Raw genomic sequence first — 72,089 nt, 5'->3', positions numbered from 1 at the left:
TATGAACCGGTTGGACAGATTTACGTCCTAAAGTAAGCGAGAATGGTACGAGGAAGTGATCGGTCCAGGTTAGAGGGAGAGGCTGGAGGGCAGTGATGAGCGGAAAGTTAGCAAAGATGAGGTCCAGGGTGTGGCCTGCCACATGCGTGGGACCTACAACCAGTTGCTTAAGATTAAGGCTTTCCATGGTATCAACTAGGTTAATAGCTTTAGCACAAAGCGGGTTGTCGATGTGGAGGTTAAAATCGCCCAGAACGAGGAATTTTTGATGTTTAATAGAGAGATCGGCTAATAAGTGGACAAGAGCGTTAAGGGAGGGCGTGGATACAGGAGGGGGACAGTAGACGAGTGTGCCAGCTAGAATTGTAGACGCATTATCAGAGATGGAAAAATACATGGCTTCGATGGTGCCTATTTCACTAAGTCTAGTGAAAGTAAGTTGGAAGGAGGATTTGAGAATGACGGCAAGACCGCCACCAGGCTTGCCTCCGGTTCGATTCAGGCATTTGATGTCATAGCCTGGGGGGATGGCCAGATAAATATCTGGTGAGGAAGAGTCTGTGATCCAAGACTCGGTAAGGAAAAGAATGTCCCATTCCTCAGATGAGATGGACATCCAGATGTCGTTAGCGTGACGGGGCAAAGATCGACAATTAATCAAACCTGCACGTAGAGTGGGCTGGTTGGAGGAAGAAGAATGCGATAGTGAGCAAGGGGGGGGACGGGGTTGGCAGGGTGGAAGCGTAAAGCTGCATTGTGGGCAGAGAAAGTGAGCGGTTTCCAGATGAATCGGGCTGCAGCGGGAGCAGGTCGTGCAAAGATGCGGATTTAGCAGATGTAGTTGGGCAGAAGTCCAGCAAATGCGGGAGGGGCTGGGAGAGGCAGGGGGACTGGCCCTGGGCCCGGTCCAGGCCCGGACGGGCCCAGACGGGCTTGCCTTTGGCGCGCCTTCGGCGCGCTGACGGCGCGCCCGCTGCGCCCGTCCGCTGCGCTTCCTGGCGAGGCACATCTTTTTATGTCCGTGCAAGAGGGAACATGGGGGTGTGTCCAGCTGAGGTGGGCGTGTCCGCCGTGGCGCCTCGCCCTCAGTAATGGCGATGGATGGCGATCGTTGCAGCGCTAGGAGCGCTGTTTGAAGTGCACAGGAGAGTGAAGTGAGGCAGAGTATCACACAACAAATGTTTTAAAAAGATAAGATTCACTCCCGGCTTCCGCCTCAGGAGACTCCCAAATTAAAGTGACGCGCTTTCCAGCTGCGCGCACTTTATAGTGACAGGGGAGGGGGCGTGGCCAGCTGAGGTGGGCGTGTCCGCCGTGGCGCCTCGCCCTCAGTAATGGCGATGGATGGCGATCGTTGCAGCGCTAGGAGCGCTGTTTGAAGTGCACAGGAGAGTGAAGTGAGGCAGAGTATCACACAACAAATGTTTTAAAAAGATAAGATTCACTCCCGGCTTCCGCCTCAGGAGACTCCCAAATTAAAGTGACGCGCTTTCCAGCTGCGCGCACTTTATAGTGACAGGGGAGGGGGCGTGGCCAGCTGAGGTGGGCGTGTCCGCCGTGGCGCCTCGCCCTCAGTAATGGCGATGGATGGCGATCGTTGCAGCGCTAGGAGCGCTGTTTGAAGTGCACAGGAGAGTGAAGTGAGGCAGAGTATCACACAACAAATGTTTTAAAAAGATAAGATTCACTCCCGGCTTCCGCCTCAGGAGACTCCCAAATTAAAGTGACGCGCTTTCCAGCTGCGCGCACTTTATAGTGACAGGGGAGGGGGCGTGGCCAGCTGAGGTGGGCGTGTCCGCCGTGGCGCCTCGCCCTCAGTAATGGCGATGGATGGCGATCGTTGCAGCGCTAGGAGCGCTGTTTGAAGTGCACAGGAGAGTGAAGTGAGGCAGAGTATCACACAACAAATGTTTTAAAAAGATAAGATTCACTCCCGGCTTCCGCCTCAGGAGACTCCCAAATTAAAGTGACGCGCTTTCCAGCTGCGCGCACTTTATAGTGACAGGGGAGGGGGCGTGGCCAGCTGAGGTGGGCGTGTCCGCCGTGGCGCCTCGCCCTCAGTAATGGCGATGGATGGCGATCGTTGCAGCGCTAGGAGCGCTGTTTGAAGTGCACAGGAGAGTGAAGTGAGGCAGAGTATCACACAACAAATGTTTTAAAAAGATAAGATTCACTCCCGGCTTCCGCCTCAGGAGACTCCCAAATTAAAGTGACGCGCTTTCCAGCTGCGCGCACTTTATAGTGACAGGGGAGGGGGCGTGGCCAGCTGAGGTGGGCGTGTCCGCCGTGGCGCCTCGCCCTCAGTAATGGCGATGGATGGCGATCGTTGCAGCGCTAGGAGCGCTGTTTGAAGTGCACAGGAGAGTGAAGTGAGGCAGAGTATCACACAACAAATGTTTTAAAAAGATAAGATTCACTCCCGGCTTCCGCCTCAGGAGACTCCCAAATTAAAGTGACGCGCTTTCCAGCTGCGCGCACTTTATAGTGACAGGGGAGGGGGCGTGGCCAGCTGAGGTGGGCGTGTCCGCCGTGGCGCCTCGCCCTCAGTAATGGCGATGGATGGCGATCGTTGCAGCGCTAGGAGCGCTGTTTGAAGTGCACAGGAGAGTGAAGTGAGGCAGAGTATCACACAACAAATGTTTTAAAAAGATAAGATTCACTCCCGGCTTCCGCCTCAGGAGACTCCCAAATTAAAGTGACGCGCTTTCCAGCTGCGCGCACTTTATAGTGACAGGGGAGGGGGCGTGGCCAGCTGAGGTGGGCGTGTCCGCCGTGGCGCCTCGCCCTCAGTAATGGCGATGGATGGCGATCGTTGCAGCGCTAGGAGCGCTGTTTGAAGTGCACAGGAGAGTGAAGTGAGGCAGAGTATCACACAACAAATGTTTTAAAAAGATAAGATTCACTCCCGGCTTCCGCCTCAGGAGACTCCCAAATTAAAGTGACGCGCTTTCCAGCTGCGCGCACTTTATAGTGACAGGGGAGGGGGCGTGGCCAGCTGAGGTGGGCGTGTCCGCCGTGGCGCCTCGCCCTCAGTAATGGCGATGGATGGCGATCGTTGCAGCGCTAGGAGCGCTGTTTGAAGTGCACAGGAGAGTGAAGTGAGGCAGAGTATCACACAACAAATGTTTTAAAAAGATAAGATTCACTCCCGGCTTCCGCCTCAGGAGACTCCCAAATTAAAGTGACGCGCTTTCCAGCTGCGCGCACTTTATAGTGACAGGGGAGGGGGCGTGGCCAGCTGAGGTGGGCGTGTCCGCCGTGGCGCCTCGCCCTCAGTAATGTAAAGTAATTTCCTCTAATCTCCTTCACAAATTTTTCAGAATGTTCTATAGACTTTGCGATATCTATGGCATTATTTAGAGACATATCAGATGTCGTCCAAAGTCGTTCCTGCACTTTTTTGTTATTAGTTCTCATCAAAATTTGGTCCCTTAAAATTTGCTCATAGGAGATATGTTCAAAATCACATGTGACAGCTAATGATCTTAAAGCAGAAACAAAATCCTCCACAGGTTCATCAGCACGTTGCTTTCTTGAGTAGAAAATGAACCTCTCCATAACAAACTTTTTCTCTTTACCATATCGCAAGCTTAATTGCAAAGAAGCATATACATTAATATTTCCTGGATTTACAAGAACAGGTAGTGTTTTAAATTCTTTCAAGGCGATTCCACCTAAACAGTGCTTTAATAGCCATAATTTCCTTTCTAGCTCACATTCTCCCTCCTCCAATACCTCTACATAGGCTAGAAATATAGGTTCCCATATTTCCCAAGCCATGGAAGGTTCACCTGGGGATGATAGAAATGATGGAGGAGGAACAATGCCAGACATTATAGATTTAGTAAATTAAAGATAAAAAAAACAATAAAATTTTCCTTTTAATAAGCGGAAAATAATCAATGTAAAGATAATAAAGCACAAAGTGTGCGTGTCATCAAAACTTGAAAATGTTATATAAATCCATATAATGAGACACGCGGTGTGCGTGTCACTGATGTGAATAAATATGCAAATAAATCCATATAATGAGACACGCGATGTGCGTGTCACCGATGTGAATAAATATGCAAATAGTTTTCACCTTTATTCCAAAATACCACAAACAATGCTTCTTCCGAAATCGAGTTGCTAAGCAGCACGGAAAAATGGCGCCCACGTTACATGATGACAAACGACGTAGCGTGTGACGTGTGCCGTGATGACAGGAAACAACGCAATGACTCTGTACTTCATCAATCTGTTTACTCACACAGATTCCTCAGGATTCGGAAATGGAACCGAACTGAACATCTGCACGACGGAACTCCTGTCCCATCAAATCAAAACACTGTCAACAGTAAGATCCCTTTCTTGAAAATATATTTTCCTTATTTTCTTCCTTGTAGCAGGAAAAAAAAATTTCAGACGAAGTAATCCATAACCGGGTCACCACTCTCCATAATCCTTGTAAAGCCTTGCTGCCCGAAAACAGTTTAAAAAAAAATAATAATCTTCTTTTAAGGCCAATAAATCTTGTTCTTTAACACATAGCAGGTAAACGAATTCCATCCTCGTCGCCAGTGTTGGAAGTCAATCTTCAAGTATAAATAACACGAAGCAAGCATGAAGAGTAAGAGGAGGTTTATTTTACATCCATTCTTCAAGTAGTTTAGCCAGAGAATGCCAACAACCTCCTAACCACAGTACTCCCTCAGGTATGTGTTAGGTGCTAAGACCAGGACCTTGGAGGTTGTACCTTGGTAGACCTGGCATCCTTCGTATGGTTTTCCCCCTAACATTTGCCTTCAGATCTCCTGTTTTTACTGACTTTGGTTTTGCTGGCCTTAGAACTCTGCACACTTTACCAATGCTGACCAGTGCTTATGTGCTTGTGCTAATTGCTCAAAACGTGGTAATTTAGGCTTATACTCAATTGGTATATTTGATCTACTTACAAGACTCTAGTAAAGTGCACTACGTGTGTCATGGGACTACAAATTAAATGCTACAACTGGGCCTGCATCACTGATTTTGCCACCCACTTAAGTAGCCCTTTAAACATGTTTCAGGCCTGCCATTACAGAGCATGTGGGTGCAGTTATAACCTGCCATATAAACCTTTTGCCATGCCCAAACCTTTGTTTTTAATACATATACATCACCCATAGGATAGGCCCTGGACAGCCCGAGGACAGGGTGCAATGTATTTAAAAAGAAGGAAATATACTTTTAAGTTTTACATGTCCTGATAGTGAAAAACTCTAACATTTGTTGTTCACGACTGCAACGCCTATCTCTCCCATAGGATAACATTTGAGTTGCCTTATTACATTTTATATGTGTAATTTCCAAATGGGAAGAGATGTCTGGTTTATTTTAGTGTCTCTGGAATCCTAATCTAAAATTCCAATTTATGGTGAATTGGACTTTAAATTACAATTCTGAAGATGCCACTTTTAGAAAGTTCAAAAACAAAACAGTTGGTGATTGTGTTTCTTTCAGTTTGTTTACTTTTCACACAAGATAATTCCATTTAATAAACATGACCTGTAAATCAATTATAACATTTTATAATCCTGACATAACATTGCTCTATATTTAAGAACAGAGAGTAATAAGAAAAAGAATCACAAACCTATACATGAAAACCCAAAATCAATAGTCTACGCGTTTCGAACCATATATAATATAGGTTCTCCTCAGGACCAGAGCTCAATGATGTCTTAGATGTTCAAATATGATGTAAGAGGAGGAGCCTCTTTCATTTGTGTCTGTGTTTTGTAGTGTAGTTCCTATATTCCCAATAGGCTCTGCACATTGGAATAATATATCCCATAGATTTGACGAAGGACTTATGTCTTCTGGGTCTCTATTGAATATATTAGACCTAATTGTGAGTGCCAGATAGCTCAGAGCTCACTAGAAACTTTCTCGAATAAACAAGAAGGGATTAGTGTCTGACAACCGCATAAACATGGCAACTTTGTTTCCCCAAGAATAAAACTGATCTTCAGAGTCGTGGAAACAATTGATAGATATTTGACTCAGTCAATCGTGCATGCTTCGTTTCATCAGAGGTGCACAGAAATAGAGAAACGGGCGTTTTCAATAAAAGGGTTTATTTAACAGTCTTTTTTCTCAAGCAAGTAAAGTGAACTGCAACAATCGTAATACTGGTCGCAAAGTATAATGCGTACAGTAAGAAGAGTATTATAAAATAATACTGTAAAAGCATTGTATGGTTCCTAGACCATAGACACATACATACATAAATAACAAAGGCTAAAATGTACTCAATTGGTGCTTCTAAAATACGCCATCCCCAATGTGCCTAACCTAAGTCTAGTATGAGGGAAGAAGTAAGTGAAGTGTACAATAGGTTTCGTTTTTCTTTGCCAAGAATCTATCCAAGATTTCTCTTAGGGTCTAATCATCTCTGTAACTTGCTTTTAGAAAGAAGGAGGTCTGGTATCTCTGTCTCTGGACTCGTTTTCCAAACCCCCCACGAGGGGAGCTTGGAAACACTGGAGCTGGCTTCTCAGCGAGAGAAAGACAGCCTCTGTGTCAGTGCGTCAGCTGGAGGGTCGGCTTCCTTCGGCACTTGCTGGAGCGAGCTTCGCTGGGCAAGTAGATAGTCGAGCTACTCCGAATCACAGTGTGTTTGCTAGGGCAAGTGTAGGCACATTTATACCTTGAAGGTGCCTAGTTTGATGTAAAGTCGGACATAATAATGTCACCAAAGAACCCCAAGGAAATGGTAGTTCTTTGAAAACGCCATGATTTATAGGACAAATCAATATTCAAGTAAGGGGATGTCCCTGACTGCTGAAGCCGAGTTTTCCAAGAAATCGTTGTGGCTTTTTGGAACTAGTGGAAGTAGCCATGCCTGTATTTGGAGTGGATGGGTTATGTCTAAATATGGGTATGATTTCTATGTCTATATAAGGGAAATGTGAATTATACCTTTATAAGGGCATGAATCAGTACATTTCGCTCTGATCCTAAAATGCCGTACAACAGTTTTCTTTCTGGATATGATACTGAGTGGCAGTAAAATGAAGTCCTACGTGGTGACTGTGTTTCATTCCTTCGTTAGGATATCACTTGAAGAATATAGACCTTTGAATTTTCTTTGAAAAACGAGTCAACAAGACCTCAGTTTTCCTTTACTCCAGTTTCAGTTGGCCATTTGCAAATCCACCTATAATATATATAGTTCGATATGCGTAGACTATTCATTTTGGGTTTTCATGTTTAAACTACACTAATATGGAAGATGACTAAGGACTTTCTATGAAAAGCAATTATTTTTCTTTCATTTTCCCTATTTGATGATTTTGGATCCATTATTCACACCAAGAGCGTTAAAAGGGATCGCTCTGGTTTATAACTTTGGACTAGTTGAATACTGATTGGTGCTATTTTTGATTTGTGTCATCTTGTTTATTAATGTTTAAATTGATTTATTTTGGGATATGGAGAAAGTTTGTATAGGTTTGAAATTCTTTTTGTTATCACTCTCTGTTCTTACATATTGAGCAATGTTCTGTCAGGATGATGTACAGGTCATGTATATTAAATAGAATGATCTTGTGTGAAAAGTAAACAAAACAGATAGAAACACAACCACCAACTTTTTGATTTTTGGTAATATTAAGAGGTCCATGGTGGTTGCAGAAAAAGGGCCACACCCCCTATTGTTGTTTTTCAACTTTTAGAAAGTTGGCATTTTCCTGCCTTAGTCCTTCGGTGCCTGCAGCTTTCCTCTGGGTCACATGACTGGGTGCTGACAGTTGGGCTTCTTGTATTCTTCCTAGAGAGCTATACACAATAGAGAACTTAGGTGTGTCTGGATAGTCCATCACTTGCACGATGGGAAGTAGGAGCTGGGCACAGCTCTACTTACACTTAAATAGGGTATGCACAACCTCAACACAGATGGCTGCATACCCCTCTGCAGTTAGACTGGAAACAGGGCAGGGAAAGCCGGATGCCTATGGACTTCAAAGGGAGACCTCTGGAATCTTCTCACACCTCAAGTGAAGGCCCAGGTATAAATATTGGACCCCAGATACAAACTTTTCAGTACACTTCTGGGCTAGCACTGGTAAACTATAGTAAATTGCACAAAGTCCTAAAGCCAGAAAAACAAAAGTGGGCAAAACAGGGAAATGGAAAGAAAAAACGTTAGGGAGATACCACAGCAAGGATGACAGGTCTAATGGTCTAACACGTACCCCTCCAACTGAAAGTGGAGAGACCTAACCAGCCCTGGGACTTCTCATCACTTAGGTGGAAAAACCTAGAGAGACCATCAGCTTTGGTGTGGACTGTTCCAGGAATGTAGGAAGATGGACCACCTCAACAGTTTGGGATTCTCACCCCTCATCTGCATTAGCCATCTAAGGGGTCTGTGGAAGTGAACACTGAACAATTTCGGCCTCAACTTCTACGGTGCCAAGACCACTTCAAAGGCTTCCCTTATTATTGCACTCCACCTCTGTTCCCTGAAAAGCAGCTGTGAGAGCCCTGCCCCATGCTATGCTCTAACTCATCTGTCTTTTATAAACAACAAGGGACCCCAATAGTATCAGCAAAGGACCCTGGGGAGCTTATTATACAAAAACAACAACGGTCCAAAGCAAGGAGACAGAGAATAGTAGGAAATAAATATAGACCCAGTCAGTTCTATATTGGTGAAGACATGTCCAGCCGGACAGAGGTCTTCAAAGTTTATATTAAATTAGGAGTTATAACACAACGTAATACCTTCAACATTTCAACGGTGTGGGGCATATTCTAAATTCTGGCCAATTAAATTGGGAACGTCCACTTTTTGCTTTCAAAAAAAGCAAAAACATTAAAGACCATCTAGTGAGAGCAGCTCTCCCATCCACTACCCCCTAAAAAGAACGATTGACGACCACTGGTCCACAACACCTCTTAGGGGTCATTCTAAGTGTGGTACATGTGTGGTGTGTGATTTTACTATTGAGGGTAAAGAATTTGTATTTAAGGAGATTAAAAATGTATTGAAAACATTCACCAACTGTAACAGCTGCAATGTTATATATGCTATCTTATGCCCCTGCAATCTCATTTACGTGGGACAGACCAAACAAAAAATCAAGCTCCGAATATCTCAACACAGAAGCATAATACGCTGCGGGACTCTTAATGCTCCCTTGGTCGAGCATTTCACCACCAAGGAACACACAGAAAATGATATCCGGTGGACAGTGATAAATCAAGTGACAATACCACTCCGAGGTGGTGACCTTAATCTAATGCTCAACAAGGAAGAGCTAAAATGGATAATAAGGACTGACAGTCTCAACTCTGGACTTAACCAGCAAGAGGACTGGACCACTTTAATTTGAACTTTGCTCTGTATCCTTATGAACTCCTCTCTAAGAAACTCAACTGGATAAATATCTGTCTACCAAAAATGATACTAAATGCCCCTTCCTGATTTTATGTACTCTGCAAATTGTTTTAATTGTCACAATTGTCACATGGCTGCACTTTTTGCACTTTATGTCTGTCCTTTATCTCTAATTCCTTGCCCATGGCCACTATTCAAGTACCTTCCTTAGCCTGCTCAATATGGCTATTGTAACTCACCCCCTCGTTTATTTCCATAAACGAGTTGTCGGTCACATGACAACGACAAACTCAGATTACTCCTAATATGGCTAATGTCCTTTAGTCCCTCTTCTATTTTTATGCCTCCAGTTCCAATGGCCAATCTCGTTATAATGGTGTCGGTCACATGACACCAACAGCCAGGAACTCGAATCCAGCCGACTGACCCGGTAAGACCGCACTTTGCTCTATGCCCGCGCCGCCCTGATTCCCCAGCAGAAGCCCGGTTGTTCTAACGGGCTTAACTTAATTTTTCACAGGCCACTCCTGGCTCCATGACCCCAGTGCGACCCGGCGCTTACCGGCACCATCCGGATTGCGGTAAGCATAACACCTGACTTCGGGCTCAACCTTCCCTTGGCCAAATCTCATGGTTTCTGAAACTGTTCCTTGATTAATACAGGTACCAAGTGGAACTAACGCACTACGCTTGCTCCGCCCCATGGTTCCGATACCATAAGAAAATCAAATTCTATCTCGGTAAGCGAGTCCACCATGCTCTCCCCCTCCTGAGCCCTTCCCTAAGCATTATTACGTGACCACCCCCCGGAATTATTTGGGCTCCCGGTCACAGCAGCCATTTGTCTTTCTCAGCCCAGGCTGAACCATGCTAGATATTTAATTGTATACCTTTCCTTTGTCTAGTTACCCTTGGCCAAGTCCCTGGCAATCCACTCCAGACCTTGGCTCCGCTGGCCCCAAATTGCTTCATGATCCACTGTGAGCTTCTCACCAATACGCCCTGCGGTGAGCTCGCGCAATTTCTTGAAAAAGATATCTCTGAACTTCACCTTTCTCACTGCGCCGGCTAAGTGTGGCACTGGTACAATTGCTCATTGTTCTCTCGAACTAAATGCTGTCCAATGTAAACAATTCACCAACTCACGAACTGCTGTTCAAACTCTTCACAAATCCGGCACTATAGCTGTATGCCTGCTACCAAGTATCATTAGAAATTGTGGTTCTTGTCACTCGGCAACCCGCATGTGAACCCTTCACTATAAATATCACTCGCGTTTTTGTGAACCTTCACCTCAATATATAGGCTAACGTTGATTAGCACGCCACTTCGTAAATCACGGTTATCAGTAAATCAGTGGTTACAACCACTACACAATTGTCACCAAATGATTGGTAATAATATGTATTTCTATTAAAACTAAATGTACTTCTGTTCCCCCTTTCCTTCCTTCCATAGGCAAAAGAGGCTTATATTCAAAGGCAATTATTATTTTGTCCTGATGATGGACCCCATTATTTAGTAGTGGGTCTGAAACGCCGTCGACCTAAAGTACCATATACTTGTGTAATGAATCTCTATGCAATGCTATGTAATGGTACCTACTGAAATTTTTCTGTATGATTGGATTTCTACAGAAACTGCTGCTCTTGCCTTGCAAGCCCTTTCATGTTGTGTCTGTGTCTATGTATTGATGTGGTTGGGTACAGGCTTGTGCCCCACACCGTTGAAATGTTGAAGGTATTACGTTGTGTTATAACTCCTAATTTAGTATAAACTTTGAAGACCTCTCTCCGGCTGGACATGTCTTCACCAATATAGAACTGACTGGGTCTATATTTATTTCCTACTATTCTATGTCTCCTAACTCATCTGTCTGCACAATGAATTTTTGGGAGAAGTCAGGGGCCTTGCGCACAGGTGATGTGCACATGACCATCTTCAGGGTATCAAAAGGGTTCTGGCATGTCTCCATCCAGATCACCTGTCTGGGCAGCTTCTTAGAAGTCAGCTCTATCACATAGGTAACAATGGTGCCATACCCCTTGGTGAATCTCCTGTAATATCCAGTAAGTCCTTGGGAAACACTCACCTCTAGCAGAGTCTGGAGGCTCCTAAGGTCAGAATTGTTTTGATACAGCTCTGGATGTGCTGCACCTTGCCTCCTCCCACTTGGTGTACCAAGTAGATCACTCAAACCTGCAACATCTAGCACTTACTGGCCTGACTGCCATGCCTCCCCTTTGCTGTGCCTGATTCACTTCCCTGAGATGGCATAGGTGGTCCTCCCAGGTAGAACTGAAGACTGCAATGCCATCCAGATAGGCGGCACTGAAATTCTCCACTTCAGCCATGACCTAGATGACTAACCTCTGGAAGGTTGATAGGAGCATTCTTCAACCCTGATATACTACAGCACTTTTTTCATACAGTCACAAAAATGCATTATGGTTGCAGAATAGCTCCAATTTATTTTTAGGCTTCATGAAACCCTAAGAAAACAAAATACTATCCTACAACTGTAGCATCCATGGAACATTATTGCATCTCAGGCTTGTGTGATGTTTGTAATTTTCTGACGTGCATCGAAAGAGTTCCTTTCCCTTTTCAACTAGATCTTCATACTGCGGCATGTAAATAGCCCTCTGTTTCTTTCCTCCTAAGATATTTTGTGGTCTGTTCATTTTCCCCAACCCCCAGATCTTATGTTTTATCTACGTAGCATTGTTATTGCTTCGACGTAAAGCTATAATGCTGATCCCCCAGCTTGGCTACTTGAGAGTCTTACCACTTCTGCTGGTTTGCAGCATACTGCAGCCAAAACAACATCCGACTGGAGACAAAGATGTGCAAAAAGAAAGAAGTTGCATCAGGTTGTCTCTATTTAGATACCCAGTGGCCTATTTATGACCGCGTATGCATCGCTTTTGCACCACACAACGTGGTACATGTACGAGCAAACCTTAAGGGAGATTTATGAAGCCATGCAAGACCACCTTGCGTGACCCTGAGTGGCTCCATAAATCTGGACTAAAGCAACGCAGCACAAATCCATGCATTGTCTTACTCCGACCTGGGAAGGCATTTAATGGGCGTTGCATGGGTGGTCCCAGGCAACTCCCATGGATGTTCACGCATTTTCAGATTTATAAGACTTGGTAAACCTGGGAATGAGCCAAAAAGATACGCCTTCCCAGGTGAGGCGTAACGAGGATAAATATCTTTACTTCTGCTATTTACTTCCTCTTTCTATGTGTGGATCCTTCTGCACACACATAAAAAGAGGAATATGCCTCAGGATGGTTTTAGCGCAGGAAGGTGCCGCTGGCTACACAAAAACAGTCCTGCATGGGTGCCTGCTTTGTGCTAGGCTGCCAAAAGGGCACCAGTGCAGAGGAAAAGGTAGAAATATGCCGGGTTGACTTAAATACAGTGCATTCCTGCCCTTTCTCTGTCACACAGTGCCCTGCTGCACCACACTGCATTGCAAGTTCGTAAATATACCCCCCTTGATCTTGAACAACATTTCAGTATCAATAAGGATGACCCAACCCTTCCCTGCACCCGGTCCATTTTAAGAAAGAGGTTTCAAGAATACTACATCATGATGGATCAAAAGTTCACATCTGCTCTCCCCAACCACTTATTGGCTGCATCTTCACCACTGTCCCTGCACAGTGCGCCACTGCCTTTTGGCTAGGTTCAAGCTGGACTAATTCCATATATGGACATACGTAAAGCGAGTTGTCTTGTTGACCTCATTTGTGTCGTGTCCATGCTGTGCGCAGGGGTGTACACCATACACAGGACACAGGTTAGTGTAACTCTTCTTTATTCTTACATCATGCAGTTGCTCGTCCCCACGTCCGTTCACGTCTCTGTCCTGGTCATTGTCCATCCCCTTCCTGTCCCTGCCACCGGATCTGGTGTCCGGTGACCTGGTCACTCTGCCTGAGGACCCACAGGGTCCTACTGCCCTACTGTCAGTCGCCCACACTGTCGGATCCCAACCTCTCCGTCACGACATCTCCCCCCTTGTTGCAAACAAAAGTTTGTGACACATTTATCATAGTCCTCATTCACAGTTATATTGATGAAGGTGAAAGAATGAGAGAGAGAGAGAGAGAGAGAGAGAGAGAGAGAGAGAGAGAGCTTGTCACTCTACATCTCTTCAATGAGTCTCTGTTATTTACTGAATGTCCTTCGTGATCTAGTGTCTCCATCGCTTCCTTGTCCTCTATCTTCCTCCTTCTATGTGGCTGCAGTTGCCGCTGCCATTTCTTCTTCATCTGCCTTTAGCTCCTTGACACGCTATCTTTTCCTTGTTGTTTGTTGTCGGTCGGAGACAACCATTATCATCAATCCTTTCACTTTCGTCACCGCCAGTGAATCTTTGGAGAACCTGTTGTCTTAATATCGATATTATTTCTTTCTGTCTCACCACCTTTGGTCCTGGCCGTGCAGTGTCCCTTGCATTGATCTTCCTTGGTAGCGCCTGTCCGCTCTGCTCATTGTATGTCTTTATCCTTTTCTTTTGTTGCTCTTTCTCCTGCGCCAAAGTCCTGTCACGTTGCTCCTTTTTACCCATTTTATTTATTGATTTATTATTTTTTTTTTTTTGTCTTTGTGTCTTTCCTTTTGTTTTCTTTTCTTCTATGTTCTCCTTTTCTCTTTTCTGTTTCTTTGGTGATCTTTGTCCCTCTTTTCTTTGTTATTTCTCTTTTTCTGTCTTTTCCTCTATTTGGCCTTATCTCTGGCTTTTCCTTTATTCTTACTTCTTTCTTATTCGTCCTTTTTTCTTTTCTTATTCGGCCTCTTCTGGGCTTTTCTAATCTTCTTCTTCTTTATTTTCTTGTTTTCTTATATTTGCATCCTTCCTGCGTCTTATTCTTATATTTATGTCTTTCCTTTTGTTTTCTTTTCTTCCGTCTTTATTCTTTCTTCTTTTCTTCTTCTTTTCTGCTTTCCTTTTGTCCTTTTTCTTTTTCCTCTTTTCTCTCTTCCTTTCTCTTTCTCTTTTCTCTTTATTTTCTTCTTATCTCTTTATCTTCTTTCTTCTTCTTTATTTTCTTCTTATCTCTTTATCTTCTCTCTTCCTCTTTATTTTCTTCTTTTCTCTCTATCTTTTTTCTTCTTTTCTCTATATTTTCTTCTTATCTCTTTATCTTCTTTCTTCTTTTCTTCTTCTTTTCTCTTTATTTTCTTCTTATCTCTTTATCTTCTTTCTTCCTCTTTATTTTCTTCTTTTCTCTTTGTCGATTTGTCTTTTTCTTTATGTCCTTTCTCTTCCTTTCACTTGTTGTTTTCCTTTTTCTTATTGCACTGTCTTCTTTCTTTCTCTTGTTGCCTTTTTTCACTTGTGCGCCCTTTTTGCGCTTTATTTATCCTTTATTCTTCATTCAAACTTTTATTTTCTTTCTCTTTTCAGACTTTTTCCATTCTTATTTTCGTTTTCTTTCTGTCTTTTCTTCTCGTCCTTATTTCGTCTTATTTGTATTGTGCGCTGGGCTTTGGATCTGCCATTCTCGCCTTCTTCTTTTTTATCTGTTCTGTCTTCTTGTGTTTACCTTTTATCGTCTTTCTCGTCTTCTTCTTCTTCTTGTGTTGTGCTTTTATTTAACTTTTTCTACTTTCTTTTCTCTTGTGTCCCCTTTTTCCTTGTCCTTTTATTTATTTATTTATTTATTTTTTCTCTTTCTGTTGGTCTTATCCTTCTCTATGTTTTTCTTGTCCTTTTGTTTTCTTTTTCCTCTCCTTTCTGTTCTTTTGTAGTATTCCTGTTACTGTGACACTCTTTGTTGTGCCTCTTTTCTTTTCTTGCCTGCCCTTGCAATGGCCGCTGTCCTTTTCTTCTTGCTATTAGTACTTTTGTCCCATCTAAAATGGCCGCCCCTTGTTCTCGCGAGATTTCGCTCTCTAAATCTCGCTTTCCTGACTTCAAAATGGCCGCCACGTTATAGCTGTGCTCCCATTGGCTTGTTCTGCCTGATCCAAAGATGGCCGCCGGGACTTCCACATCTCGCGAGACTTCGCGTTTAAATGCGCGAGCGCGATCGCCCCACAACTTTGCTCGGCACTAACGCTGCTCCGCTGCTCCTGAGCGCTCCTTACCGCGCTTTGTCACTCTGTGTAGGACGCTGATCGGGGTGGGCTCCCGTGTAGCTCCTGGCGTCACCTTGATGTTTCCATGATGCTAATCCACACACGACGATTTTCCTCGCACGTCGTGACGATCGTTTCTTCCCTCGTCGCCAGTTGTCGTGTCCATGCTGTGCGCAGGGGTGTACACCATACACAGGACACAGGTTAGTGTAACTCTTCTTTATTCTTACATCATGCAGTTGCTCGTCCCCACGTCCGTTCACGTCTCTGTCCTGGTCATTGTCCGTCCCCTTCCTGTCCCTGCCACCGGATCTGGTGTCCGGTGACCTGGTCACTCTGCCTGAGGACCCACAGGGTCCTACTGCCCTACTGTCAGTCGCCCACACTGTCGGATCCCAACCTCTCCGTCACGACAATTTGCACCATATAAAACTGCATAAAATAGAAGTACACAGTTTCACTCAGAACCTGCATGCCATTTAAACAAACTACCATTTTGTGACAGCGGATGCTGCAGGAGTAACAAACTGTTTTTTTTCATGTTTGGTGGTTGAGGTGGTACCACCCAATGAGGATGCACAGATCAAAGTTTGCCATCAAAGACAACCGAAATACACTGAGCTATTTTAAAACATTTCTCGGTTCAAGTCAAAACCATACTTCCGGGTGGAGAGACAAAGTCCTCCCCCGCCCCCTCCTCTTCCGCCCTCCTCTCGCCTCTACCTCCTCCTCCATCCTTCATCCTCCACCCTCCTCCTCCCCCCTCTCTTCCTCCTGTCATTTCATTCTTAGTTTCAAACTAGTGGTGCATGCTTGCATCAATCACATAGGCGCATTTTTGCATATGTCCCATCCCTTGTTTGAACCTATTTTTGAACAGTGAAGTACAAAAACTCTGGGCCAGATTTATGAAGGTCTCACACCATGCAAGGCAACTCGCTGCGCTGCATGAAAGGGAGAGGACAGGAATCCAGTCCATTTGAATTGGAAGCGTATGTGGCGGAGAATGCAGGGTATCTTGTGCCAGGTAGATTGTGAGCCGCAGGGGAAGGGACCCACAAGAGCACTTGCGCATTCATGTATTCATCTATTCATGCACTCCGCTATCATTCATACATTCATTCATACATCCACACTAAGGGACCGATTCACAGAACTAACTTAAGACAATTCCTAAACTTACTACTTTTGTCTTAAGTTTGTCTTAAGACAGACTTAAGACAAAATCCTAACTTCTGTGAATACCAAAAGTAGTAAGTTTAGGATTTTGTCTTAAGTTAGTTCTGTGAATCGGGCCCTAACTATCCATGAGGTCACTCATCTATTCATGCATTCAGTTATGTATTACCCATTTAGCAATCCAGACCGCTGTGCGAAACAGCCTTCTGTTGATCAATCATTGGCCCATTCATCTCTCGCCCATTTAGTCATCAATCTATATACTCATCTGTTCAACCAGTCATTCACCCATTCAGCCAAAGGTACAATCGCTCAGCCGCTTATCTTCTCAGTCAGTCATTCTCACTAACCCACGTTTAAACTCGCCAGAAAAAAAAGAACTTTAAATTAAAAAAAGTTTTGAAAATGCGTGTTTTTCTTTCCGTGGATGCTTTGGTTTCACGCGCCGCACCCACAAGACCATTGGACAATGAATATCGCTCTGTGTCACTTTACCTCATGTGCCTCGAGGAGGTTTTAAACAGCAAAAACATGTTGACTGATTGAGAGATGTTTTTTAAAAACTATAATAAACCAGTGCAGATGTTAAAGAAACTGAGAATCTTTTATTTTTAACCAAAAACAGGATGCAAAGGCCGCGAGTGGATAGCACATAAAACATGTTTTGAAAACTTTAAATGAGTCGAGGGAAATTGTGGGACACCACAGTTGCAACAGCCTCAGACTTCAGGCAGATCACAGCTCTCACGTGAACTTCATTTCTCCAGGCCCGGCCTTTACCCAACAAAACAGTAGTTATTTAAAGATATTTCATTAAAGGTTCCACCTGAAGCAGCTTTCCACTCAGAGGTCACTCATCACAACTTTGACAGATTAAGAACTATGATGACAGCGCTTTCTTTAAGATCACGAGTGTTCAGAGTGCTAAGAGACTCGTGGCCCCGACACCACAGACACATCACATCTGAAGCAGGTCGAAGAGGTTCGAGCCGCAGAGAGCAGAGTTACCTCTCAGGTCCTCATAAACTCAGGCCGAGAACAGAAGAGCTGCCCCCAGGTTCACAAAGCCCTTGCTAAGTGACCAGAGACAGGAGACGTTTAAAGGTCTGGACGGAGCACTGTCTACCACCCTTTATACAGAGGTATGTTTGAGACAACAGAGCTTTGCTTCCGGGTACATAGATCATACAGAAAAGCATTGGGCAGCAGAGCTAGCCCTGATTTTACACAAATCTTAGAAGATCAAGCTCCGGACAGCTTTACGTCTCCTACAGGAATAGCCCTCAGGCAGCAGAGCATTCTGTGGGTTACTGTAGTGTCTTGTAGGGGTGATTCATGCTGTGGTCATTGGATGTTTACTGTAGGCTCGTTATCACTGGGGTGTGGTGGAGTCATGATAAGAATGATGATGTTTGAGAGAGAGAGAGAACGGTTGGCTGGACTTCGTGAGACACTACTTGAGAAGTAGGCCATGATGGTGGCTTGTTTATCTCTAGAAGTTGTGTAAAAAAGAACAGTGGCGGCTGGCATAGATCAGCTGTGGCGGTGCAGAGGGCGGGGTTGGGGTAAAGAATTTTTTTTAAACTTACCTCCTCGTCACGTCTTGTTTCTCCTCCGTCATCTCTCTGCGTCATCCCTCAGCGTCGGCCCTCCACCTGGCCGCAACAGGAAGCACCCAGTATTCACTGACCAATCACCAATGCAGCATTGTGATTGGTCTAAGTGCTGTGGTTTGGCACTCAGACAGGGAATGTGAGTCTGGGTATGTTCTCCACCCAGAGTGCAACACAGCCTGGATAGAGAACATGCAAAGTGAGCATGACTGTTTGGTCGGCCCAAGAGGGGCGTCCAAACAGTCATTGCGCACTTACAGAGTGCCCCCCACTCATCCCCCCTGCTCTGAAAGCAGAGCAGCCCCGCCACGCCCTGCCCGGCAACATAAAGACGCCGCAGCAGGAAGAAATAAATATGATAATAACGAGTTATTATCATTTTGTTTTACCTTTATTTATACTGCTGAAAGTAGTTGGGCAACACTCCACTGCCTTAGCGGAGGAGCCGCCTGTTATGAAGAACCCTTTAATTTGCTTCAACTCGCCAATAACTGGCTGGTGTTCCCTAAATTACAGCTTCTTTTTGGCGACGAGCACACAGGCATGGACGTTAATTTGCCAAAAATGCCAGGGGTAGCAGAAGTGATATTACACACCCTTCGACCTGCAACGACATTGTAGGAAGTGGCATTGCATATCATCACCCCAGGTAGCATTACAGGAGGTGATGTCATATGACTTGTGATCCTCATGATATCTTATGCAGAGACATAACCAAAGTTTGAAAAAAGTACAATAAGAGCAAATTAAAACCAGGGACAATAAAATAATAAAAAGTTATAGAGTAAATAAACATCTAGTTTTCTTATTGCACATATTTTAATAGAGCTGCTATCATAACAGGGATGAAGTCATCACGTACCCAGGGCAGCCATCATTTGTCAGGTGGCCACCCTAGCCTGCCAAATTACAGCCCCAACATCTAATTACTGCCCACAATGCCAGCCAAAGCACACCATGAAAGGCAACAACTATGGCTGAAATGCAGGGGGATAGGACGCAGATTATAGGGGATCCTGGTAGGGCTCCAGCATCTGGACCCATCCTGCCCATAAATTGTCATTCCTGCTCCAGCTAGATCCTCAGGGCTGATTAACATTGCCTTGCAAACCCCTTGATTTACTGGAGGGTGAGTAGGGGCCCTTTTCTGTCTCACTGACTGGCTCGGCATTGGCTCTACCGCAAGACAAAACCAAGATGGCGGCTTCTGGGGTACCTATCTCGAGCTGGCCTGCTCCCTGATGCTGACCCGCAGAGTGTTGTTGGGGCCTAGCTCTTCATGGTTAGTGGCTCCCAAGACTTGACTCAACTGCGGGGCCCTGGAGGCTGACAGGTTAGACTGTTTTATCGGTGCACCCTGTACACTCCCTGATAGAGATTGGATTGATGCAGCCTGTGGTGAGGGCGCCCTAATAGCCTAGGAGGAGAGGTTCCTGTCACCTGCCTTAGTTATGTTAGTGTGTCGCAGTTTTTTTCTCTTTCTCCGGGACACTCTTTTTGAGTAGCCGAGCGCTATAGAAAAGAATAAATAACATAACATAACATAACATAGTGGCAGAGCCCAGAGAGCTCTGAAAGGAAACTCAAGAGGTTGCACTTGTGGGGAAATCTCTGTGGCTGGAAACCATGTTTAATAGGGAAAGTTACATGACCTTCTAGGGAATCATTTTGAGCGGCGGTCTGTGGGGCAGGGATGCCCATCTGCGGCAGGGATGGCACCTGCCATAGACACTTCTGTGGGCCCAAGAAAGGAGCTGGTGGCGTCTATGAGTGGGGCCTCTAACCCTCCGTACAACAGTGAGTCAGCAACATGGCAAGGTCGACCGTGGGATCCCTCGAGGGCAGGTTTGCCTCCCTGGCTACCCCATCTATTCCTATTGGTGACCATCAACACCTGTTGCAAACCCCTGGCAGGGATAAGAACTGAATCCTCGCATGTGGACTACTTACCTGTCGGATGGAACTACAGCCACCGGTGAGACTTTTTGTTGTCTGTACTTAACTCTTGCCCCTTCTTGCAGGTGTACCCTAAATGGTGCAGAGTGTCCCAGGGCCACTCTTCTTCCTGCTGAGACTACTCCTGCCCTCTGAGTCACCCTTCTGCTCCCCTACATTTTCTCCCATCTCCCTCCAAAGCTAATTTTAGTCCCCTACTGGACCACACACTGGGTGCGCCCAGGCAGAACCTTTCTCTTCTTGGCTGAAAGGTATGGTACCTCCTCCTCAATCATTAGTGCCCAGAATTTGCTCTGCTTTCTCCCCCACCTGTAACCTCGAAGGCACCAACAACGCTGGAAAGAGACTCCGCTGCCAACTGCATGGGACCCCTCAATAGAGGTAAGTGACCCTCATCCACCAGGGGGGCTGGTACTAGCCATGCACGACAAATTGGATTCTATTCTGATAGCCATCAGAGACTCAAAGAAGACCTTGGAGCACAAAGTTGACACAGTGGTGGCAGACTTAGACCTGCTTAGAGAGGACCATCGTAAACTAGCTGACCTCATCACAACTGCAGAATCAACCCTACAGTAGATAGTCCCTACGATGAGGGACTTGCAAACCTGATTGGAGGATGTACTGTGGAGAGGCTGGATACTGAAAGAGTGGGCTAACAACTTGGAGGGTTAAGCCCGCAGAAATAACATTCGAGTGGTGGGCATGCCTGAAAGAGCGGACGGCATGGACAGGGTTCCTTTTCTTGAAGGCTGACTTCAGTGTGTTGTAGTCCCTCAGGGCCTTTCCTCTTGTTGTGCCCTGCATCGGGTGCACAGGGTGCCAGCGTGCCCTCCACAGCCTGGCGGAGCTTCTTGCCCTATTGTGGCCTGCCTTTTGCATTTTCTCCATCGTGATCACATCTTGAACAGTGCACATGACTTGGGTAAGATTTGTGTTGACAATCGAAAAAGTAATGATCTTCCTGGATTTCTCCTTAGCTGTCCAGAAGCATAGGGCCTCATTTCTGGTGGCCAAGTGGAAACTCAGGGAGCTGGACAAAAAGTATGCTACACTATACCCCAGCAAGTTCGCAGGTTATTACTGCTCAAGGAACGTGTTCTTCTGGGACGCTAAGGAGGGGTGGGACAGGCTTGATTTAGTCTGGAGAAACAGAGGACTGCCAAATGACCAAGGTCCTACCAGCGATCGGTACATGGGTGGAGAGGTGTCCTGACCGCAGCCCAGACACAGCAACCCTGGAGGAGTGCAGTGGAGACAGCGGCCAAACTAACAGCTTTTGGATTCAGAGCAGCATTCAGCGTCTGTCAAGGGCAAGGCGGATGGCTCAGATTCGGGCCTTGACTTTGACTCCACGCTTGACACTGCCCAGAGTGGATAGCTACCTCAGGTTACCCCACAGATGGCTAATGCCATTCACTGATCTCATTTGATTTTGCTGATGCATTTGATGGAAAGGACAGTGAAGATGGACTTTGCCTTCCTCTCCTGCACTGGGTGCCCTCGATCTCTACCAAGGGGAGCTCCCCCGCTGCAGAGGTGTGCTCTTCTCTGTTTATATGGCTGTTTGTGAGCCCGTCCTGCATGGGAGCTTGTGCAGAGGGCCAAACCCCTTCCGCACAAGCTCCCAATGAAAAATGGAGGTTTGTAAACATCCCTGCACTGTTTGGCAGGCACTGTGCAAATGTTGAGGGGATGTTGAGGGGAGCACTATAGGTGCCCCCCAAGCCCATTTGTGGAGGGCCAGGTGGGAAGAGAGCCCGGCTAGGGACCCCCAAAGTCACTTTCTGACAGCCAATCCATGTTGGATTGATGGAAACCGACACCGTAATCTTTACGGGATCCAGTCTCCACAGTCATTGAAGGGATTACTATTCTGCTCCTGTTCTGACTGGCTCACAGGGCCTGTCGGAAGAAGAGCAAAATCCCCTTTTCATCCGACGCTGTAATCAAAATGAGGCACAGGGTCAGACTGATTTGCATATGGCCATGTCTGAACTGGGGTGGCAGAGTGGGCTAAAGAACGGTGATGGATTAAACCCAGATCTGTTGACTGGGTGTGAGTGTTTGATTGGTTCAGATGCTTCGTTCATCACCACCCCCTTTTGTACCGCTTTGTTCACAATAAGTTGGCACGGTATGCTCAGACGTGAGTCCCTTGCTCACTTTGCCACTGGATTCAAGCAAGCCTGGCTGAAGACGGCTGTAATGCCAGAAACCGATCCTAGGAAGCTTGTTTCCGGTCCAGGGAAGGCATGGCTTGGCAGTTCGGGCTGGACTGTTCCCATGAGGCACAGGGTCAGACTGATTTGCATATGGCCATGTCTGAACTGGGGTGGCAGAGTGGGCTAAAGAACGGTGATGGATTAAACCCGGCTCTGTTGACTGGGTGTGAGTGTTTGATTGGTTCAGACGCTCCGTTCATCACCACCCCCTTTTGTACCGTAATCAAAATAAAGCAGTCGGAGGGAAAACTCAGGATGTCAGACCCATAGTCTCTACGGATGGGATTGACCATCACCCTGGTTTGGTTCAAGCCTATGCTCTTCCTCATATAGATAAAGCTGGTTTGAAATCATTGTTGGAATAATGTGAGTTCCTTTCACATATTATATCTGATTATGCTTCACACAGGAGTGGTTTATCTAGCATATTACAGAGAGATGTTCTGTTCAAAAGATTGAAGCGACCCTTGACCTCACCAGGTAGGCCTCTCCCCCTCCGCACAGCACCGCCTGTGCCTCCCTGCCCCCGCTGCCACTGCTGAGGACGTTGGAGGCCCTCCACCATTCGCAGGCTATCACCTGCGACTCATCCCTGGTGGCCAGTGGTAGGCCTTAGGTAGGTTTGTTCTTCCTCCGCTTTATTGCTTTTATTCTATTGCCTGCATTTTCATTGTTGTGTCTGTGACAGCTGTTGTCTGTCTTCCCCCGCTGCCTAGATGTGGTCTGTGCCCCTTTTTCTTCCCTCTGCTCCCCTCGCTGTCCCTGTGCTCTCTCTGCCTGGTCTTTCCTTCTGTACCCTTCGCTACTCCCGTGTCTATGCCCGGTTTTCCCTTCTGTTCCTCTCGCTACCCCTGTGCCTCTCTGCCCTCTGTGCCACTCGTTTTTCATTTTTTTTGTGCCTTTCTGCCCTCCGTTCCACTCGTTTTTTGTGCCCTTCTGCCCTCTGTGCCACTCATTGTTCTCTAGTTTTTTGTGCCTTTCTGCCCTCTCTTCTACTAGTCTTTCCCTCATTTTTAGTGCCTTTCTGCCCTCTGTTCCACTCGTTTTTCCCTAGTTTTTTTGTGCCTTTCTGCCCTCTGTTCCACTCATTTTTCCTTCGTCTTTTGTGCCGTTCTGCCCTCAGTTCCACTCGTTTTTCCCTGTTTTGTGTGCATTTCTGCCCTCTGTTCCACGGGTTTTTTCACTCGTTTTTTTATGCCCTTGTGTCCTCTGTTCCACTCGTTTTTTTGTGCCCTTCTGCCCTCCGTGCCACTCGTTTTTCCCTCATTTTTTATGCCTTTCTGCCCTCTGTTCCACTCGTTTTTCCCTAGTGTTTTGTGACTTTCTGCCCTCTGTTCCATTCATTTGATCCCTCATTTTTTGTGCCTTTCTGCTCTCTGTTCCACTAGTTTTTCCCTCGTTTTTTGTGTCTTTCTGCCGTCTGTTCCACTCGTTTTTCCCTTGTTTTTTGTGCCCCTTTGCCTTCTGTTCCACTTGTTTTTTTTGTGCCCTTTTACCTTCTCAGCCACTCGTTTTACCCTCGATTTTTGTGCCCCTTTTTCCTCCTGTTACCTTCATTGTCCCTCAGCACCCCCGCCTCTGCATCCGCTGCGGCCCCGCCCCTCTAACTGCCCCTGCCCCCTAACTGCCCCTGCCCATTCGCTGCCCGGCCTCCCGCCTGCTCCTCCCTCCCACCTCCCCATATATGCCAGCCGCTGCACAGCCGCGCCGCTGGCGCGCAGAAGGCGTGCCTAACACGTGCCCGTCTGTGCCCATCCGCGCCACGACGACCGCCGCCACTATGACACCAGCACTCTGCACGCTTTCAACTCCGGACGGAGCCACACCTGCTTCTAGGCCGCCCGGAAACGCACACACGGCCCCTTCACCTGCCGGAACTGCAGCTACACCAGCCTCAGAGCAGACGAACCACCAGCCAAGAAAGACCCCAACCACCTCCGATGCATACTACTGAACACCTGCTCCGCACGCAAGCATGACGACGAGCTCTGGGACCTGCTCGACACAACATCCCCGGACGTCGCCTTCCTGACAGAGACCTGGTTTAACAACTCCTCCGCACCCGACATCGCCATAGCCATCCCAGACGGCTACAAGATCACCCGCAGAGACCGCACCAATGGAGTCGGATGAGGAATCGCCATCGTCCACAAGAACAGCCTCAGGGTCTCGACTAGCACCGAAGACGCGCTCAGCACCGCCAAGCACATGCATTTCCAGATCCACACAGACCCGAATTCCACCCTCAGAGGCACCCTCGTCTACCGACCCTCCGGACCCCGCCCCCATTTCAGCGACTCCATCGCCAACTTGATCAGCACACACGCCCTGACCTCCACCGACTATATCCTCCTCGGAGACCTGAACTTTCACCTTGAGAACAACTACGACAACTCCACAACCCTGATCGATAACCTCGCCAAACTCGGACTAAAGCAACTCGTCACAACGCCCACCCACTTCGCCGGCAACTTAGGCTATGAAATATCTTCAGAGAACGTTAGACCGAAAAATAATTTGTTAGAAGCGATACAGTTGGCTCCATGACCTTCCAATAAAGATCAATTGCGTTCCTTTATGGGACTAATTGAGTTTTATGCTAAATTTGTTAAAAACAATTCAGACAAGACAGCTGTGTTGAGGTGTTTGCTTAAGAAGGGAGTGAGGTTTGTGTGGATGGATACTCACTCTAGTTGCTTTAATGCCATCAAGAAAGAGTTGTGTGAGGCGGGTGTCTTGACACCTTTTGACAGTAAGTGTTTCTCAATTCTGATGGTTGATGCTAGTTGTCTGGGCCTGGGAGCTGTCCTTTTGCAAAGGCATGGGCAGGGTGAAAGGACAGTTGCCTTTGCTTCTCGTCCACTCACGGTGTGTGAGAAGAATTACTCTGTCATAGAGAAAGGTTGGCTGCTGCATGGGGTATACATTACTTTAGGTCCTATTTGTGGGGGAGAAAGTTTCAGTTGAGGACTGAGAAAAACCAAAGGAAATGATGGACGGAGCGTTGAAAATACAAGCACTCACCCCCAGTCAACTGATCTGGGTTTAATCCATCATCGTTCTTCAGCCCACTCTGCCACCCCAGTTCAGACATGGCCATATGCAAATCAGTCTGACCGTGTGCCTCATGGGAACAGTCCAGCCCGAACTGCCAAGCCATGCCTTCCCTGGACCGGAAACAAGCTACAGAGGACCGGTTTCTGGCATGTCAGCCTTCTTTTGCCTGGCTTGCTTGAATCCAGTGGCAAAGTGAGCAAGGGACTCACGTCTGAGAATACCCTGCCAACTTATGGCGAACAAAGAAAAACCAAAGGAAATGATGGGCGGAGCGAGAATCCGGTCCTGGGAAGCTTGATTCCGGTCCAGGGAAGACATGGCTTGGCAGTTCGGGCTGGACTGTTCCCATGAGGCACAGGGTCAGACTGATTTGCATATGGCCATGTCTGAACTGGGGTGGCGGAGTGAGCTAAAGAACGGTGATGGATTAAACCCAGATCAGTTGACTGGGGGTGAGTGTTTGTATTGTCAACGCTCCATCCATCACCACCTTTGGTTTTTCTCAGTTGAGGACTGACCTCAAGCCTTTATTGAGTGTATTGTCTCCTGGAGGTACTGGTAAGGGTTCACCTAGGTTGGCGAGGCTTGCTTCTAAGCTCCAGGAGTATCAATATGACATCTCATTTGTCCCGGGTTGGCGCAATGTGCAAGCCGATTGTCTTTCTCGCCTTCCCATGGCTGATGTTAGAGTTGATTTTGAGGATCTTGAGTGCCAGGATGTGAATTCTGTTGATTACATTGATGATGTTGTGCAATTATCTGGTGGTACTTTTACCAAGGAAGAGTGGTGTCTGGCTATGAGTAAGGATTTGGTGCTGAAGGAAGTTAATGATATGGTTAAACTAGGTGCAAAAAGGGAGAGTTGTGTTACACCTTCTGTACGCCCTTTTATAAAGATTCTAGATGAGCTTTCATTGTATGGTGATGCAGTACTTTTAAGAGGGATAGGTTTATTCCTCCTTTTGACTTGAAACATAAGTTATTGAGACTGGCTCGTGAGGTGCACCTGGGCCAGACCTTTACTCAGCGTAGGATCAAGGCTGATTTCTAGTGGCCAGGTATTGACTCACAAATAGCTTCATGGGTTGAAGATTGCCGTACTTGTAGGGAGGGGGAGAAAAGGTTAAAGGTTGCTGGCAACCATAATGTTTCTCACATTGAGTCCACGGATCAGGCTTGGCATAGTGTTTGCCTGGATTTTATTGGTCCCATGGATGAGTTGCCTACGTCTTGTGGCTTTGCAATTGTAGCCATAGATGTATTTTCAAAGTGGCTAGTGGTTGAATTTGTGAAAGAGATTACAACGGATTGTACAATCCTTTTCCTCAAAAGGTTATTTTTGGATGAGGGTTTTTCATCTGTACTTATAACGGATAATGGCACACAGCTCACGTCTAATAAGATGTGTTTGTTTTTATCCAGTTGTGGAATTTCACATCACCGTACCACTCTGTATAATCCGCATGGGAATGGTTTGTGTGAAAGGGTCAACAGAGCTGTCAAAGGCATAATACAGATGTCTTGTGCATCCAATTCTTTCTCTAAAGAGGTTGTTCAAGAGATGGTGTGGGCGTATCGCACCACTGCCCAGGGGAAAGATGAAAAGAGTCCTTTTGAGCTCATGCACAGGAGGCGTGCAGGCACGAAACTCACTCCTTCCTGGCTTAAAAATCAACAGTCGGGAGTTGATATTCCCTCATCTTCTTCTTCTGGTTTCAAAATGTGTAAGTTTGCTATTGGTGATTTGGTGAAGGTTAAGTCAGGTAGAGTAATTAGAGGTCTTGCAAAATTTAGAGGTCCTTTTCGCATTAAAAAAGTGTTTTGAGGCTATGTTTTGTTGGAGAATGGTGAGAAATGGAACGTGCGGAGGGTGGCTCTTTATCAGAGATTGGCGTCTGTTAAGAGTGCTGTTCCTCCTTTGAGTGACTGTGATTCGAGTGGTAATGAGTGCATTCCCTTGCAAAACAATGGGTATATGTTTTCCTCTCCTGTGGAAACATGTGTCCTTTACTTTTAAATGTTTCTAATCGCAGTGAGGAGGGTGGTGGGGATGCTGATGGTCTTGATAATGTTTCTGATCTTGATAATCTTGTTACCGCTTGTACCAATGAACAAGGTGTGGTTGCTCAAGATCATTCTGTTTGTCGTAGTTCCAGGTGCTCACTTCTTCATAGACTTCCTCTCTATTTAAATGATTACATATGCTAGAGTTCCCCTAAGGAAAGGAGGTGTGTTGTACATTGCTTCTTCTTTGCATGTGTTGTTCGTGTCCCCTTAAGTCCCTTTCAGAATATGTGTCCTACATTCTAGGCTGACTCGGCAGATGTGTTCCAGCTGAGACAGTTGGTGTCTGGCTGGCTGGCGGTTAGGACGTTGTTCTGCTTTCTACCCAAATAAAGCCACGTTTCCTGCTTAAATCTACTTGTGTCAGTCTACGCTTCTTCTACAACAACACTCAACTTTGATAGTACAGTAGTATGTCTAGGGGCGTGAGCGTGTGTGTTTCTGTGCCCTCAAATAGAGGGATGAACTGATCGTCAGGGTATACATTTGAAAAGACTCTAATGCTAAGTGCTTCTGTACGTCCAATTGCACCCCTGTCTTGTAGTGGGGTAAATATGGGGTTGCTACCTAAATGGGTAGAGGGGGCATATAGTGTTGCGAGGCTAGCATATTTTCGAAGTCCATTCCAGGCCCACTGCACACACTCCACCATATTGATTTCAGCTCTGGGTTTGTAGGGCTGCAACAGCACTGTCGTGAGTGGCCTCCGGGTCTTTACTGAGACATATTCCAAGGTATCTGATCGGGTCAGTTGCTCATTCCAGAGGGTACTCAGTCATGAAAGGTGTTGTCGCATCCGTAAGGGGAAATAGGACAGACTTGGGCCAATTTATGTACAACCTCTCGTGTTATCGGGCCTATGCTCGTCTGTGGCTCACATATATAGGGGGTAATATCGTCAGCATACATTGATACAACCAGGCCACCTGAAGAGAAGCCAATACCTCTATCAGCATGGTGCTCACATAGTCTGGCCGCCAGTTGGCCTCTGTCTTTGATTGCACAGCAAATGTGACGGACATAAGAACAAGATTTTAAGGCCTATTTACAGAAAACAAGGACTCTGTGGGAGAATACAGTAAATAGGGTAAGCACCATGGAGAGACAAACTTAAGCCACTGTTGTGAGACCATATGAATTAAATGAAAAGGCTATCAGAGCCATAGTGAAAGAGGGGGTTAGGTTCCGCCATGTTGGTTTTCCTGACTACAGGATTTGTATGGGTTGAAATGTTGTGCTTCTTCTAAAAACCTACTTGTATTGTACGTTTTGGCTTGGTGCAAAGTTTATCAATAATAAAGCAGGACTGAGCAGATTATGGTCACAAGACAATGACCATGGCTGTATGACTGATCTGCTTATTATTAAATGTTATGATAAAGGCACTAGGGCTGACATATTTATTGTGAAAAGCATATGTTAAAATCAATAGGCATTTAAGATTGGATTGTTATAAGCTTTAAGCATGGGCGCAAAATCCGTTCCGCTCGCGGATTTTGCGGATTTTTGGCAAATTCGCAATCCGCGAACTCCCGCGAATTTGCCGAAAATCCGCAAATCCGCGAGTGGAATGGATCCGGGGGGCAAAAGTTCAAGCTTCAAGCTTGTAACTATTTTAGAATGGCGCCGGCAAGCTGCCAGCGCCATTCTAAAATAGTTACTAAGTTAGCTTCAACAGGAAGCACTAATTGAAGCAGGTGCTCGAGTTTAACTGAATTCGAGCACCTGCTTTATTTTATCTATTAGTGCTTCGTGATGAAGCTAACTTAGTAACTATTTTAGAATGGCGCTGGCAGCTTGCCGGCGCCATTCTAAAATAAAACAGGAGAGGGGCAGAGGGCAGAAGGGCACAACGACGAGTGTGGCAGAGGGCAGGAGGGCACAAAAACGAGTGGGGTAGAGGGCAGAATGGCACAAAAACAAGTGGGGCAGAGGGCAGAATGGCACAAAAACGAGTGAGGCAGAGGGCAGAAGGGCACAACAACGAGCGGTCTCGCAAAAAAAATCCCGCGAACACGCAAAGCGCCCCGCGAACACGCAAATCGCCCTGCGAACACGCCAAAAAAGAAAAATCCGGAAATTCGCACAAATTCACGAATTTTGTGGATTGCGAATTCGCAAATCCGCAAATTCGCGAATTGCGAATTCGCAAAATTCGCCCATGCTTAATAAGCTTGCATCAAAGTTTACTGACTTTGTTTTGTGATGCATCTTTGCACAGCATCTTGCATCGCACACTCTACGTTGGAGGTTTCTCAACGCCAGCCAGTGCAACTCAACACAAAGACTTTGCATCACTCCGCAGCCAGTATTTAAGGTACCCTTGTTCAGCTGGCCTGACTGGGTCCCTGGAGAAGGCCTGTGCTCCATGCGGTCGGCCTGGAATTAACTTGGCGACCACATAAACACAGTTGGTGCGTTGTACTTTTTAGCAATATTTTAACTTGAACCTTTGAACTTGCATATCTCTGGTTCTACTGAGTGGAGTTTTGTTGTTTTAGGCTTGTTTTATTTATTTATTGAAACTGACTTTATTTCTCTAATCTGGTGTGGGATTATCCTTGTGTTGTATTTCCACAAAATTAGACCTGACAGCTCTGTGCCAAGCTATCAGAGGGTTAAGCGCAGGTTAATTTGAGGTTGCTTGTGACTTCCTCCTGACAAGGATTGTGGTTGCTGTTTGAGTAGGGATTTTGCCCCTCTTAACCAACAGCCCAATTTCTTACACCTGGCAATTCTGGGTGTGTTTCAAATATATTGCCACTAATGCAAGTAAACATATCTTTTAACCTTGGCAAAATTTAAAAATCCCCATTTAGTGGCAGATCCGTAGCCCTGGGGCAGTAGGCGAAGTGGCACTGGGGCCCAGAACCTGATGAGGCCCATTAAATCAATCAATCAATCAATCATATCATTTGTCGAGGATCAGGCGTGCAGAGGCGTTCTGGATGCGTTGGAGCCGTCTCAGGAGTTTGGCCGAGGCTCCTGCGTAGAGGGTGTTTCCATAGTCCAACCTGCTGCTGATGAGGGCGAGGGTGACCGTTCTTCTCGTTTCAGTGGGGATCCACTTGTAGATCCTGTGGGGCATGCAGATGGTGTTGAAGCAGGAGGAGGAGACGGTATTGACGTGTTTAGTCATGGAGAGGGTGGAGTCGCGGATGACCACTAGGTTGCGTGCGTGGTCGGTGGGTGTTGGAGCGGTTCCCAGTGTGGTCGTCCACCAAGGGGCGTCTCAGGCCGAAGGGGTGGATCCGAGGATGAGGACCTCCATCTTGTCCGAGTTCAGCTTCAGTCGGCTGTTTCTCATTCATTCAGCGACGGCCTTCATTCCTTTGTGAAGGTTGGTTTTGGCGGTCCTTGGTGAGTGAGAGGATCAGCTGGGTGTCATCCGCGTGGGAGATAATGTTGAGGTCATGCCGGCGGGCGACGTGAGTGAGCGGTGCCATGTAGATGTTAAACAGAGTTGAACTGAGGGATGAGCCCTGGGGTACACCACAGATGATCTCGGTGGCCTCGGAGTGGAAGGGGAAGGCGGACGCTCTGTGTTCTGCCGGAGAGGAAGGAGGTGGTCCAGTCCAGGGCCTTCTCTTGGATCCCGAATTGTGGAGGCGTGTTCATAGTGTGTGGTGGCAGACCAGGTCAAAGGCGGCTAACAGATCCAGGAGGATCAGGGCCACCATTTCACCATTGTCCAGCAGGGACTTGATGTCATCGGTGACGGCGATGAGGGCAGTCTCTGTGCTGTGGTTGCTGCAGAACCCGGACGGGAAAGGTCCAGGATGTTGTCCTCCTCGAGGTAGCGTTGTTCGTTGACGGTCTTCTCGATTACCTTTGCTGGGAACGGGAGCAGGTAGATGGGCCGGAAGTTCTTGAGGTCCTTGGGGTCCGCCTTGGGTTTCTTGAGTAAGACTTTGATCTCAGTGTGCTTCCAGCTCTCCGGGAAGGTTGCTGTCTCGAAGGAGGTGTTGATGACTTTCCGGAGATGGGGTGCAATGGACGTGCTGGCTTTGTTGAAGATGTGGTGTGGGCATGGGTCTGACAGAGATCTAGAGTGAATGGTGTTCATGATCTTGATGGTGTCATCGTCGTTGATGTTGGTCAGGAGAGCAGCCGATTGGTGTGGATGGTGGTCTTGGGGGCGGAGGTCTCAGTGGTTGTCGGGGCGATCGTGGCTTTGAAGCTGTCATGGATGTCTGCGATCTTGTGGTGGAAGAAGGTGGCCAGCAAGTCGCACAGGTCTTGCGAGGGTGGGACGTTGTTGGTGTTGGAGCTGGGTTTGGAGAGCGCCTTCACGATGTTGGAGAGCTCTTTTCTGTTGTGCGCATTGTTGTCTAGGCGGTCAATGAAGGAGGCCCTTTTGGCAGGTCTGATGAGGTGATGGTGTCGGCAGGTGGCGTTCTTGTGGGCTGTGAAGCTGTCCGGTGTTCGTTCACGGAGCCAGATCTTCTTCAGCTTTTGGCAGGTTTGCTTGGAGACCCGGAGGTCTTCAGTGAACCAGCTGACTTTCTTGTTGGTGTGACTGTTGGAGGGTTTCTTGATCGGGGTGAGGGTGTTGATGCCGTTGTTGATCCACTGTCGGAGGTTGTGGGCGGCGGTGTCGGAGTCGGTGAGGTCGGTGGTTGGGCTCTGGCGAAGGTGGTGGTTAGCTGGTCTTCAGTGACTTTGCTCCATCAGCGTCGAGGCATCTGTTGGGTGCGGTGGTGCTTGGTGGGTTTCTTGAAGGTGAAGTGGATGCAGCGATTGGTCGGTCCAGTGGAGTTTGGTGGTGTGGTTGAAGGAGACATGGGGGCTTGCAGAGAGATGGAGGTCATGCGTGTGACCGGTGGAGTGTTGTGACGAGTTGTCTGAGTCCGAGGTTGGCTAGGTTGTCAATAAGGGTGGTGGAGTTGGTGTCGTTGTTGTTGTCGAGGTGGAAGTTCAGGTCTTCGAGGAGGATGTAGTCCATGGAGGCGAGGGCGTGTGTGCTGACGAAGTCGGCGATGGAGTCGCTGAACCGTGGTCGGAGTCCGGGGAGGCTGTAGATGAGGGTTCCTCTGAGGGTGGTGTTGGGGTCTGTGTGAATCTGGAAATGCAGGTGTTCGGCTGTGCTGAGGGTGTTGTCGGTGTTGGTCGAGACTCCGAGAGTGTTCCTGTGGACGATGGAGATTCCGCCTCCTGCTCAGTTGGTGCGGTACCTGTGGGTGATCTTGTAGCCTTCCGGGACAGCTATGGCTATGTCGGGTGCCGAGGCGGGGATCAGCCATGTTTCCGTCAGGAAGGCGACGACTGGGGAGGTTGAGTCGAGTAGGTCCCTGAGTTCAGCGTGTTTGCGGGCGGAGCGGGTGTTGAGAAAGATGCATCTGAGGTAGTTGGGTTCTTTCCTGGTCGGCAGCATTATGGGGTGGTTTCTTGTGAAGCTGCAGTTCCGGCAGGTGAAAGCTCCGTGGGTGCGCTTCGGCAGGTGTGTGATCGTCCAGTGTTAAATGCGTGGAGGGTTCTGGCATTGTAGCGGTGTCGGGTGTCGTGGCGTGTGCGGGGTCCAGGCGCGGACGGGCGCAGAGGGGCTTGCCTTAGGCCTCAGACTGCTGAAATGACTCTTTGTAAATTCTGCTAATGGCCAAGATTCTGTCTGACATGCATTAAACTGTTAAAAGCAATAAATCAGGGGATTTTTAAGCGCAATGCTCACCCGTGAGGGTCTCAAGGCGCTGGGTGGTGGGGAGGGGGAGCAGCTCCGATCAGTGGAAGAGCAAGGTCTTGAGGGTCCTCTTGAAGATGTGCTGGGAGGGGTGAGGTTCCGTGACAATTGTAAGTGGTGCTTCCGACTCGTACGAATATGGTCGAGTCTGGTATCTATGGACCGCAAATGAAGAGTTTAGTAAGTGTGCGCAGTTTCGCTGTGCTAGCTTAAACCGTTCATTTGTTATGTGGGTTTTTCATCTGTACCCACGGGTTCCATCTTAGATACGGCATCCATTTTGTCTCTTGCCCTCAAGTAGCCAGCGAACGGACGTTGTCCGCTTCGCGACCCTGGGACTCCCAAGATATTTGCGGAAGACACATGTTCTTTGTAAGTGTCTTTATGACGAGGGGGATGCTACTGTAAGGCAGATGACGCCGCTTGAGGCTCATCTTGCCGCACGGGCTTATTGTCTCAGCCGTGCATCTTATTAGGCACGTCCCTTTGATGCCTGCATCTCGTGTTTCCCGTTACCTCCCCCTTTTTACACCCTTTCCGATCTCACCACTGTCTCCGTCTTCCTCTACACCTGTCCTTGTTCCTATTTCGATCTGTTTTACTGCTGATTGGAATTTGCTAATGGTGGGAAGATGGGTTTTTACAGTTGGGAACCGCCAAATGTTTCCGCACTTATGTTTCGGACCTTATGTGTTTCAAAGTGACCAAAGCGACCCCTCTGGGGGAAAATTGTGGGAACCGGGTTGTAAACTTTGTGTTCAATGTTGTCTTATGGGTAAAAACTGTATAAAAGGAGCGATCCACAGAACCAATTTGAAGCAGTCTCCCCAAGTTGCACGCTGTGTACTTGTCGTGATCTCTGTGTTCCCTGCAGCAAATAAACCTTGAATCGTTGACGCCGAAGGAAGTGTCCCGTGTCTCTGTGACTTGTACGCCGGAGCAGGTTACCCACGAAGGTTTCAGATGTTGTGCCCTGGCACCGCTGGGTCTTACAGAACCCAGTCCTTCAGTTGGCGCCCAACGTGGGGCTGCATCAGTGGTACCGGTCCAAGCCCGACGATCGTGAGGAACTTCGTGTGAAATCTCCGAGGGAAGGTGCACTCTGCTTCATCGATCCTGTTGTCGAAATAAGTGGCCCGAAGACTTTTCCCGCGAAGATTCCCGCCTCCGGACGGCTGCGACGGACTGCTGCCCTGACTGTAGACCTGTTTTGGCGCCTGGCGTAGACCTTGGTATAGCGAGACGATTGACGGGCCTTCCTGGTGACGCCATCGATTTTTGAGTTAAGTATTTGTGGGTCGCTCCCATAGCTCTTGGTTGTTGACACTTTAGCGAGTGTTTTTTGTTGTACACGCTGTGTGAGTGTTTTTGTCGGTGACACTTTGCTAGCGTACTTTGTTGTGTTGTTTGACGACTGCAGCCGCCAAAGACCGAGGGTTTTGTTCTTTGCTGGGACTTGGTAAATCCCGTAACCCTTGAAGTTTGTGAAACTCGGCTAGTGTGCAAGATGCCTGGTCGCAGTACTTTGTTTAGTTGTTTCAGACCTTGTGGTGCGGATTCCCGACTGGAGGACTCGTGTCCGATACCTCCGGTTGGAACTCCTACTTATGATCTATATAGCAAACATGGGCTAGGCCCGATTACCTTTAACGATTATTGGATTAAATATACAAAGAAGGACGGCGACCTTCGTTGGCCACCTCACGGTAGCTTCGAGGCGTCAATCTTAGATAATCTAGAAATGAAGTTGTTCGAACGAAAATCAAGGCCGGCCATGTTTGATGCCTTTCGGTTGTGGCGCAAAGAAGCCCGACAGAAAGAGATCAGACAAAATAAACGTAGTCAGCGAGATAATGTTGCTACCATAGTGAAGAAAGCTGAGCAGTTCCAGCGTGATAAGGAGGATAAGGATAAGGAAGTGTTTGAGAGACTACAGCGTATGACCATAGATAAATGTTATCTTGCTTTGCCTACGGAGTCGGACAAGAAGGAAGAGGTAGTTGAGGATCCTTTAATGTCCTATCTTATGAAGTCGCCACCCCCGTACGTACAGGGTACCGCAGCTCCTGTGGTCCCTGCCGTACCTGTCCTTCCACCTATTCCTCCTCCACCTGTTCCTCAACCTGCACCCGTTCTTCCGACTGTTCCTGCTCCTTTGTCTGTTTCTATTCCTACTGCTCCTCCGCTTCCTCATACTCCTGCTCCCGCTACTGCTCCTGTTTTGTTAACCCCTGCTGTCGCTACTGTTTCTACTCCTTCTCTTGTTAGCCCTGTGTCTTATTCTTCTCCCTCTACCCGTAGTCGCAATTCTCCTCTTGCGGCTAGCTTCTTTCAGTCGCTCGGACCTGTTCATGGGTCCGCTGGTTCCGATGGTCCCCAGAGACGAAGTCAGCTTCCTGGAAACAGAGAGCGCGTTGCGCTATATAATATGGCGATGGGTTGGATGGTAAATCCGCAGAGAAATCCACCACGTGTTGTCCTCGAAACGTTTTGTCAATTCAATATACCAACCCAGAGATACGTGTTTGATGAAATGTGTAAGTTCCTTCATGATCAGATAGCGGCCGATGCGCCTGACGAGGTGCTGACCGCCCTGTCTGAGCTTCGGCTTCAGTTCGCAACTGGACTGATAGTAGATACCAATGTCCGACGTGCTATCGAGCGGTTACTATCTTTTCGTCCCGCTCCGATACCTTATGCATTGTTTGTTGAGGATATTGAGAAACAACCAGATGAATCTGGCCAATATCCCATGCGAGAAGTTCCACCGGTTTGGATGCCAGGTAACCCCGCAGCTGCCCCTCCGGTCCCACCGTATTTTCAGAGAGTATGGATACATCTCCCGTGGAAAAGATCAGAAGTGTTACAGGTGAAGCAATCATTGCCTGACCCTCACAAAAATCCTGCAGGGTATTACAAAGAATTATCGCAGCTTGTAGATGCTACGATTATGAATCTTGCCGATATCGACATGTTGTTTGGCAATGTCGTACCACAACCGGTATGGGCTAAGATTCGCCAGCAAGATCACGCAAATGAATTAGGTGGTGATTGGGCGGCCATCTTGGCGGCAGATGCTTTACAAACTGGTGGAGCTAAACCTGAACAGTTGATTGCTGCCCTTCCCCAAAGAATAATAACGTTAATGAAGACTCTTATGCCGGCTATGAGGGTAAACTGGGACAAATTGTCAGCCTGTAAGCAAAAGAAAGATGAGAGTGTTTCCGACTTCTTTACGAGGTTTGAGGAAGCATTCATTGACCATAGTGGTCAGGATATGGGTACTGAGGGTGGTCAAAGGTTGTTTGTGGATAAATTTGTTTCAAATTTATTGCCCGACTTGAGCAATAAATTGAGAAATTCGGAGAGTGCATGGGCCGTTTCCACCTCAGCTCAGATATTGGCTACGGCACAATATTATGAGAATAGAGAGAAAGAAGAGAATGACCGTGCTGACAAGAAGACGAAAGAGCTGAAAACTAAAGTGTTGTTGCAACAAGCGTATCCTCCGCGGCCAAATCAGAACAATTCACAACAGAATCGATCGCAGTCGCAATCGAATCGGTCACAGCCGCGTAATGATTCCTCCTCCCAAAGATCATCGTTAGGGTACAATCAATGTGCTTATTGTAGACAGGAGGGACACATTAAATTTAACTGCCCTGTTTTGAATGAACGTAATAGTGGTAACTCATCTAAAGGAGGTCGTGGTGGTTTGCAACAGGCGTCACGTGGTAGAGGTCGTGGTGCTCAGAATGATCGCTCAGATAACTCATCTAATTCTAATAATTGTTTTGATCAACGTGGATCATCGCAAGGACGATCTGCGCAGTACAATGTAGACGATTATTACGTCGATCAGGGAACTGACGACAGTAATTACTAGGACAGCCAAAGACAAGGAGAGGGAGTGGTATCACTTCCGGTTGATCAGAGAGGGCCTTACGTCGCAGTTGCTACATCGGGCGTCGTTGAGCCTTTTCTGTTGGACACTGGTGCAGCGAAAAGTTCTATCATGCATTCCAAACTCCCTGGCGCACCTTTGTCTGGCTTAACAAATGTTTCCGTTGGATTCTCTGGCGCCCCTGTTAGCAATCCAGTTTCGCGCCCTTTGCCCCTTCAAATTGGGCCACGTGAGCTAGAAGCTCCGTTGATTTTAACCACGGGTTGTGGCGAGAATCTCTTGGGCCTGGATTTGCTTAAACGTTTGTACGCAACTTTGTATTGTTCTCCTGCGGGTGTAAAGCTTACGTTAGGAGAGAGGGTTGTCTCTCCTATGTACTTGTCTCTTGATAAGCTTCCACCGGAATTGAGTTCTCTTCCTGCGTCTTTGTGGGCGACGGGTCCAAATGACGTGGGCCTACTTGATATCTCCCCTTATGTTGTTCAGTTGAAATCTAATGTGCGATTGCCACGTATTCCCCAGTATCGTATCTCCCTTGATGGTGAACGAGCGCTGTTGGCGATCATTTATGATCTAATCGAGAAAGATGTTATTGAAGAGACTCGGGGAAACGTGTGCAATAGCCCTGTACTGCCTATTCTTAAACGCACAGATCCTACAAAACCGCCTGTTTATCGTTTTGTTATCGATTTACGGGAGGTGAATAAAATTGTGGTTCCTCAATTCCCTGTTGTGCCTGACATCACGGCGCTCCTGACTCTGATTCCAGCTACTGCGTCATGGTTTTCGGTGATAGATTTGAAAAATGCGTTTTTCAGCATCCCGATTGCCGAAGAGAGTAGGGACCTTTTCGGTTTCTCTCTCGGTGGACGAAGCTTCCGGTTCAAACGCGCTCCTCAGGGCTACTGTGAGAGTCCATCGATCTACAGTCAAGCCTTGAAGGGTCAACTGGATGCGTTTAGGTTGCCGGTTGGTGCGGCCTTGATCCAATACGTCGATGACTTATTGGTGGCTGCCGATACTCAGGACATTTGTAAAATAGCTACGGTATCATTACTGCAACATCTCTGTGAGCTAAATCATAAGGTGTCCCCTTCTAAACTCCAATATTGTTGTCAAGAAGTAACCTATCTAGGTCACTTATTGTCAAAGGAGGGAAGGAGATTGACCCCAGAGAGAATTGCAGCGATTGCGCGAATGGCTGTGCCAAAAACCCAAAGAGATGTGCGTGCCTTTCTAGGTATCACGTCATACTGCAGGCAATGGATTCCTAATTTTTCATTGCTAGCGAAACCATTGGTGGCTCTTACGTGCAAGGATGTTCCAACTCCTTTACCATGGACGGAAGAATGTCAGAAAAGTTTTTCCGAATTACGTGATTCATTGTGTTCGGCTCCTGTGTTGGGTACTCCTGACTATAGCAAGCCGTTTACATTATATGTTCACGAGAGAGAAGGTTGTGCTTTGAGTGTCTTGACGCAACCTTTTGGTGGTAAGCAGCGTCCATGTGCATATTTTTCCTCGACCTTGGACCCAGTAGCTAGAGCATTGCCGAGTTGTTTACGAGCAACAGCGGCAGCTGCGGTCTCCATCCGACAATCAGCAGGATTGGTCATGGATAATATGCTTACGGTGATGGTTCCGCATGCAGTCGATACTCTTTTAAATCGTACGAAAACTCAGCACTTGACGAGTGCGAGGTTGTCTGGGTACGAGTTGACGTTATTGGCAAGCCATATTCAGATAAAACGTTGTAATGTCTTAAATCCGGCAACTTTGTTACCAATTAGTGCAGAGTCAGATGAAGTAGCAGAACATGACTGCTACTTGAGGACTGAAGAGGAAACGAAAGGTCGAGTGGACCTTAAAAACACCCCATTGGAAGATCCGGATGGCACTCTGTATGTGGATGGGTCATGTTTTAAGTTGCCGAATGGTGATGTGACTACTGCTTATGCAGTTGTAACATTGAATGCTGTTGTTGAGACTGCAAGATTGAATCAGAATTCTGCCCAAGCTGCGGAGCTGATTGCTCTTACTAGAGCGTGTATGTTGGCGAAAGGGAAACGTGTGAATGTGTACACCGACAGCCAATACGCTTTTGGTGTAGCGCATAGTTTTGGACGATTGTGGCGAGAGAGAGGTTTCTTGACGTCGCACGGTACGAAGATTCAGCATGGCCAGCTTGTGAATGATCTTTTGGATGCATTGACTTTGCCTACGCAAGTTGCGATTGTTAAATGTAGTGCACATCGTAAGGTGACGGATGATGTTGGTCGTGGTAACGCGTTTGCGGATGAGATTGCTAAGGAGACTGCCCGGAACCTTAGTACTCAAATGTATGTGACGAGTTCGGTTAGGTGGCCTACGGAATCGAGTATGTGTGAAGACACCATTGAAAGTGTGAAAGAAATTCAGAATGAGGCCACCGAGACTGAAAAGGCGAAGTGGAAAGAAAGTACGGGAAAGTTGGATGCGAGTGGTTGCTGGATTGACTTGTCGGATCAGAAAAGATGGTTGTTGCCTGATGCGTATGTACTGGCCATTGTGACAATGGCACATGGGTTAGCACATATTAGCGTGAAAGGCATTTGTAAATTATTGTCGCCTGTGTGGAAGAATGATGGAATTACGAAATGTGCTGAACGATTGGTGAAGAATTGTATGGTGTGTATGATGTATAATCCTGGCAAAGGAACCCCAACTCCTCCTGGCAGTTTTGCTTCCCCTTCGTATCCCTTTGAGGTGATTCAATTGGACTTCATCCATATGGAGCGATGCAATAACCTGAAATACGTTTTAGTTGTGGTTTGCGCATTCTCCCGATGGATTGAGGCCTATCCTCTCAAAGATAATACTGCTTTGTCTACTGCGAAAATCTTACTGAAGGAATATTTTCCTCGGTACGGAATGCCTAGAGTCGTGTGGTCAGATAACGGAAGTGAGTTTGTTGGAAGTGTGATGAAGAGTGTGTGTAAGGGCCTTGGAATAAATCAAAAATTCCACAGCGCCAATCATCCCCAGTCAGCTGGATTGGTTGAAGGGTACAACGGCACCCTTAAACTAAAGCTAGCGAAGATTCAGGCTACGACTGGTCTTTCGTGGCCTGACGCTTTGCCCTTAGCATTACTGTCAACTAGGGCGACTGTACACTCCCGAATAGGGCTTAGTCCCTACGAAATAGTGTTCGGCCGTCCTGCGAATGTGTGGGGGGTTCCTAGGCCAGGAATGTTTTCTGATCTTGAGTATCCAATGTTGATTGACTATTTACATGACTTGACTGCTAAACTGAGGTTAATTCACCAACAGGTTTACGACGCATTGCCGACGCAGACGGAGGGTCCAGGCCACCAGCTCCAGCCTGGAGACTGGGTGGTGACACGCAACTTTTCACGCAAGAATAATCTGGACCCGAGGTTTACCGGACCTTACCAGGTGCTCCTGGCCACGAGGACTGCCGTTCGTCTTGAGGGGCGTAAAAATTGGGTGCATGCCACCCATACGAAGCGAGTCCCTATCCCTTTACCGGCAGACCCGTGGGTAAGGAAAGGCATTGCGTCAACAGAAACAGAAACATTGCCGGCGTTTGTACCTTTCAGCGACGCGGAGCCTGTTGGAGAATCCTCAGCGCAGCAGAAAGACACTGTTGAACAGTTGTCAGCAAAAGACTCAAGACCAGAACAATCGACTGATCAGCAGGACGCTGTCTCTTCAACGGATCCTTTGTTCGACGAGCAGACACGTCCCGGGAAACACCGATATTCTTTGCGGTCCCGCACTAAGGACAAATAAAAATTTTGTTTTGCTGAATTAACGACTGCATTATCCCCGTTTCCCGTGATCAGTTTTGAACATTCGTATCACTGTGATTTTTTTTATATATATCTATATATTGAGCTTCCTCCCTTGTATCTTTTTACTTCCACAGCCGAGAGACTTTGTGTTTGTATATACATATTGTGTATTGAAGGCCGTAGGGCCGCGCGCGTACTTCCTTCTGGATAGTAGGTCTTGACGCTAGGTTAAAGGCCGTCGGTTCCTAGGAACTCCTAGGGATTGACTATTGCTACACAGAACGAAGTGCGTCAAGAAACGTTGCGGACGGTCGTAGGGAATGGCATTCTCGAAGCTGAATGATTTGGAGGGAGCTAAGGCGCACAGGTTTAAGCTGCAGCAACTCAGTCGTACCAAATGTTTTATATTCCAATTGTTTGTGTTATTTTTGACTGCTTCTGCATTATTGGCGGGTGGGGTGTACTATACGATGTCTTACTTCTTACCTGCTACACCTACTCCTACTCCTTACCCTAATCTCACCTCTACTGCTTCTCCCCATTCCTTTCACATGTTACCGGAACACGAGCAGGCTAGACGTGTAGAATTCCGCAACAATTCCTTTATTCAGCTCCTCCATCAGCATCAGTTAGTGGTTAACACTACTAATTGTTGGGTGTGTGGGTTGATGCCACATACTACGGATAAGGGAATTCCATATCTGGTGTTACCGTATAGTTCCCAAGGGTCAGCTCGAGCATTCCAAACAATGTTTCGAAGCGCACTGGGTTTCCACCCCATTCGAGAACCACGTTCCCCCTACTCTGGTCCTACCTCGTATCAGAAGCCTTTGTCGATAGCCATAGAGGATGTAGATAGCGATATCTATGATCCCTCGCTTATCCCTGAAGAAGAGGTACAAGCCTATAGAGTCCTAAGTAGAGGTGAATATAGTGTGTTCACTAGCGAAAAGCAGCTTAAAAGCTCGCCTCCAATATGGGTCGTACCCCACACTGGTAATTTCTGTCTTATGGGTCGTGGTCGAAGATCGCAAGCCCGACTTGGAGCAAGTGCTTGCACTGAAAATTATATTCTGCCGATGTCCTCGTCCCCTGTGTTTCTGGCTGCCAAGGGTACATACTTTATCTGTTATGATCGCGCATATGCATGGTTGCCCGCTGACTTCATGGGCTCATGTTTCATTGCAAATCTGTTGCCTCCGACGTTCACTGTAGACGCCGATTATCACAAGACTAGAGTTGTGAGAGGCGTAATTAGCGAAGAGGATACTGCCGGTCAAGAGGCAGGAGACTTTTTCAAGGGTTTCCTCCCGTTTTGGGGACCTATGGTTAACAGTAGGAACCTGAGACAGTTGACTCGAGTGGTAGAATCGACAGCTAATATTACTGCCAGTGCCCTTGGTAATATCACCACAGAACTTCAGGCGGAGAGACTTATGACGTTACAAAACCGTATGGTTTTAGATGTCATCTTAGCAGATCGCGGTGGGGTATGTAAGGTGATCCATTCGAGCTGCTGCATTTTCATTCCAGATAATGCTCCAACTGTCTATCAAGCCATCTCGAGGTTGCATAAGATCTCCGAATCCATACACGTGGATGTAGGGGATTGGACGCTGCTGGGGTGGTTTTGGGGCCTGATGTCGACTTGGGGTTGGAAAATTCTGATGATCATCGGAGTTGTGGTAGTGTTCCTGTTCACGTGTTGCCTTTGTGTGCAGTGTGGTCCTGCCTTATGTGGCCTTTGTGCTACAACGTGTATGAGACAACCATCTGTTACCAAGGGGACTCAGTTGGACAGAGCTATGCTACAGCAACATCTCGATGGTCTGATGAATATCGAATATGATTCCGACTAGTGCTTGCCTACATGAGGGCAAAAGGAGCGTCTGAGGTTCCGTGACAATTGTAAGTGGTGCTTCCGACTCGTACGAATATGGTCGAGTCTGGTATCTATGGACCGCAAATGAAGAGTTTAGTAAGTGTGCACAGTTTCGCTGTGCTAGCTTAAACCGTTCATTTGTTATGTGGGTTTTTCATCTGTACCCACGGGTTCCATCTTAGATACGGCATCCATTTTGTCTCTTGCCCTCAAGTAGCCAGCGAACGGACGTTGTCCGCTTCGCGACCCTGGGACTCCCAAGATATTTGCGGAAGACACATGTTCTTTGTAAGTGTCTTTATGACGAGGGGGATGCTACTGTAAGGCAGATGACGCCGCTTGAGGCTCATCTTGCCGCACGGGCTTATTGTCTCAGCCGTGCATCTTATTAGGCACGTCCCTTTGATGCCTGCATCTCGTGTTTCCCGTTACCTCCCCCTTTTTACACCCTTTCCGATCTCACCACTGTCTCCGTCTTCCTCTACACCTGTCCTTGTTCCTATTTCGATCTGTTTTACTGCTGATTGGAATTTGCTAATGGTGGGAAGATGGGTTTTTACAGTTGGGAACCGCCAAATGTTTCCGCACTTATGTTTCGGACCTTATGTGTTTCAAAGTGACCAAAGCGACCCCTCTGGGGGAAAATTGTGGGAACCGGGTTGTAAACTTTGTGTTCAATGTTGTCTTATGGGTAAAAACTGTATAAAAGGAGCGATCCACAGAACCAATTTGAAGCAGTCTCCCCAAGTTGCACGCTGTGTACTTGTCGTGATCTCTGTGTTCCCTGCAGCAAATAAACCTTGAATCGTTGACGCCGAAGGAAGTGTCCCGTGTCTCTGTGACTTGTACGCCGGAGCAGGTTACCCACGAAGGTTTCAGGTGTTGTGCCCTGGCACCGCTGGGTCTTACAGAACCCAGTCCTTCAGGGGGTGCATATGATTTTGCTTAACCATTCCCTCTTTTCAAGCAGCTAAAACACCAAACCCACAGCACATGTAATGTAATGGACATTTCTACCACGCTACTTCCACTCCAAGGAGTATCTTGGCGCTTACACAACTCAGATGGAGGAGTTGGAAAGGGAAAAAGAATGTCCTAATTTCTGCACACACATTACACTAGGGTCCTGCACAAGGCGTCAGGCAGAGAGAAGATCCAAGTTTTCAATGCCTTCCTGAAGGGAGCTTCTTGGGAAAAAGACCGCAAGGAGAGGGGAAGTTTGTTCCAGGCCTTAGTTCCCAATACATGATGGATTTGCCACCCTTTGTGGCCAGTTTAAAATGAGGTGTAGTGAGTAAGTTCTGGCTTGCGGATCTCAGACAGCGTGCTGGATAGTATCTTTTAAACCCCTTTTGTAGGTAGGTTGGGCCACGTTGGTTGAATGCCCTGAAGGTGATTAAGAGAAGTTTGAATAAAATTCTCTTCCCTATTGGCAACCAATGTAGAGTGTTTAAGGCTGCTGAGGCTGACGATCTATGGGGCAAACGCAGTACGAGGCGGGCTGCCGCATTTTGGACCATCTGCAATTTGTGGAGAACGATTTTGTTTGCTCCAACATAGAGTCCATTGCAATAGTCCAGCCTAGAATTTATTAAGGCTACTGCGACTGTTTTCCTCGCCGAAAGAGGGAGAAGATCAAAGAACTTCCTAAGTGCTTTAATGATTTGGAAGCACATGCCTGCTACTGCTACAGCCTGGGGTTTGAAGGATAAGTGGTTGTCGAATTTTATGCCCAGATTACGGGCGGATGCAATTGTGTTGGGTGGCACATCAGCATCTAATGGCCAGCATGCTAAAGGGGAGAAAGGATTGTTGGTCCCTTTAGGTAGTATTTCCATTTTTCCGGCGTTGCACTTTAAATGGTTATTGTTCATCCATTTAAATGTTGCTGCAAGACAGTCCCTAAGGTCTTCCTCGGCACCTGGCCGTTCCCTGTCCAACACCAAAATCAGTTGGGTGTTGTCAGCGTATGAAATAGAACTGATCCTGAATGACGCGATCAGATTCATCAGAGGTGCCATATATAGATTGAAAAGGACAGGGCTCAAACTAGAGCCCTGTGGCACCCCTGAGCTGACGTTTTTAGCCTCAGATTGATATGGGCCTAGTACTGTTATTTGGCGTCTGTCGGTAAGGAAATTCCTACACCAGGACAACACCTGTCCTCCTACCACTGCGGCAGCCAACCGGTCCAATAAGATGTTGTGGACACGGTATCAAAGGCTGCCGACAGGTCAAGTAGGATAAGGACGGCCTGTTTTCCTTGATCCATTGCTGCTCTTCAGCGGTGTATAATAAGGCTGATTCGGTAGAATGTTCTGACCGAAATCCTGACTGATTGGGGTGGAGAACGTTATTCTTCTCCAAGAAGTTAGTCAGTTGACTATTGACAAACTTTTCAGTCAGCTTGAATAGAATGGGTAGCAAGGAAATCGGGCGTAGGTTGGAAAGGGTAGTAGGATCGGCTAGGGCCTTTTTTTGGAGTGGCTTAACCGCTGCCAATTTCCAATCGTTGGGGATACTTGCTGTTGCTAGAGAGGAATTGATGATACTTTTAATCATAGGATTAACCATCTCTATTAAATGATGCAACACATGGATGTGAAAGTCTAAGAACTGTTCTTATGCTGCTCGGTTTGAGGTGCATAATTTAGAGTGAAATGGAAAATGCTTAAAGCTTTTGCTTATGACAATTCAACTTTTTGAATTTTTTTTAGGCAAGAGTAGTAGGGAGTAACACTATAATGCTAAAACCAAGCCTTAGCTAATGTGTACCTGTATGATGTAATTTCCATAATGGAGAGTGTGAAAGGAAAAAAAGGAACAAATGTACATAATCTGGGCGAAATACCAGAACATCTCGTATGGATGGTCCTTGCCACTGAAGCTGGCCACTATTCAGCACTGATGCATGGATTTTCAGCTTTCCAGGCAAAACCACATATTGCTGTTTGAGTGCTTCATTTTCCTAGCAAAACGGCTCTTTTAAGAGCTGTTTATTGCAATCTGCCACCATTGTGTGGATATCTGTGGTGGTGCCATAAGGCAGGTACTTGCCATTTCCTTAATGTAGCACCAACATTTCACTACGTTTAGGAACCCTAGAGGTGCTATGAAAATAATTCAGAGAAGAAGCTGGTGAGGGCATTGTCAACACTGAAAGGCGTTCATCTCTTCATAACAGGAGCTACAGAGATAGTATTGTAAGAAATTGGGTTACTGGTTGAGGGGGGTGAAAGCATTTTCAAGCAGCAACCGCAATTCTTCTCAGGGTGAAACCACAAGAAAATCATGAATGAACCGATGCTCAACCATTAGATATCTTGACACAGAGCAGTCGGGCTTAACTCAGAGGCAATGAGCAAGCATTTGTGCAACAGTTCAAACAGTAGCACAGTGAAAACACACCACAAGAGGAGACCACAAGAGGAGCCTACAAGAGTGTTAGAAAACTAGAGTAGCTTTTTATAAATAAAACAAGACCAAAATGACAAAAATCTAATCAGTAGAACTGGAGATATACACTTGTAAATATTTTAGAAAAAATAGTGCCAACAGGCATACAGTAACAACTGTAGATATCTGGTAGCACTGGACTGGGAGAAAGTCACCAATTCAGGCCAATCATAATGGAGCGTGGGACAGCTAGGCCTGCTATATAGAGTTCCTTAAATCCTGTTTTGCGGAGTGTTGTGAGGATGTGCGTCCAAGATGGGTTGCGCAACCGAAGCGATGTGTCAATTCCTAGATCCTTCAGGGCTGCGTTTTGAGGTCCTCTAGAGTCATCATCAAAAATCCAGTCAACGAGGGAGTGGGATGCGATGTTTTGAGTTGAATATATGCCACACTGTTGGGGCGATGCTTCGGTACCGAGGAGCGGCGAGGCTGCCCGGCAGGGTCCATCATCGTTATCAAGGCTGCAGTTGACGAGGGATGCAAGGGCATGAGCTGTGGATGCGTCACTCAGCGGTGGTTCTGATGAAGCAATGACCTGCTATGCGGGTCTTTGCGACAATTCAATTTAGTCTTCGTGGCTGAGTTCATGATTTTTGAGGAGAAGTAGGTTGCCTTGGTCTGGTGAATAGTCTTTATAGTTTTTCAGCACGGTTACATAGATGGTTCTTTCCCCAGGGGCATAGTCTTGTCTCCAACAGCGCTCGGCTTGCCTAAGTGCCAGTTTTTTCCTTTTCAGGTCATCGGAGAACCAACGTTCAGCATCATGGGGGCGTTTAGGTTTGGTTCTCTTGAAGGGGGCAACCTTGTTTCTGGCTGCTTCAAGCCAATGATCGAGGCTTAGTGCTTGATTACAGAGGGAGCCTTGTTTAGTGGGTAATGTGGCTTTTAATAGAGTGCAGAAGTGGCCAATATTGGCCTGCGTCCAGTTTCTGGCCAGGAGATTGCCCGCTAAGGGAGGTTTAGTAGGAGGGTTGCAGGCCATGGTGAATGTAATGAGGTGATGGTCTGACCTGTGCATGGGGAAACTAGTGGTGATGTAATTTTTAGGTTGGAGGTCCAGACCTGGTCCAAGATCTGCCCTTTAGTGTGGGTGGCCGTATGCACATGTTGGATGCTATTCATGCTTGATAAGAGATCTGTGAACTCTACGGAGCTGGCACTCTCATGCGTGACGTGGGCCAGTAGTTGAAGTGTCCGAGGATAATGATCCTGGCGTGGGTGATGACTAATTGAGAAATTAATTTGCGTAGTAGTTGAGGGAATAAGGGCATGTGGTGGGAAGGTCAGTAAAAGAGGGCACAGATAAAGGGGGACTTAGGGGATTGAAATTGTAAGATAAGGCTGTCAACCAGGGGTATACCAGTGATTCCTAGAGCAGTAAACTTATTTTTCTGCTGAATAATGACTGCCACCCCACCCCCGGACTTGCCCGACGACCTATTGGCCTGGAGTATGTAATAGCCTGTTGGTATTGCTGCAAGGATATTTGGGGTAGATTCGGCAGTGATCGAGGTTTCTGACAAGAGGAGTATGTCCGGTTTGTCGGAGTCAAGTAGTTGAAAGATCTCGAGTTGGTGCCTCACCATAGAGCGGGTATTTAGATAGGTGATAACAAGGGTCCCCTCTGCCAGGGGCTCAGGGCTAGTAGATTCTGGAGGGTCCTTGCAGATGATGAGAGAACTCTGCATGGTAGGCCGGGTAGGGAGCTACTTTTTAAATACATTGGACCTCATTTATGAGACTCCCTGCACCTCTGGAGCGTCACTTTTTGTGAAATTCTGTGGCGCAGAAACCTGCATGACATATATCAGGCTGCACTAAGCCACTTTTTTTGGCTTAATGATGCCTGACACATATCAATCAATCAATCAACCAGGGATTGGTGAAGTGCGCTACTCACCTGTGAGGGTCTCAAGGCGCTGAGGGGAGGGTAGGGCAGCTCCAGGTCAGTCGAAGAGCCAGGTCTTGAGAGTTCGTCTAAATGAGTGCAGGTTAGGAGCTCCATAATCCTAATGGGAGAAATTTCCAAGCTGTTGCAGCAGTGTAGGAGAAAGCTCTTCCTCCTGATCTGGCTCGGCGAATGCGTGGGACCTCTGCCAGGGCGAGGTCCGCTGAACGGAGGTTCCTTGTGGGTGCGTGGAAACGTATTCTGTCGTTGAGGTAGCTGGGTCCGATGTTGTTGAGAGCCTTGTAGGTGTGTGTGTGTAGTTTGTAGGTGACCCTCTTCTCGACGGAAGCCAGTGGAGTTCTCGCAGGTGAGGGGTCATGTGATCATGGTGAGGTGTCCCTAAGATTAGCCCGGCGGTGTTGTAAATAAAACAGCGATAATTTTAGGCATTAGCTGAAGACATGATATTTTAACATATGAATTACCTTTTCCCACTCTATATCGAGTGTTGTTGGACTCCATCTTGTTTCTATGTCCGCCATTTTCTATGCTACATATTGCCATGTGCCTGCCATGAGACGAGTCCTACCTCTTCGCTAGCTGCCCTTAAGATCTGCCCAGCAATAGTCTATAATTAGCCCTTTGTGCGTCTAGCACATGCTCAGTAAGAGTCACATCTGTCTTTGATCAGCGTAGATAGGAATGTGCTTTTCGCGGGTCTCAAGAACTGTTAACTCCACCCATGTATTGATCATGTTCAGAAATATCCATATATGGTCGTAAATCATACTCTGAGTTGTACCCGCCTACTTATGAACCCCTTCTTCTGTGTATAAAAGGGGGCCATGTGCTTCAGCTCATTGTGCTACTCTGTACAATGCTGTAGAGTGTTGTGTAGATTGTAGGACCACCTTTAAAGGTTTATTAAACTATGTTTTTGTATTTACAGTTTACGTGCCAATTTCTTCCTATAGTCTAAGGACTTCGTGCACAGAAGGGCGAACCCTTTGCACTAACAGTCCTTGCTGAGACCTGTACTTATCAATTAGCGCCCGGCACGTGGGGCTCATCGGAGACTCGGATGCTCGATGGACTGGTCGTGACGAAGGATTGGAACCTTGCCGGGGACGTGATCACTACCAGCGGCGTCTTTAGTCCTGGTATCCCGAGGCTTTCTTCTTTCCCTTCCGATCTGACCATCTGGGTGGCGCCGGTCCTCGACTGAGACCTCTTCTGTCAGGTTTGCCATGCAGTCGCCGTTTGGGCGACTTCGGAACTTGGCAGTTGGAATCTGGACGCTCTGGATTGGTAAGAACCGTTGTACGGTACTTGCTGCGAGCTTTTGGAAGCCTGGATTGGCAAGGCAGTTTTAGGATACGCTTGCTGCGGCTATTTGGTTTGGTGGGACTAGTCATATTTGTTTTTGGATTTGGGTTATATGCGTTGCAACACATATAGGCAGGTAATGTGTAGATATTTCTCCTGAACTTTGGATTTGAGCGGTGCAACGTTTTAAGTGCCATTTTGATTATAATATTGCATATTTTGCACTATTTTTGACATGCCTGCTTTTAGCGCACTCCGTAAGCGGTGCTGCTGTTTTGGAAGTAACCGGTTAAGACTTGAGGAATCGCAGCCGGCTCCCCCAGAGGGGACGCCTAATAGGGACATGTATGTGAAGTTTGGTCTTTCCCCTATAATGTACAGCACATTGTGGAGGAAATACACGAAAAAAGAACCTGAGTTGCGTTGGCCTTTGTATGGATCGTTTGATTTGCGTAAAATTGAGTATGTGGAACAGTGTATGTGTAAGCGACGAGCGAGGCAAGACATGTTTGAATGTGTGCGCATGTGGGTGAAAAAAGTGCGTGAGCGCGAAAAACGTGAAAAAGCGCTGATTGAGACGAAACAACGAAAGAGTGAGCGTGAGAAAGTGCAAGAGTCGAGAAAGCGTGAAACAAAGGAATTGGAAGAAAAACAGGAAAAGGAACGCAGATTGCAGATATCTGGCCTGTATGCTGTTCGACAGCCTCTTTATCCTGTCCTTAATAAAACTAATGATGATTTTTCGTTATTTGATCGCTCTCCGCCTCCGTACGCTGGTCCGTCCGCTTCGAGAGGGGGAGGTGAGGATTCTGGATTGCCCCCAGAGAAGGTAGACACACAGTCTATGTTATCGAACAATCGTATGGCTGAACTTCGGAAGATCGCTTGTCGTGCCCTTAAAGCTACTGTTTCTCTTCCTGAAATATTACAGTCTCTTGAAGGATGGCATGATAGGGAGAAAATATATTTTACTGAATCTTTATCTGATGAAGTGATTGCTTCTTTTCGGAAATATTCCGATGTTCTTGAACCTTATGAGGTGGTATCAGATTCTAAAGGATTGCGTGAAGGTCTTTTTCTTCCTTCCCAGGTGCCCGACGCGGTTCGACGGTTGTTTGCGTTGCAGGACGAGATGCTTCACCTACGGGAAAAAGCACACCAAAAGAAAGCGGAGGAAGAGAAAATGAATACGAACGACGACGGGAAGCAGTTATCTATCTTTCACTCAGATAAGATCGAGCTAGTGCATTTTAAGCCTATGCGAGAGGCAGCGCCTTTGTATGATCCTCCTAAAGGAGCAGGTACTAGTTCGGATAAATCTTCTCCCGATGCTAAAGGTTATTTCATTTATAATTGGGTTTACACTCCCTGGAATAGAGCAGATGTTATGGCATTAAAAGCTGCATTACCCGATCCACGAAAGAACCCTGCCGCCTTTTATGAGGAAGTTGAGGGGGCTCTAAATTCTTGTACTATGACATTAGCCGATATTGATTTATTTTTTGGGCTTATATTACCCACCGATATGTGGAGATCTGTGCAGAAAGTAGATGATCTTGTAACCTTTAAGTCAAAATGGGCAGATCTTGAGGATGAGGATAGAGAAAGGAAACCTGCGCAGAAGACACCTCAGTTGATTTTAGAACTTCCTGCTGCCATTTTGACTAAATTAAAAACGATTATCCCCCCTAAACAGATTGATTGGACTACGTTAGCGTCGTGTAAGCAAAAGGTAGATGAATCAGTTTCAGATTTCTTTACGTGGTTTGAGGAAACTTTTCATGATTTTAGTGGCCAGTCACTAACGGACGACACGGACCGACATCTTTTTGTTGATAAGTATGTTACGAATTTATTACCAGGAGTTGCAGCTCAGTTAAAAGCGAGTGAAAGCTCTTGGACAACTTCGTCTCCGGCAACCCTCCTGACAATGGCTCAGTATTATGAGCGTCAGGAATTAGAAGCGAAGGGTAATGAAGAGAAGAAGTCTAAAGATTTGAAAACGAAGGTTATGTTAGCACAAGTGGACCGCCTCATAGGAGTACCGATAGGGGTGGTAGAGGATCTTATGGTTCTTCCTTTGTTCGTCCGAATTTGGCTAGGGATCAATGTGCGTATTGTAAGCAGATGGGCCATTGGGCTAAGGAGTGTCCATTGTTGCAATCACAGCGGCAAAGACGTGGTCAAGGACCGATGAGAAATCGTGGGGGCTTTTCAGGCCCCAGAGGAAACACGAATGATCGTGCTAGGTTTGATTCTAATATGCGACCGCAAGATGGGTCTAATGTTTTTGACCGACGAAATCAGTATCAAATGTCTGATTACGAGCGCCCTGAATATCCGGATTCACAGCATGCATAGGATTGCATAGGATGGGGTAAATAATCAGTTGAAGTGCCGGTAGATCAGAGGGGTCCTTATGTTACCGCACATGTTTTAGGTTCTACTGATTGGTTTCTGGTTGATACAGGAGCTACTCGTAGCGCTTTGTCTAAACAATTGTTTCCGAAGGCTCCCCTGTCTGGCTTAACGATCACATCGATAGGGTTCGATGGAACACCTTCCCTTAGCCCGTTGTCACAACCCCTTGCATTTCACGTAGATAAGTTTGTTGCACCATGTCCATTTTTGCTTTCCTCAAACACGCCTGATAACATTGTGGGTTTGGATATGCTCAAGCATTTCAGAGCCACAATACGTTGCTCCCCTGAAGGAGTACGTGTTATTTTAAATGACAACTATCAGACAATGGAGAGGGTGCGTATGGTTAAAGAGGATACTGCATTGGCCTCTTTACCTTGTACTTTGTGGGCTACTTCAGATACTGATGGTTATCCCCCCGGTGCACATTAGTGTAAAGGAGGAAGCTGTGTTGCCACGCCTACCTCAATATCGTATTTCACAGGAAGGGGAGGAGGCGCTTATACAGATTGTGCAGGATCTCATTAAAGTGGGGGTAGTAGAAGAGGTTCCATACAATGTTTGTAACAGTCCTATCCTACCGATTCTGAAGAAAGACACTGACACTAGGAATTATTGATTTATTATCGATCTGAGGGAGGTGAATAAGATAGTGATACCTCAATACCCAGTGTTTCCACCAACAGCAACCTCCGTTATAGACTTGAAGAACGCTTTCTTTTTGATCCCTATTCATCCTGATAGCCGATATCTCTTCGGCTTCACTTTGAATAATCGATCGTATAGATTTTGTAGAGCTCCTCAAGGCTATGCTGAGAGTCCTAGTATCTACAGTCAAGGATTGAAACGACAATTGGATTAGTTTGTTCTGCCTGAAGGTGTGGTGCTTATACAATATGTCGATGACATCTTGTTGGGGGCCGATACCCCTGAGCAATGTGAGTTGTGTACATTGTCTTTGCTTTCTTTTCTGGCATCACACAATCACAAAGTATCGAAGAAGAAACTGCAATATTGTAGACCAAAGGTAACCTACTTAGGTCACCTTTTGTCTAAGGAGGGGCGTGCACTCACATCGGATCGTATTCAAGCAATTTTGGACACACCAGCACCTTCTACACAGAAGGATGTTCGAGCATTTTTGGGTCTTACTTCTTTTTGTAGGCAGTGGATACTGGGTTTTTCACACATTTGGCACTTTTGGCACTTTTGACGAAAGACGCTCCAATTCCCCTTCCCTGGACAGATGAGTGTTAGAATGCTTGCCAGCAATTACGACAGGCCCTTTGTTCAGCAACAGTGTTAGGCACCCCTGATTACACAAGCCTTTCACATTGTATGTACATGAAAGAGATGGATGCACATTATCAGTTTTAGTGCAGATGCACGGTGATAAGCAGCGCCCTTGCGCATACTTCTCGGCAGTAAATGAAATGAAATGAAATGAAATTTATAACGCGCAACTAAGCCCGTAGGCATCAAGGCGCCTAACAAAGAAAATCAAAAAAGGCAGAACCAAAGCTAAGGATAGGCTATGGCAAATAGCCATGTCTTAAGGGCCTTTCTAAAGGCTTGCTTTGAGGGAAGGGTTTTAATATCAGATGGCAGAGAGTTCCACAACCTTGGAGCCAAAGTTGAGAAGGCTCTGCCACCCCACCTAGCTCTACGGACACGGGGGATTGATAGCAAGACTTTATCCTGTTGCTCGAGCGTTGCCTGGTTGTTTTCGCTCGGTTGCAGCGACAGCTGTGTCCGTAACACAGCGGCCCCGGCCCCACGTTCCAGGGACCAGGGCCCCCCTGGCCTCACTCGACTCAGCAGAAGCAGGCGGCTGCAAGCTTAAATTAAACAGTGGCACTGCACACACGCCACGCACAGCCTCTATAAACATTAAATTACGGGGGGCGTAATGACACAGCCCCCCCCAAGGGCCCCCGGGACCCCTCACCCCTCCCCCTAAGGGCCCCCTCACGTCTCTCTCTCTCAGCAGAAGACCACTGCAAACAGGCCGCCAGCCAGCACAACACGGACGGTGCCGGCCTGCCTCTATTTTACCAAGTATAAGTATTAGGGGCGTATTAACACAGGCCCCCGCAGGGGGCCCCCATGCTCCAGCCAGGGACCCACTCACTCTGCATGCCTATAAACAGTGCGTGCACCAAAGGTGACGTGCCTCCACCTCGGCCTGCACGTGCCTTCAAATTAATTAAATAGTTGGCGCGCCCGCACTGCGCAGGCAGGACTTCTTAAATCTTCACAACATGAACATAAATAATTTAAAATCGTTGTCCGTGCTGTGCTCGTGGGCGTGGCGGCGCGCAGTTGTGGTCTATGCATCTGCGGCGCGGTGCCGCGGTCTAAGGGTGGGGGCGGGGCTCGCCTCGTGACTAATGCATCCGTGCAAATTTTGTTCATGTGCATTGGTTGTAAAATTGGCGTGACTTTAGAAGCCAGAACTTGAAGAAGGGTGCGGCCGCCGTGGTAAAGAGTACTACTAGCCCATGTTTGGCCCTGGTGGCTAGCCCGCCCTGTCAGTCGCCCCCTGTCTTCTGCTACCCAGTACCCGCCCCGCTCGCCTTCAATGTTGCAGGCCAGAGCCAGGCCTAAAGGTGAGCGAGTATGTCGTTGTGTCCTGCTCAGACTCGGAGTCGGATGGAGGAAGAATGATAATGAAGCCCGCATTGCACTCAGGACAGGGGCAGGGCAGGCATTGGTGGTATAGAGAGGGCCGAGGGCGGCGCAGATTGCAGAAAGGAGATGGATGGTCATGGTACCGTGGAACCGTTAAAGAAATATCGTAGCAGCACTGTCGGGCAGGGCTGGACTGGAGCCTGGATGTCGGTGAGAGATGGAGGGGAGGAGGATGGGTGGGGGGGGTGGCGTGGTGTGGGGGGGGTACTTGTCCGGTAGTGGTGCTGAGCCTCAGTGAAAGCAGTGGAGTAGGTGGGTGGACCTTGGAGGGGCGGCGGGCGGCCAGCTAAGCTTCGAAAGTGATTTCTTGTACAGAAGGGCCCCTGACCTTCCCTTGATGTCTTTTATTCTAGGAGCGGGAGAGGGTGGAAGGAGGAGAACAGGTGCACATGGGATGCTGTGACCCAGAGTAGTGAGGGGAGTCGTGGCGCTCTCTCTGTGAGACACCCACAGTTGCATTTGACGTTTTCAAAGAACCCCCTGAACCTGTGCGTCAATATGTACTTAATCGGATCAAACAGATGCACTGTTGCAAGTTAGGACAAGTACTGGTGATGCAACGTAGTACTGGCCCTTGAGTTAACATTTACACTGAGAGAGAGGAGTGGAAAAGTGTTATTTCTGTGATCAGTTAGTGCAAATTTCATCTATGCACAAGGGCCCTAGTAGTTGAATTGCACCACGAGTGTAGGAGTGCGATGGTTAGTAGTTGACTGCTGCAGTACTTACAGCTATGCTCCTGTTTCCCCAGTATGTCCCGCCCCTTCCTTTCGCCCTGCCGTCTTCACCTCTTAGCTGATAGTACCCGAGGTGTACCTCACTCTCTATTCAACACTTGCTCGCTCTCAGCGCACATCTAGTCCCAAGTCCATGACTCCTATATGTCTGGAGCTGCCCGAGGCTCTTTGTACAGAGGTGTGTAAACCTTGCACCTCCCCCTTTTAGGCCTTTGTGCAAGAGCACCTCTGAAGTAAATCTTGTCCAATTAGACTTAGCTGCGAGCTATTGAAGATAACTTGGGCTTAAATCACGGCATGACATATGTTAAAGTCATTTAGCAGCGCTGTCATTAATTCCAGGTTGGTACCATTTTAAAACGGAATCGTGTGCTACACATTTTTTAATGCGTGGTGGGTACCGTTTCAGAATTTGTTAAACAATTTTGTTCACTCAATATTATGCTATATGAGAAAAAATGTTGCCCAGTTTTTAGTATATACTTTTTGTCTCCTACTGGAACTGAAATATTCAAACGTTAAAATGCTGCTTCATAACAAGACTGCAAGTCACAGAATGCAAAACAAAAATCTGGACTGAATGTGTTACTCGCCTATAATTTTGTATTCATTCAGTTGTGGTCCATTTATGAACATTTTATGCATGTATTGGCATTTATACAGAAGAGACGGGGTAGGAGCTCATTTTAAAGTGTGACATGTGCCACAGCATGTTGGAGATTGGTGGCAGTAGTTCATTCATAGCTATGCTGAAACAAGCATTGGCAAAGATAATAGCCCTGGCATGACAAGCTGATATCATAGCTAGTTTTATATGTTTTTTATCAGAATTCTATGCCGGAAATATAAAGAGACATGCTGCCTAAATATGATGTATATTTTTAATAGAACATTCTTGCTGCTTCATAGCAGGCAGGTGGAATTAAACAGGTATAGAAACCCTCCTAATTTTAATACCTATCACAGGAAAATATGATTTTTGTTGGCACAAAGAGAAATGTACTATTGACTTTAAATTACTGCAACATGGAAGCACATAATGGTGGCTAAAAATTCTAAAAGACAAAGAATAGAAACAAAATGCATTTGCAAAGTAACATATTGGTCCATCTGCCCTGACTCTGGGTGCATGTTTTAAGTCCATGTGCACCTGATCAGGAAAAAGAAATACTCACAATACAAGAGAACCTGTGCCTCTCCTCCTCCTTCTTCCAACACCCTCCGCATGCTTTGCAAGATCTACAGATTGATCGCCATCGGAACCAGAAGGACGGTCACCCAGGCCCTCGTCACCAGCAGGCTGGACTACGGCAACGTCCTCTAAATGGGAACCATGGCAAAACTCCAGAAGAGATTTCAATGCATACAGAACGCCTCCGCATGCCTCATTATCGACATCCACAGCCACATCACTGGTCACCTGATGGACCTGCACTGGCTCCCCATCAACAAGAGAATCACCTTAAAGCTCCTCACCCACGCTCACAAAGCACTCTATGACGCCGTACTAGCATACCTCAACAAACGACTGTCTACACCCCGACCGCCAGCTTCGCTCCTCTGACCTCGCCCTCGCCACCGTTCCACGCATCCAACAAACAACCACCAGTGGCCGATCTTTCTCCCACCTCGCCGCTAAGACATGGAACACCCTCCCCATCCACCTGCGACAGACCAAGGACCTGCTGACCTTCAGGAGACTTCTCAAGACCTGGTTGTTCAAACAGTAGCAGCTCCCCCCACCCCCCTCAGCACCTTGAGTCCCTCATGGGTGAGTAGTGCGCTCTACAAATGATTGATAGATTGATGTGGGCACTCATGCTGGTGGGTGGAAACAAAATGTGAATGGTGGTTGAACAGACCAATGGAGAAAGAGGGCTGGCACCTGTTGCATCAGGTGCCTCATATGGCGCGTGGGCACCTGCACCTACACTGTGTAGAGTTCCCCCTCCGCCAAACATAACCCTTCAGCGGTCCTACAGATGCACCATGGGAGCGTGCAAGCTGGATAACCTTGTAAAACAACACGTGTGGGGCACGCTGAGTGAAACAATCCCAAGATAACACAGTTACTCTGTAACGTTCGCGCTAGGATTAAGAGCGCAGATAGAGCGATTTAAACATGAGAAGCGATGATTACGTCCGAATTAGCTGATGAGGATCCTGTATGTTCGCCATATAACCTGCACGCCCAGACACCCATAATCACTCATTATGATCACGTCTGCCGACAGGATTGTGTAAACAAACCTCTGTGCACTTATTTTGACGTGCACTAACACACAAGCCACTCCCTGTGTTTAAGGAGCAGGATTTATTTAAATTTTTTCAACATCTGTTTGTAAGAGGGTGACATTTTACATGCCATGCACATTCTGTCGGGTGGGGGGCATAGCCCATTTGTACTGCCATAAAGACTCCATAAAAAAGCCCCACGGACCATTCTCATGGCCCTCCGTGACTCCCATGTGAGATGCAGATTAGTGATTACTAATTGATGGACGGTGGTACTGGTAGGTGGTGGGCCAGGCCGCTGGGGGGCCCCCTCTTAGTGCTTTGCAGGGGGGCCCCCTGAAGTTTTGTTACGCCACTGGCTGTGTCAATACGTCAGAGTGAGGGGATCGTGTTATCTCATAAGTTGTTCGTGTTGGTCCCCCATGCTGTTGATGCTCTTTTAAATCAGACAAAGACGCAGCATTTAACTAGCGCTCGTTTAACAGGATATGAGCTGACGCTGTTGGCTCCTCATATTACATTGAAGAGATGTGCAACACTAAACCCAGCCACGTTGTTACCATTTCCGGCGACTCAGCCTGAGGCGCAAGAAGCACATGATTGCATTTTCGTGACTGAGGAACAGACAAAGGGTCGTATTGATTTGCAGGATACGCCTTTTTTAGATGTAGATGGAGAACTGTGGGTAGATGGGTCTTGCCTAAAGCTGCCAGATGGTACGACTTCAACAGCATATGCAATTACCACGCTACATACAATAGTGGAGACAGCACGCATACCGCAAAAATCAGCTCAGGCAGCGGAATTGATAGCATTGACACGAGCATGTGAGCTTAGTGTAGGGCAGGGGTCTTCAATCTGTGGGGGGCGACCCCTGGGGAGGCGTGGAGTGGAGGAAAGGGGTCGCACATTCCCGTCGCACTTCCGCCTTGAACTGCTTCAATCCGGAATCCAAAACGTTTACTCTACGTTTTGGATTCCGAGCTGTGCACCTCAAGGAGCGCTCTGATTGGAGGACATTGTCAAAGAATTTCTCGTCATTGACCACTGTCCTCCAATCAGAGTGTCCTCCAATCAGAATGTCCTCCAATCAAACCAGGAAATGGGTCCGTGTACTGGGGCCATAAATATTCACCTTTGGAGTGCTTCAATCATTTATTGTTCCTGCTGCCTTGCACTCTTGAACCCTTTCCTGGACGTCCTCGTGGCTGCTGTGTTGTTGCTGGTGTCCTGTTCCTGAATCTTCCTCGTGGCTGGCTCTGAATTCCAATCGCCCGGCTGTTCCCTCGTTTCCAAGGCAACCGAAGCTTCTTCCTCGTGGCTGCCTCTGCATTCCATCTCCCGGCTGGTTCCTGGTTTCCAAGGCGACAGAAGCTTCTTCCTCGTGGCTGGCTCTGAATTCCAATCGCCCGGGTGTTCCCTGGTTTCCAAGGCGACAGAAGCTTCTTCCTCGTGGCAGCCTCTGCATTCCATCTCCCGGCTGGTTCCTGGTTTCCAAGGCGACAGAAGCTTCTTCCTCGTGGCAGCCTCTCAAGTCCGATCTTCCAAAACTGGTGAGTAAGCTGGCTGCCTCTTTTCCCGCCTTCCTCTGCAACCACCCACCCCCACCTTTGTATAGCATTTCTGAAGAAACCGAGCTTCTCGGGGTTAAATTGGAGACTTGCTTTGGTGTTTTATGTCAAGTACTGATTATGTCTCGCTTTTATGTATTGGCTATTTTCAGATTCTTTCAATCTGTGCAGGCTGGTACAATATGGTGGACAGGGCGAACTGTCTACTGTGCGCTTAGAATTATCAACCCAAAATGCACTCCAGTCTGGTTGTAAAATGAGGTGGAAATAAGGGTATGGCACAGTTCAATATTAAAATAAAAATAATTACGATTTTTTTTCCAGCTTTAAAGTCCGGTCCAAATGTAATAAGTGAACTCAGCAAACTCCATAAAACGTAGCAAAAGAGAATTTTATTTAATTGTAGAGGGCTATGACCTATAAGGGATCTCCAACCTTTTCAGGCGTGAGAATAACTGCTGATAATTTAAAATACCCGAGCTACTCACTGATATATGTTTTAGATAAGAATACATAAAGTCCAAGTAACTTAAACACTGGCCCTGCAACACCAAGAGTCTCACTGGGTCTCAGAACGCTTTAGATGAGCACCAGTTGCATTACAGATGGACACACTATTTTTTGTTAGGCACGGAGAGATTGTGATTTGCCCAGAATTACAGGATATTGAGCATCCCTGGCCAGACTCGAACCCGGTTCCCCAGTTTGAGGTCAACCACTCTAGCCATTAGGCCACATCCTCTCAGTGCCAACACAGCCGTGAAGGCACAAAAACTGTATCGGGAAAGGTTTACTTGATGGGCCCTAAGGACCAGTTTGCCCCTCTACTGTTGTTTAAGGATCACCCCAGAGATGGGAGTGTCTCACTGGGGTTTGTGGTCTCTTTCTTGTGCAAAACATAGGAATGACACTGCTCTCATTATTCCCTGCACTGCAAATACTATTGCTGGATCTAACCTATTGATATTTACAACACAAGGGAGAGGGATCAGGGAAACAGAAAAAGAAGCCCTTTTGCTTCATTTCAGTCTCTTTTAGCAAGTGCGCCAAATTTCTCTCCGCCTAAGTCGCTATCTTAACAAATGCCGGTTCTGATTGTAGGGCTGCAGCCGCAACCTAGCGCCGGAATCCACTTCAGGGGTAATAAGCGCTATATAAATGCAATTACAATTCAATTCATGGTGAGTGCTCACCATTAATTACTGTTGCCAGCCGCCACTGGTTTCTATGATAGGGAGAGTTGAACAAATGTAATGAAAAATCTGATATAAAGTTAGAAAAACATAAAGAATGTTTTGTTCCAGTTTTGTTAAATAGTTGAAAAAGAAAAGTTTCAAGAAAACCGGCTTTGTGATATTTTAAAAAGGGAATCTTTTCCGCTGCACACAATTGAAATGTTTCGATTTCGGATGCCTTGTAATCGGTCTCTGTGGCAGCTAGGGCAGGAAGCGGGATCCCTGTGTAGCTCTTGAGGCTTTGAGTTTGAAATTTAAAAGACCCCAAGTCCTTGGGCTAGAATCTGCACACTGTACAGAGGAAGGTTACAAGGATATTGTACTGTCATACTGTCATATGCAGAGGAGAATGACATGTTATCAGCATGTCTTGACTTAAGAATTGTCGAGTCCTATCATTGTGCTTGTGTGTGTACACATGCCTAAAGTGGAGATACTGACAATGTAGGAAGAATATTCATTTTATTTTAAGTCTAATGTAAAATGTGAGAAACAACATTACAAGGGTTTTGGCTCCCAACAATATTTTTTATTAAACACATTTGTTTATCATTAACGTAACCACATGTGCATTTGAGTGCTTCCAAGGAACAAAAAATGCATTGGAATATATGTGCAAGACAAAGTAACAATATTGATACTTACAACAAAGACGGTATACTTTTCTTGAAGAAGGTGTCAGGAGATCATGAGTTGGACTAGCCTACACAGAGAGCACTACAATAATCAATTTGGGCACAAATAGCAGATTTTTAATCTCATTAACGAGTAGGCGGTGGATTTTACACATTTTGTCCACCCATGTTACCTATTGCTATCGATGTGTGTGCACTCAAGGGAAAGAGAACCTTGGTAACGGCCCACAACGCCATCTCACGTAATGGAAGCCAGCACCATCTGCAATTTTTTTTTTTAAGCACGTGGAAGAAACTTCATGTCTTATTTGCATTTTAGATAAAATAAGATTTTTTACACATCTTGTGAAAATGCAAAAGAGTTTTTTTTTAAAATGACAACCATACAGCATACAGCAGCAAGTCTGTGGTCATCATTAATGTTGGACTTTGAAATTTTGTATCATAGATCAAACACACATTTGCCATGGACCGTTTCCTGCTGCCAAAAGATGGTAGCTCAATCAAACGAAAGGCCGAAACAGACGTCGAGAAAAGAGCTGCAAAAAGTAGGAAGTATGATGCCTCCTACCTGGACCTTGGATTCACCTGCGTCACCATAAATGGTGAAATAAAGCCACAGTGTGTGGTTTGCGGCATGACCTTGGCTAATGAAAGTCTGAAACCAAACAAATTAAAGCGCCACTTGGAAACCAAACACGGGTCACTGGTAGGAAAGAATACTGATTTTTTTGCCTGAAAGGTGGAAGACATCATCCATCAAAAAGACACTGTGAAAAATGTGGTCTCCACGCCAACAAATGCCTTTAAAGCATCTTACCAAGTGGCATACCATATTGCCAAAAACAAAAAGCTTTTTACAGATGGGGAAAAAGTGATTCTCCCAGCAATGCTTGATGTGGCCAGAACAATGCTTGGTGAAAAAGCGGCAGAGAAGTTGAAAATGGTACCACTCTCAGACACCACAATTTGCCGCAGAATCTCTGACATGTCTGAGGATATCCACAGACAACTCCTTGCACGTTTGAAATCCAGTTTGTTTTCTTTGCAATTGGATGAAGCGACTGACTTATCTAAGGACGCTCATTTAATTGCTTATGTCAGATACTGCCACAAAACTGTAATATTGGAAGATTTTTTATTCTGTAAACAAATCAGGGGACAGGCAACAGCATCAACCCTGTTTGACATTCTCAATGACTTCCTGTGCTCCAACGGCTTGAAATGGGACAGCTGTGTTGGGATCTGTACAGATGGTGCTCCTTCCATATGTGGGGCTAGGGCAGGCCTAAAAGCCAAAGTTTTAAAAGTGGCTCCTCATATTCTATGGACCCACTGTATGATACACCGGGAAGCCCTTGCAGTCTGTAACATGGATAGAGAACTTGGGGATGTGTTGGATTGTGCTGTGAAAATTGTTAATTTCATAAAGGCTCACCCCACTAGAGCACGTCTGTTTGCAATTTTGTGTGCAGAAATGGGAGCTGATCATAATGGTTTGCTTTTCCATACTGAAGTCCGATGGCTATCAAGAGGGAAGGTTCTGAATCGTATTTTTGAATTACGAAATGAAGTACGGCAAGTCCTTCTAGATTTGGATCCATACAAAGCAGAACAGTTGTGTAATCACCGTTGGCTTGTGCTTTTAGAATACCTTGCAAACATCTTTGATAAATTAAATTCCTTGAATTTGTCTTTACAAGGAGCTGAAAGTACATCTTTCACAATGTGCAAAAAAATATCTGCTTTCAAAAAGAAGCTAGAGTTATGGAAAAGACTAATCAAAGATGGCCTGCTGGAGGCATTCCCATGTTTATCAGAAGCTGTTGAGGACACATGTTATGAACTTGAAAGTGCTGCTGAGGTCATAACAAATCACTTGACTTCTCTCAGGGGTGGTTTAGAAAAGTACTTTCCTGAGGACATTGATCATGACAAGGACTGGGTCTTCCAACCTTTTCTAGTAGATGCAGGTACTCATCTCCCAGAGCACCTTCAGGAAGACCTGATTGAGGTCCAGAGTGATCGCGTTCTCGAAATGCAATTCAGCAAAATCCCATTGGCGGAATTTTGGCTGAAAATGTCTGAGGAACATTCTTGTTTGGCAAAAATTGCAGTCAAGACTATTCTGCCTTTTAGTTCGTCATATTTATGTGAGATTGGTTTCTCAGCATTGGCAGTATTAAAGACTAAGTACCGTTCAAGGCTTGAGGTGGAGCACAACCTGAGGATGGCTGTTGCAAAGATACATCCACAAATTGACAATCTCTGCGGAGAAAAACAGGCACACCCATCCCATTAGTTCAAAAATGTGTTATAAAGTTTGTCAAACTATGTTTCGTTTAGGAAAAATAAAGTACTGTTGTGGATTTTTGGGCAATTCTTTTTGGAGACTCTTTGTTTGAGCTGTGTAGTAAACCTGTGACTACAAATTACAATCACCCACAAACCTTTAGTTTGCTAAACACTGTTTAATAATATTTCCCCACCGTAAAAATGATTTGCCATGGGAATGGGGAGCGTTTTTGGTTGTCTGTGAAGAGGAGTACCAAGTTCTAGAAATTTTTGTCAGGAGGGGGTCCTTAAGCCTGTAAATTTTGACAGGGGGGTCTCGGCATCCAAAAGTTTGAAGACCTCTGGTGTAGGGTTATGCGTGAATGTTTACATGGATAGCCGCTATGCTTTTGGAGTAGCGCACGATTTTGGCCTGCTCTGGAAGGAAAGAGGGTTTCTGACATCACATGGAGCACAGATAATGTACGGAGAATTAGTACATAATCTTTTGACTGCATTGATGTATCCAAAGAAGATAGCTATAGTGAAATGTAACGCACACAAGAAAGTAACAGATAAAGTGGGAGAAGGAAATACTTTTGTAGATCGAGTAGCACGAGAAATTGCGATGCAGCCTGACTCCACTTCAATGTACGTCGTGAAGTCACAAGCTGAGCGGTGGCATGATGCTAGGAAGGAGGTACTAGAGATACAGAGGACCGCTTCTGATAAAGAACGGGAGCAATGGTCTAAAGATGGAGAGTTGGATGATGAAGGCTGTTGGAGAAATAAGCAGATGGATAAGTGGAAGTTACCCATAGCTTTTGTACAACCTATGGTTCAGATGGCACATAGGCTAGCACATGTTGGAGCTTCAGCAATTGTGAAATTGCTTACGTAAGTTTGGGAGCATCCAGAGATTGCTAGCACGGCTAAGAGAGTAGTACAGACCTGCATGATTTGTCTTAAGTACAATCCAGGAAAAGGGACACGAACTCCAGCAGGAGGATTTGCAACACCTACTGAACCTTTTGAAGTTTTGCAAATGGATTATATTCAGCTTGAACGCTGCAATAATCTGAAATATGTTTTAGTTGTGGTTTGTGCATTCAGCAAATGGATTGAAAACACATATACGAATACGTATACGAAAGACAATACTGCAATTACTACGGCAAAGGTGCTACTGAAGGAATTCTTCCCTCAATATGGTGTTTGTAGATTGTTGTGGAGTGACAACGGGCCTCATTTTATAGCGGACGTTGTCAAATATGTCCTGAAAGGATTGGGAATAAAACAGAAATTCCATGCAGTATTCCACCCACAGTCAGCAGGCTTGGTGGAAAAGTACAATGGTACTTTAAAGCTTAAAATAGCAAAGATACAAGCTTCTACTTCTCTGACTTGGCCAGATGCTTTGCCTTTGGCATTATTGTCTATTAGATCAGTACCAAACTCTCGAACAGGTCTTACTCCTTATGAGATTGTATTCGGGCGTCCCATGAATATATGGGGAGTGCCCAAACCAAGCTCAGTGTATGATGTACATTGTGTTTTAATGAATGACTATTTGGCACAATTAACTGACAGTCTGGTTTCTATTCATCAACAGGTTCGAGAAGCACTCCCTGACCGGTCCACAGGTGAAGGCCATAATCCCCGACCCGGAGATTTCATCCTTATAAAATCATTCGAGAGATCGAGCAGTCTGGAGCCAAGGTGGTGTAGTCCCGAGCAGGTTCTCCTGCCGACAAAAACAGCCGTCCGAGTCACCAACCAGCAGGATTGGATCCATTCCGTACACTGTCGGAAGGTGCAACCCGGATTGGTGGAGCCTGCTGTATTGACCAACCATCGAGAAATCCTGACTGCGGAGAGAGGCCGTGCTGTGGACCTGACGAATCTGAGGAGTTCTTCCCAGACCCGACAGTTCCTGGAGCGAGGAGATACAATCTACGACAGAGGAAAGAGCCTGCAGTTGTGTGATAAGTTGTCAGAACAGCCGCTAGGCTAGTGAAACGGAGAGGCAAGGGGGGGGATCAGCCCTGCATTAGTGTAGCGACACCCGTCTTGGCCCGCTGGTGAAGAAAACAACGGCTGCCTAGGGGGAAGAGTTCTGACAACCTTTTTAGTTTCAGGAAGATATTGCTTGTACATTTGTTCAAATGGAGACGAAGAAAGTTTTCTGTGCTGTAGGGTTCATTGCTGCTGTAGCAGTTGTTGCTACAATCACGTGGTTTGTCGAGGATGCAATTCCTGCCTGTGAGTTGTGTGTTGTTTCTACTCCAGTGCCAGATAAGCATTTCTTTTATACGCTTCCATATCAAGAGATGAAGCATCGACAGTCATATTTGAATAACACTTTCATCCAGATGCTGCACCATACCCATGTTGCTACTAATGCCACAAACTGTTGGATATGCAGTATGATGCCAGCACACCAGAAGAAGGGGGGAACACAGTTCATACCTCTCCCTTTCTCTCATAATGGCTCTTGGTGAGCATGGTACACTTTGCTTTTTGCCACGAGGAAGCCTACAGTGGGCAGATTACTTTTCAGACTGAATAAAGAATGCCATCAGGACAAAGAAGGCTATCCACAAGCCAACAGAACTATATGGGAGTGGGAAGAGTATCGACCGGGCAATGATTCAACGCCCTACATTTTCGCGAACACTAGAGACATTTTTGGAAATGAGAAATTTGTGATTTCAGTGGCCAAGCACAAGCAGATTTATGTGTTCAGAGTGTAGGTTATATCCCTTTCAGGTGTTAGCGACTGTATTATCGTACTGAATATTGATGGTTTAAATAACAGCACATTTTTGGCTTCTCATAATACCTATTTCGTATGAGGTAATAGAGGTTATTACCGATTACCAGCCGGATGGTCTGGAGTGTGTTATGTTCCTAGCACCTGCATCATATCATAAAGACTTGAAATTATTGAATAATGTAACTGTGAACAGATATAAGCGAACTCTGTCTATTGATGATGTAGACCAAACCAATACTAGTTTGCAACAATATATAGATTTTAATTTAGGTTTATTTTTTATCTTTGTTGGAGCTGCGCTGAGTTGTAGAAGCTGTAACGAATCAACTGCTGCAGCCCTTGGAAATCTCACGGAGGAACTGCAAATTACTAGAATTTTTGCTTTGCAAAACCGCATGGTTTTAGATGTTATGTTAGCAGATAGAGGTGGTGCTTGTAGAATTATCGGAAGTAACTGCTGCGTATTTATTCCTGATCATACTCCTTCTGTATACAAAGCAATCAATAAATTACATAAGATTGCTGTTGATATACATGTTGAAAATGGAACTTGGACCTTTTCAAGTTGGTTATGGACTTTGATCTCTACATGGGGCTGGAAAGTTCTTACTGGCCTTTGTATAATTGTCGCAATTATTTTTACATGTTGTATATGTATCCAATGTAGTCCAATGATATGTTCCCTATATGTTTCATTCTGTGTACCTAATAAAAGAGCTGTTGCTGAGGCTGTCCACCAGAAAAGCATGACTAGAGAGGTAGCTGAAATGATGAGCATCAATATTTACGATGAGTATTTAGATTATCCTAGGAAACCGAATGTCTTCAGCTAATGCTGAAAGGGTCGTCTGTTGTAAATAAAACAGCGATAATGTTAAGCATTAGCTGAAGACATGATATTGTAACATATGAATTACGTTGTCCCGCTCTATATCGTGTGTTGTTTGGACTCCATCTTGTTTCTATGTCCGCCATTTTCTATGCTACATATTGCCATGTCCCCGCCATGAGACGAGTCCTACCTCTTCGCTAGCCACCCTTAAGATCTGCCCAGCAACAGTCTATAGTTAGCCCTTTGTGCGTCTAGCGCATGCTCAGTAAGAGTCACATCTGTCTTTGATCAGCGTAGATAGGAATGTGCTTTTCGCGGGTCTCAAGAACCGTTAACTCCACCCATGTATTGCTCATGTTCAGAAATATCCATATATGGTCGTAAATCATGCTCTGAGTTGTACCCGCCTACTTATGAACCCCTTCTTCTGTGTATAAAAGGGGGCCATGTGCTTGAGTTCATTGTGCTACTCTGCAAAATGCTGTAGAGTGTTGTGTAGATTGTAGGACCACCTTTAAAGGTTTATTAAACTATGTTTTTGTATTTACAGTTTCCGTGCCAATTTCTTCCTATAGTCTAAGGACTTTGTGCACAGAAGGGCGAACCCTTTGCACTAACAGGCCTTGCTGAGACCTGTACTTATCAGCGGCTGCTTTCTGGATCATTTGCAGTTTGAGTAGTAGTGATTTATTGATTCCTGCATAGAGAGCGTTTCCGTAGTCTAGCCTGTTTGTGATGAGAGCGTGTGTGACTGTCTTTCTGCAATCGGGGGGAATCCATTTGAAAGGCTTCCGTAGAGTCCGTAGGCAGTTGAAACAGGTGGATGAGATGGCGTTGATTTGGCAGTTCATGGAGAGGGAGGAGTCTAGGATTATGCCGAGGTTATGTGCGTGGTCTGTGGGGATGAAAGGGGGGGCCGAGGGCAGGTGGCCACCATGAGTTGTTCCATGCAGTGGGGTGGGGTTCAAAGATGAGAACCTTGGTCTTCTCGGAGTTGAGTTTAAGACAGCTGGCGACGTTCTTCAATCCCTCTTGAAAGCTGTGTTTGGTATCTTCTGGGTTTCTGGTGAGGGATAGGACTAGTTGGGTGTCGTCGGCATAGGATACGATGTTTAGTCCGTGTCTTCTGACTATGTTGGCGAGGGGGGCCATGTAGATATTGAACAGGGTGGGGCTCAGGGAGGAGCCTTGGGGGACTCCGCAGATGATGTCCGTGGGTTCAGAGAGAAAAGGAGGGATCCTACCTCTGAGTCCTGTTGGAGAGGAAAGAGTGGATCCAGTTGAGGGTGGTTTCCTGGATCCCTGCGTTGTGGAGTCTGGTGGTCAGTATGCCGTGCGATACGGTGTCAAAAGCTGCAGAGAGGTCCAGGAGAATGAGGGCCGTGGTGTGGCCCTGGTCGAGCAGCAATCGTATGTCGTCGATGGCAGCGATTAGGGCTGTCTCAGTGCTGTAGTTGCTCTGGAAGCCGGATTGGGAAGTGTATAGGATGCAGTTGTCTTAGACGAAGGTGGTCAGTTGGATGTTGACGAGTTTCTCTGCTACTCTGGCCGCAAAGGGAAGGAGGGAGATGGGCTGGTATTTCTTTAGGTCAGTCGGGTCCACCGATGGCTTTTTGAGGAGGGGCTTGACTTCTGCGCGTTTCCAATCCGAGGGGTAGGTGCCCGTGGACAGGGAGGAGTTGATGGTTCGGGCTAGCTCTGGAGCGATGGCCAAGGATGCTCTGTGGAAGATATGGGGGGCAGGGGTCCGTGGGGGCTCCTGAGTGAGTTTTCTTCATGGTGGTGGTGATGACATCAATGGAGGTGGGGGACCAGGTGGTGATGGTAGGCGTAGTGGAGATGGTGGTGGTGAGAGTGGACGCATTCGTTGGTTCGTTGAAGTTGACGTAGAGGGTCATGATCTTATGGTGGAAGAAAGTGCTTAGCTTGTTGCAGAGATCTTGGGAGGGGGTGATGTCTGAGGCTTCGCAGGTGGGTCTGTTGAGATGAGTGATGATCTTTAAGAGTTTGCTGCTGTTCGTTGCGTTGGCATTGCTCTTTTTGCTGATGAAAGTCCTTTTGGTGTCTCTTATCAGCTGGTGGTAATTCCTCGTGGAAACTATAAAGTGTCCCACACGGGTGGTAGAACCAAGAGGTTAATACAAAAAGGAAACTGATGTGTGGAAAGGGAGACACAGGAGAAAGAAAGTTGAGAGGTACAGTTCAGAGTGTGAAACTGGAAAATGTACCCATCAGCCCACTCAATAGTGGAACTTCGTCATCTGGGATTTCACGTTAGAAACTGGTGTCCAATATGCCCTTCCTCAAGAAAAACTTGAGGCTAGCTGTTCTTGGACCCAATGGTTGAACCCTCAACCAAAAAAGATGACAGAATATAGGCTGAAGGGGCAAAGTTGCAGTGCTCAGAAGTATGTGGAAAAATGAAAAAGAAGAGAAATTTTCAAGTGATTAAAAATACCTAACTTGATGTCATGAGGAAACTTTATTAGGTCTGCCCATCAAGGTGGTATAATTAAAAGCAGAGTGATACTAGCATGTAAGGAATTGCTATTCACCATAGATGTTATCTGGTCAACATGTTTCAGCCTTTATAGGCTTTCGTCAGGACCTATGATTCACTGCTGCAACACTTACTTTATGTACTGTGATTGACACTCTACAGACATTGTCCAATTCTCAATGAAAATTGGTGTACCTTCTCCTGTGAATATAGTGAGAGAACAAAAGGAAACAACACAAGATAGAATTAGACTTCCCAAATAGTTGTCCTATGTTTATATACATTGATTTATACATTGTGTTCTCATTTGTAACTTACCCAAATTTGGGGGATGAAGAGCCTCACCTCACCTGGCATCGTGCCAGGTGAGGTGAGTGTCAATCACAGTACATAAAGTAAGTGTTGCAGTAGTGAATCATAGGTCCTGACGAAAGCCTATAAAGGCTGAAACATGTTGACCAGATAACATCTATGGTGAATAGCAATTCCTTACATGCTAGTATCACTCTGCTTTCAATTATACCACCTTGATGGGCAGACCTAATAAAGTTTCCTTATGACATCAAGTTAGGTATTTTTAATCACTTGAAAATTTCTCTTCTTTTTCATTTTTCCACATACTTCTGAGCACTGCAACTTTGCCCCTTCAGCCTATATTCTGTCATCTTTTTTGGTTGAGGGTTCAACCATTGGGTCCAAGAACAGCTAGCCTCAAGTTTTTCTTGAGGAAGGGCATATTGGACACCAGTTTCTAACGTGAAATCCCAGATGACGAAGTTCCACTATTGAGTGGGCTGATGGGTACATTTTCCAGTTTCACACTCTGAACTGTACCTCTCAACTTTCTTTCTCCTGTGTCTCCCTTTCCACACATCAGTTTCCTTTTTGTATTAACCTCTTGGTTCTACCACCTGTGTGGGACACTTTATAGGTTCCACTCACGAATCTAACTAAACTGAGACCCTTGCAACCTCACGTGTGTTTAATTGCCTTCAGGTATAGCCGTGGCGATGTCCGGTCCGGAGCTTGCGTTTGTCCATGTCTCAGTGAAAAAAGCGACATCGGGAGTGAGAGTGTCCCGTAGGTCCCAAATTTCAGTGGGTGTCGGTGGAGGGACCGGACATTGAGGAGGATGCAGTGGATGGTGTTGGTTGGTGAGGCGGCTTGAGGGGTAGTGCGTGTAGCTGTGTCCGTGTTGGTCAAGGAGAAAGTGCTACGGCAGTGCACGCATGAGAAAGCTCCTTGAGTGTTATGAGGAGCAGCTTGTATGCAGAGCTGGAGGTAGCTGGGTTTGAGAGCAAGGAGAGTGGTGCTGGTGTAGTGGTAGGGGCCTGGAGGGCCTGGGGTCGTGGCGCTTGGTGCGGTATAGGTGCGGAGGGGCGCACATGCGCTTGCCAGCGGCGCGGTCGCCGTTATCAAGGGGAGGTAGGCGGGATCAAGGAAGTAGCGGGCGGGAGTCTGGAGGGGGGGCGAGGCTAATGGCGAGAGGCGGCAAGTCGCTACAGAGCTGGAATTACTGAGGGCACAACCTGTAAGTGAAAAGGAGAAAGTTGGGTAGTTGGGTTTGAGAGCGAGGAGAGTGGTGCTGGTGTAGTGGTAGGGGCCTGGAGGGCCTGGGGTCGTGGCGCTTGGTGTGGTATAGGTGCGGAGGGGCGCAGATGGGCTTGCCAGTGGTGCGGTCGCCGTTATCAAGGGGAGGTGGGCGGTATCAAGGACGAAGCGGGCAGGAGTCTGGAGGGGTGGGGCTAATGGCGAGAGGCGGCAAGGCGCTACGGCGCTGAAATGACTGAGGGCACAACATGTAAGTGAAAAGGAGAAAGAAGCACGAGCACACACAGTAAAGAACACAACACACAAAAACACACAGGCGCTGATGCCAGGAGCACGTGAGTACGATGATCACGAAAACCTTAGGCAGAGTCGGGCGCGAGGCTCGAACTCTGCTGCTGGGGTCAGAAGAGGCTTTGCTTGGCTGGCGGAGCTGCCGGGGAACGTGCTACCTGGACCGAGGTCTGGTCAGCACATCTTTCTTTCTTCAGTTCCTTTAGCGCAGTGCGCTGTGTTAAGGGGGCATTCAATGGGTGTTGCTGGGGGCGTTCCCAGCAACAGCCATTGCATGCCCCTTTAACACAGCCATAGCCTTTTGACACTGCCCCAGATTTATGAGAAATTGTACATCTGAGGCAGTGCCAAAAGCTTACACAGCGTAAGGAGGTGCAATGAGGAGAAATCTCCTTATTTCTCCTTGTTTTTCCTGTTTCTATGTGTGCTGCATTCTGCAGCACGCATAGAAATAGGAAAAACCTCTAGTGATTATTTTTGTGCAGAAAGGTTTCCCTTCCTCTACAAAAACAATCATCCCCGCAACGCAGGCACCCTTGCACCATGGTGCAAAGGTGTCTGGTTTCGCGTACGGCAGCCCATTGTGCGCTGACGCAGGGGAAATGGACAGGAATCCGCCATATCTTATAGATACGCACATTCCTGTGCTTTTCTTTTGCTGTATCGAAGCACAACAGGAAGGCCTGCTGCGATGCCCTGCGGCAAAACCTCATAAATGAGGCCCAATGCACCCTTGTCCTCTGAGCTATCCAGGGCCTACTCTAGGGTCGATTAACATGTTTTAAAAAGGAAGGTTTCAGCCTGGCAAAAGGTTTCTTTTGAGAGATCGAAATGGCAGTTAAAAAATCAG

The sequence above is a fragment of the Lissotriton vulgaris genome, chromosome 7, assembly GCF_964263255.1.
Source record: "Lissotriton vulgaris chromosome 7, aLisVul1.2, whole genome shotgun sequence".
In the NCBI taxonomy this organism is placed as follows: domain Eukaryota; kingdom Metazoa; phylum Chordata; class Amphibia; order Caudata; family Salamandridae; genus Lissotriton; species Lissotriton vulgaris.
This window is presented reverse-complemented; position numbering follows the sequence as displayed.